This window comes from Andrographis paniculata, unplaced genomic scaffold (genome assembly GCF_009805555.1).
Source record: "Andrographis paniculata isolate CXL003 unplaced genomic scaffold, ASM980555v1 Contig5END, whole genome shotgun sequence".
NCBI classification, from domain to species: Eukaryota; Viridiplantae; Streptophyta; class Magnoliopsida; order Lamiales; family Acanthaceae; genus Andrographis; species Andrographis paniculata.
Window position 1 is genome coordinate 3,355,922 of NW_026137595.1, and position 72,089 is coordinate 3,428,010.

Genomic DNA, 72,089 nt, shown 5'->3' on the forward strand with positions numbered 1-72,089 from the left:
GCTTCGTGTGTCTTTGCGCGAAGTCGGTAACGTTTCTTTTCTTTCTCCCCGAGAATCTGTTGTCCAGCTTAGTTCATGCTTATCCATCCCCCTAGCAAATGACATCTCATTACACAGAGTGTTCTGAAATTCAATTGACTATCAGACAGACCATTTATGAGATTTAAATCAAGAACTGATACACTTAGCCTGTGCATTTCAGTTGTGTTCATGCCCCTCTTTTATTTATTTATTTTCTCTTGGGGTTGTACCATTTAATGAATTCAGCCTCTCAAATGCATGTAGTTTCTCTCATCTTTCTTGTCCCATTGTTCCTGAAAGAATCAGCAAGACAAAAGACAGATGGATTATGGGGTCTGGATTTAGAATTTGGTATTTTTGTTTCTTTTACCTTTTTTTTTTATATATATATTTTTGATGACGTGGGAACCCGCAGCGATTACCCGAAATGGTAAATTCTCGGTCGAATTTAATACTCTGCAAACTAGATTGGAGAGGCAAGTCATATTAGACGAATCATGTGCGGTAGGTGAGCGGGGGGTTTGAACCCATGTATATTCCTTTTTTATTAACAAATGATGATAGACTGACCAGAAATTATATATAGGACTGGACACTACAGCCAATAAAATGCAACACACGTTTAAATTGTAGTCCTTCACGAGAAACCTACTACTCCAATCCAAACTCGGATTTGTATTTATTCATCCTTCAAACTTCCGATTTTAAATCTATCAAGTTTGTGAATATACATATACATCAATATTTTTGTTTCATTATTTAATTTCATTTAATAAAATTTTCAAAATATTTGTTTACATTCAAATACTCTCCTTTTTATTTGATATATTTTGCTATTTAAAACTATAATAAATCTCAGACATTTTGGGTCACCTGACACGCATAATTTGTCATAAGATTTGCTTGTCCGGCCTAGTTTGTAGGTATTAAAGATAAATATAATACAATTATATATGTATTTTTTTTTCTTAATCAACTTATAACAATAAATCTATATTGTAAATTGAAGAAATATCTATTATATTAAATAAAAATAAATAGCACGAAATGAAAAATGACATGTTAAATGAGACTGAAAGAATATAATTTTTATTTTTTTCTTCATGTCAAAATATAATTTTATGAGATGAAAAGTATATTTATTCATTTATTTATTTATTTATTTATAAACAATAGAGAATTAGAAGCACGAGGAGCAGTACCACTCTGACGACTCTTCTTCTTCTTCCCTTTCCTTCCTTGGTGTCACCAACAAGTAGGCCAATTAATTAATTAATACTGATTTCTTGGCTGCTGCTGCTGCCTACTACTACTATCAATCACACTTGACCTTCAATTTTCTCGTTCATTACTGGATTTCTGCAATGGCTGCCTCCCATTCCCTCTGCAGTCATCTAAGCTGCAATTCCTACATTTCAAACAACACCTACTTCAACCATGGCCGATTTGTCTCGCCCTCTTCCTTCAAGCCGCACGGACCATCGAAGAACAAATCACACTCTCGTCGAATCAGTTCGATTCGGGCCACGGCTTCCAATTCCAAAACCAGTAACCAGCAAGTGGAGGTATTAATTTAATTTTGTGCTGAAATTACTCATTTTCTCCGCATCTCGAATTTGCCGCCTGATTGATTCGAAATTATTGTGGGGATTAGATAGTGTACGACCTCGAAGAGAAGTTCAATAAATTAGCAGATGAAGTCGATAGGAACGCCGGGATGTCGAGACTCACTCTCTTTTCTCCTTGCAAGGTCAAATGAATCAAAATCTAATGTTTAGGTATCCATTATTCAATTAGGGTTTCGTTGTGACTGTTTCAGATTTCGTCGTGCAGATTAATGTGTTCTTGAGAATAACAGGCAAAAGAGCAGATGGATATCATGATTTGGCATCTCTGTTTCATGTGAGCAATTTTGGATTAGTTTTCTGCTTTCTGAGTTTGATCTGATAATGGTGATATGATTCAGGATGGTTGTTGTTCAGGTTATCAGTCTTGGAGATGAAATAAAGTTCTCATTGTCCCCATCGAAGTCGAAGGATCGTCTGTCGACAAACGTCCCCGGAATTCCCCTGGATGAGAGGAATTTGGTGAGCCCCGGCCCTTCTTCTTATTTTGGTCGGGTTTCTATTCGATGCTGACCCCTTAGTTTTGCTCTTTGTGCAGATAATCAAGGCTCTCAATCTGTTCAGGAAGAAGACAGGGATCGAAAACTACTTTTGGGTAATTGGATCAAAAACTCTGCCTTACATTTTGTTGGTTTTTTGGCGAAAGTAATATGTAGAATCGTTTGTGTTGTGTTTTCAGATCCATCTCGATAAGAAGGTGCCTACGGGAGCTGGACTTGGTGGCGGCAGCAGCAATGCTGCCACTGCTCTGTGGGCAGCAAATCAGTTTAGCGGTTTTGTTGCCACGGAAAAGGAGCTTCAAGAATGGTCTAGTGAGATTGGCTCGGACATTCCGTTCTTTTTCTCTCGTGGAGCTGCATATTGCACGGGAAGAGGCGAGGTTTGTCCTTACAGTAGGTTAATTTATTGTATCTGTGTTTACTTACTTAGGCTGAATGAAGTCGAAGGAATTCTTTATTGTAATTGAAGTGTGTGAATGGATTCTCTGCTTATTCAATCTAGGTAGTCGAAGATGTTGCCTCTCCTGGACATTTCGAAGTTCCTATGGTTCTTGTTAAACCGCCTGAGGCGTGCTCGACTGCAGAAGTTTACAAGGTACTCTGTAGAATAGGTTAGATCCATTGTGTATTGATTTAGCACTCTAAAATTGTATTCTGTTTTGGCATCTCAGCGCCTTCGGCTGGATCAAACAAGCCACATCGATCCTTCGGTATTGCTGGATAAGGTTTTGAGGGATGGGATTTCTCAGGACGTGTGTGTCAATGATCTTGGTATGATTTCTAAAGCTGTTTATATTTGTTGTGTTATTGTCTTAATTGTTCGAATCCACTTATGTATAAAAGAACAGAATCCGGCTGAGGATATGCATATTAGTTAAGATAACTATGATGACCATGGTTAAATAAAGTTTAAATCTTGTTGAAGATTTGTTAGTAGAGTTTGCATCTCGACGAATTTATTGCCTTTTGATGATGTTGGTGATATTCCAGAAACTCCGGCTTTTGACGTTCTTCCATCGTTGAAAAGATTGAAACAGCGCATAGCTGCTGCTGGTCGAGGACAGTACGATGCTGTTTTTATGTCTGGAAGGTGTGTGACGAAGATCTCTATTCATTCAGTTTTCCGAAAAATGCATAACATTTCCTGTATCGTCCAATTTTCAGACAAACAATATTTAAACGATTCCTTGCAACTGCAACAATTTTTATCAGAGTTTTGAATGTATTCTTATATTTTATGATACAGCGGGAGTACTATTGTCGGGGTGGGTTCTCCCGATCCACCTCAGTTTTTATTCGACGATGAAGAGTACAATGGTGTCTTCTTATCAGGTAAATCACTTATCAGCATTTCCTGGTGGTCGAATCTTTACTGGCGATGATAAGTTTGTTGGGAAAATGTCTATCATAAGAACTTGTGCTTTGATCGAGGAATTTGGATATTTTCTTTTCTAGGTATGCGATCATCCTTATAAGGAGCTCTTGCTCAAAACAAATTTAAGATACGACGTTGTTGTATATCAACTACGAAGCGCTATAGTTTAAGATAGTTTTTTAAATCATCTTCAAATTACTACACTTGGAGATTATTTTTGTAGTAAGTAGGTTGGTTGCTAGTAAGAAAATTCAAACCCGAATTTCTTAGGCTTGGTTTAGATATAGTTTTGGAGAATTGGCTAACTGTAAAAGATTAGTCTTTGATGCGATGTTTTGTGAGAATATATATATAACGGCATTGGAGATATGATCAGCATGCAACAAAAGTGATCTTTTTAGTGTGTATGTAAACAGAGCCATTAGATATGTTACATGGTTTGTCGGAATTATGACATACGTCTGTTGGTAATGCAGAAGCCAACTTCATTACCCGTTCGGAGAATCAATGGTACACGAGACCTGTCTCCGCCTATTCTGATGCGCCGGCAGAGTCCGATGAATAGTAAGTATGTGTTGAATGGCCTGTTTTGATGTTCTGTTCTGTTCTGTTCTATTGGAATGGACATGCGATGTTCAATGCCAGGACTTTTTATTTATTTTTTATTTTTAAGATAAATGGTCTATCTTTTAAATTTTCGTAATTGAAATTTTTTATTCGTAAGTGGAGGTTGTATTAAAATAGTTTCGTAAGTTAATTTTTTTTTTTTTTTGTACATTTAATCCTTCGGCGCCAGTGATGCCTACGTGGCATGCCAGAAGATTAGTGTTTGCCAAGTTAACGACACAGTGAGGGATACGTAAATAATAAGTGCGATTGAATGAGAAAAAACAAATAAATTGAAAAATAAGTAAGGATTGAATGAGAACTAAATGAAGTGTGTTTGTTTGGGGATTGGATTGGATTTACATTGTTTATTTAATTTTTTTTTTTTTAAAATATCAAATTAAATACTTATTTTTTATTTTTTATATTATACTAAAAATTAATTTTATATTCAAAATATTAAATCTAACACCTGTTTATATCAAATCATACAACTATTTAAATTCAAAATTTTTACTATTTAAATCTAACTCAAAATCGAAACCCGAACAAACAGACCCTTTGAAGACACCTCTAATCATTACACCCTTTTAAAGTAATAACCAAATCCTTGCATAGATTCTCATGCATGCACTGTTGCCAGTGTCACTCTCCTAAACCTAAAGTGCAGCAGCACATGACCTCGCGTGAATTAATTCAATTTATGGATAACAATAGAGTATGTTATATAACAACCCTTATATGTTTTAATAAAAATATACACAAAGTATTTTGTATTTTATTTATGATATGAAATTATTTTGTATTAACATAGAGTTTGCACAAAATATCTACCTAAATTATATAAGTTTATACAAATAAAAATTATAAAATAATTTTTTAATAAAATAAATAAATAAATAAATAATCAATTATTTATTTTATAAATTTTTAGAGACAAATTGTTATATGATGTTACAAAAATTGTAAAAAAAATGTCAACTTTTACATAACTCCCCAATTCTATATTCATATTCTTATTTACTCCATGTATATTAATTTTATTTTTTTTACTCCCTAAAAATAAATGTTTATCAATTATTTATTTATTTTATTCAAAAAAAATTATTTAAAATATTTTATATTTGTATAAAATTTGAGTAATTTAGATCTTTATTTAAAATTAAATTTCAATTTTAAATAATAAGAATATTTCATACAAATTTTACATTAGTTTAATTTAAAGCAATAAATAAAATACAGAATATTTTATTTATTTTTATTAAAATATGTTATATAATTTACTCATGACAATAAATAAAATCGCGTTTTATGTGTCGCTGATTAGACGAAGCTCCAAATTCCAATATTGCCCCTATACTATACTACTAGTAGGGCTCCAATTACTGGCACTTGTCAGCCAGCCTCCCTCGAGACTCTAACAAAAAAAAGACAGTAGTCAAAATCCGTTGCGTGACCCGTGGCGGGCCCACCGGTGCAAGTTAGCACTCGACGCACACGCAGGCGGCGCGTCGCATGAGCTCCGGCAAATCCGGGACTCGGGTCCACTTGTCGGCGGCGCAGTCGTAGAGCAACACCAGTCCGTCCCTGAACCCCCTCGCCGACCGCCCGCTCCGCCGCAGCAAATCGTCGATGCAACTGCCCAGCTGGACCATCAGCACCGCCTTCCCCACCCCTACGCAGCTGAATCGCACCCTGCCGTCCAGACTCACCTGCCGCGGCAGCGGCGGATTCTTAATCCGCCGCCACTCCCCAAATCTAGGGTTCCGCCGCGAGCCGGTGAATCTCCAGAACGACAGCTCCACCGCGTGGCTCGAGAGAACGTACACGTCGCCATCGGCGGCGCACGCAGCCATCACGCAGCCGCCGCCGGGAACCGTCCGGCTCCTCAGCCACACCCCGGCCGCGACGTCGTATAGATCCATCGAACTCGCGTACACGTGGGCCGCCTCCGCCGCCGGCCGGACGTCGTTTCCCGACGGCTGTCCGATCTTCAGTCCGCCGACGACGTAAAAAACCCCGTCCGCCGAAGCTCCGATGCATCCGTACCTTCTCCTCGGAGATTCGGAGACGACGCGCCACGAATTGGTTACCGGATCGTACTCCTCCACCGCCGACGAGTGGTCGGAACCACCGGCGACGAGTATCTTCCCCGCCACCGCAGCGGCGGCGAATTTCTTCCTCGGAATCGCCATGGCAGCCTTGGAGGCCAGCGTCCCTGTCCAGGTGTCGCAGCGCAGTATCCCCTCCGCAGCGACGATGTACACTTTCCGGCCGACGGAAACCAGTCTGAAATGCGAGAACATCAACAATGCCGGTACCGGACGGCGGGAATTATCCTTCCAAGGCACGAACGACGATACATTCCAGTCACATTCGAGGTCCAGCCGGAGCACGGCGGCGTATATCGCCGAATCGGTAACCGAAATGGAGAACAGAGCTTGAATTAGGACCTCATTCCGGCGGCGGAGTGTTAGGAACGCCGACGAATTGAGAAGATAAGCCCAACGGCGGCAAACGGAGGGGAGACGAGCCAATGTGGAGAAAGGCACTCTCACAAGGATTTCAAGAACGAGGTCGTCGGGAAGGGAAGAAATGGCAGTGGCGGGGGCGGGGGCGGCGGCGGTGGCGACGGCGGCGGCGGAGGAAATAGGGCCCGGCTGGTGGGGCTGTTGACGCTTGGGGAAACAAGATTTTAGCATCCATGAGAAATGCCGCGGCGACATTTCCCAAAATCAATGATGAGATCTGCTCATCCCATCCACTTATTCATATTAAAAAGAAAAAAAAAATATAAGGACTTGGTTAACACTTCCGATTCCACGTTATTAAAAAATAAGAAAAATATTCCACTAATATACTTTTATTTATTTGATAGGTACATTGACAATAGGTACATTTCCTTGTCAGCTAAGGGAAGGGATGCTAGGTTATTAAGTCAGTGGTCTGGCCTTACCCGCCGCAGGGAAAGAAATGTTAGATTATTAAAATTAAGATATTAATATCAAAGCATTTCAATCTTGATTCAATATTTTGTAAAGAATATTACGGTCTTGACTTAGGCTTTCCAATTGTATTTTTAATAGACTTGGGTTGACATCTTTTGAATATTCTGATGATTTATCATCATGACATTCTTAAATGAACAAATTTAGACTTGACACAACTTGGACAAACTTATGGTACATAAACTAATTTGATTGAAACATATATACTAACAGAGATTAAGAAGTAAAGACTTTTGAACACTCTAAAATATTACTTGTTAATTCGTACCTAGTTACTCAAACTTTACTAGAACGCTGCTGAATCTAGTTACTCAGACTTTACTAGAATATAGAACACTCTTAGACCTTCAATGCTTCTGGAATTCAGAAAGGAATAAGGACTCTCGTGCTCCCTCCCTCCTCTCCTTTGGAGAAATGAAGGCCCTTATATAGGAGGAGGCAGGGGTCTTTCGGCAAATAAAGAAGGACTGAAGTGCAAATGTCATGAGAGTTTTGTCCATACACGGAAGGTGGTGGTAGTCGGGGTGGCCATCATTCCTTTTCTGGTAAGTTGGACCTGTGATCTTTGTCGACCATACTTCATTTTCTGTCTGGTGGAAACCTGTCAGGGTATATTATGTATAATATTTGTGTATATAGATAGTAGAGTATTTCTACGTATGTATTTTTAATAGTAGGGATATATGTATAATATTTTTGGTATATATATGTATTTTTAATAGTATGGATGTATAATATAGATAGTAGTTTATTTGTACGTGTATATATATATATATGTATTTTTAATAGTAGGGATATGTATAATATAGATAGTAGTTTATTTGTACATAGTAGGGATATAACTCATTCATCATCATTTTTTTTAAAAGTCTTTTTCCCTTGGTATAGTAAAATTTTGTCACAATTAATCTTCGGATGGTCTCTTTCATATGATGTGGAATGTTGTCAGCATTAATTTTTTTTTTTTACTTTCTACTATTACCGAACCATGTGTCGTTGGACTGGCTTGTTGAATCGTCTGAGCCTAGTTGCTCTTGTATGATTCGAATGGCTTCCTCTGGTGGTTTTGCGGCTGCGATGAGAGAAGTAATATGAGACCGCTGTTCTTGGAATTTTATTTTCGGATTAGATGGTTTTGCTGCAATCTGCTTTGCACTTGTATCTTGGGCAATCCAATATTCGATTTGGTCTGGCTGTATGCTTTTTACAATCAAACATTTTTCCCACCATTTTACGTTAAACCTTCGTCGCAGCACCTTGTGTGTATCATTATGAATCTCGAGGGTCCAAGAAAAAATCCAAAGGGCATAAAATTTTGTACAGAAGTTTGCTAAGGGGGTGAAATATTTCTTTTCATGCTCTGTTGGGCAATATTTGTTGGAGAATATATCAAAAGACTGTTAGATGATGGGTGGAAGAATTTCAGGGATAGATCCAAGGTGATTCCACCAAGTAGACCACCAAATGGGGAGGAATTTATGTTAAATGTTCGGTCAAAGTAAATGAGCCATGTGTGGGTTATCGATTTGTTGGTGAGCCAGAAGGAATTAAACCAGACTTGTTGGTATTCAAAGTAGTTGTAGTGTTTTGGAGCAAAAGGTAGGTCAGAGACTCTTTGTGAGAATGGAATAGGTTCAATAAGTGGTAGACCATACCAGTCAGACGGAGAAATTACTCGAAAAATTTTGCATTGGGAGTAAAGGATTTCGGAGGGGTTTGTCTTTGAAGTTTCATGTTTAATAACTATAGAGGCCATGTCTTCGAGGATTGATTGGTAGTAGAGAATAGTTTTCCCATGGTCGAAAATTTTGTAGAAGTTATTTTCTCCAAAAAGTTCTTCGGCTGTCTCAAAAGGGTCAAGTGAATCAAACCCCTTTTCGATGGTAATAATATTCTGGTAAGTGGATTTAAGGGACCATTCAGTTCGCGGGGATTGGGTAAGCTGGATTGTGGAAGTAGATGAAGAGGATTTTGCAACATAGGTGTTTTCAGGGGGTTTTGTTAAAGTGGTAGCAACCGTAGGTTTTCTGAGGAGATGAGGTTTTTTCGGGTATTTGTGGGCTGAGGACTCAGGAATTTGTTGTAGAGGTTCTGGCTGAGGAATTTGGCTCGGCTAGGAGAGGGTTTTTGTCCGAGTCAGAAGTGTCATCACTGAAAGTAACAAAGTATTGAAAGTTACCGTTATAGGAATTGATTGCTCTTACTGTCGGGTCGCCATCTTCAAATCTCTGTTTTAGGGATTTTGGTGTTGATTTTACGGATGGCGGCTTGGAAGTTGCTGTATCTTCAAGATCGTCCTTGGATGGTATTTGGTGATCATCGTCAGTCTTGTCGATGTGGAGCTTGACTGGTTTCGGCGGCATCTGATCTGTTTTGTAAAAATTCTCGGGTTAAGAAATCAGGAATATAATTAGTGTCACCTTTTATGTATTCAATGTTAAAGTAAAAAATGTTTAGTATCCCTTGCCAGGGGGCAAAGATTTGTTTTGAGGCAAGATTTTGAACGTCTTTCCGTAGGATTTCTTTTGCACTTTTGCAATCTACTCGTAGCAGGAATTTTTTGTTGATCAAATCACTTTGAAATTTGGATATACAAAGAACAATGCTTAAGATTTCTTTTTTTATAGTAGAATAATTTTTTTGTGTATCATTCCAATGAGCAGAGGTAAATTGGATAATGACTTCCTTATTATATTGTAGTTGTTTTAGTATTCCTCCATAGCCAATATCAGAAGCATCTGTTTCAACTATTTTTGGCAGGTTTGGGTCAGCTAGATGGAGGCATGGTATTTCAGTAATTCTTTTTTTAATATCTTGTATTAGTGTTGTATGTATATCTGTCCAGGGTAGTGAATTTTTCTTAAATCTATCGTGAAGCAGTTTGATTTTTCTATTTATGTCTGGGTAGAAATCCAAGACATAGTTTAGGCTTCTAAGAAATCTTTGTAATTGGTTTTTGTCAAGAATTTTATCGGGAAATTTATTGGCAAATTGAAGGGATCTTTCAATTGGTGTAATAGTGCCTTGTGTTATATAGTGTCCTAAGAATCTTATTTTTGTTTGAAAAAGACTTATTTTAGATTCAGAAATGACTAAATCATTTTTCTTTGTTATTAATAGAAAGGTACGAAGGTGTTTAAAATATTCTTCTATAGTTTTTGAATATATTAAGACATCGTCAATGTAGACAATACAGAATTTATGGAAATAATTGAATATATCGTTCATAATTTTTTGAAATTCGGAAGGTGCATTTTTTAATCCAAAAGGCATTACGTTCCATTCATACTGGCCGAATGGAACAATAAATGCGGTTTTATATCTATCTTCTGGAAAAATTTGTATTTGCCAAAAACCCAATTTCATATCAAATTTTGAGAATATATAAGCATCATATAACTTTTGTAATAAATCTCTTTTATTAGGAATAGGATATCGAATCCATTTTAAAGCTTTGTTTAATGGTGTATAATTTATTACTAACCTTGGAGTTCCTTTTTCAATTTCAGAGGCCTTGTTGACATAGAAGGCGGCACAGCTCCATGGTGATCTGGATTTTGATATTTTTTTATTTTCTAAATCTTGTATTTCTTTTCTACAAAACTCTTATAATTCTTGGTTCATTTGAATAGGTCGAACTTTAGTTGGAATATTATCTTCACTAAAACTGGGTTCATAAGGAAGTATAATAACATGTTTCTTTCGTTCCCATAAAGCATTAGGAAGATTAGAGCATGTTTGTTGTTTTATTAATTCAAGCAGATGAGAAATTCTTTATTTGGTTTCTGGATTTTGTAGTTGAGCTTCAATTCTTTTATAATGAATATCATTTTTTAACTCGTTTAGGGTAAACATTTTTTATTGTACAATATTATGTATTGAAGCTGAATAGATTGAGCTGGCTTCTAGTAAGTTTATTTCAGTTGTTTGTGGTTTTCCTATAAAAGTAAAATATAATTTTTTATTGTTTATTGTAAATGAGATCGATTTTGGACCAACTGTATAAGGTGTAATCAAATTTAAAAAAGGGGTTCCTAAAATAACCATATGATGTATATCTTTTACTACGACAAATGAGGTTCTTAAATGAATTCCTTCATTTACTACAAAAGCTTCGATTCGAGAGGAGACATTTAGTATTGAATTATTTGCTGCTTTTATCTTTGCATGGGTTTTTTGGAGGAATTTAGTAGGGGCAAATCCTTCTTTTATACAATTTAGGTCGGCTCCAGTATCGAAAAGTGCTATAGTATCTAGAAAAAATCCCTTAGAGAATTCAATTTGTATTTTTATTATATATTTTCTGGAGGTGATTTCTTTTAGGACAAAGAGGAAATCTTGTGGTATGTTTTGAATGGATTGGATTTGGTCTTGTATCGTTTCATTAGATGTTTTAGCGGTATCATTATTGTTTATAATTTCGATAATTTTTGTATTGTTTGTGAGTCCTGGGATTGTTGTTCTTTTATTTTTTTGATTTCATATTTTAACTCTTTTACTTCCTTTTGAAGGGTATAGACTGTGGGATTTTTCAACATATTTTTTGTATTACCTAATATTTTGGTTAAGTCATACGTTTGAGGGTTAGAGTTATGTTGGTGAGTTGTTTTTTCTAGTTGTTGAAGTAATTTTTCGAAATGTCTTTTGGACATCTGAGTTATCTATTTGTTTAATAATATCAATTAAGTTTTGTTGTTCTTGTGTTATTGTATTGATAGATAAGTCTGTGCTAGAAGAATCTATTGAAGTTTCATCATTTTCTATGTTGAATATATTTTCTTCTTCATTAGATGGGTCAGAAGATCTTTTTTCCGTTTCGGATTCATCTTCCTCAGAAGATGTTAAGAAAAGATTATAAATTTTATCAGTTATTTCATCTTCAAGTTGTAATTCTTGAATCTTTCTTCTAATTTTACAATATTTAGCTATATGTCTTATTTTGTTGCATCTATATTATTTGATTTGATCCTTGTTTTTTCTTTTGTAATTATTATTAAGAGGTATTTTTATACCTTTTGGCATTATTATAATATGCAGGGGTTTTAAAGGGTTTGTAATCTCATTTGTGATAATATTTTTTTATGATATTTTATATTAGACTTAGATGTTTTTTTACAATTGCAATTTTCAGTAGGGGGTTTAGGACTACACGCTTCAAATTTCTTACAAAATGTTCATAATTCTGTTTTTGTTTGTCTAAGTTCCCATTTTAGGTGTTTTTGTGTTTTTATATCCTGACATATACGAAGTGCTTCTTCTGTTATTATACTAATTAATTGACCATAAGTGTAACTATCATAATTTATGATTTGTGATCCTGATGAAGTTTTGATTTTATTTCGGACCTTTTTCTCTTAATAATGTTGGTAATCCTGCGAGAAATTTTTCTTTCCAGAATGGTTAGTTTGAGTAATCACGAGTTAGTAGGCTATCAAGAAAATCTCTTTTGTAATCAGGGAAATCGCTAAGTTTTTTACATCTGAGGTTGGATAAAAGTTCAGTATTTCTATTTTTAATATGGGTGGGATCTCCTAAAAAATGTATTTATATAATCTGGATTAAAGAGGATACAACATCTTGTATAGTATCACCCGATTCATTTAAGATAGGAGTTTCGTATTCATCTAATTTAATAGCATCTAATATATCTTGTTGTTGATTATAAGTGAGGTATGAATCCCACCATCCTTTTAACTGGTCTGAGAATCCAGCTATTAAAACTTCAGCAATAGCCCTATCTTGTATATGACCTTGTGTTCTATAGGCATTAGCAGCCATAGTCATTTGTTGTAACAGAAGTATGATTTGATGTTCTCTTAATCCATCAAGATTCCAATTATATAAGGAGGAAGAATTAAAACGAGTTTGAGGGACAGACTGAAAGACAGAGGTAAGATGGAGTGGTTGTGCATCCCAATTTATTCCAGTTTGATGTGAAGAAATGACATTTAAGCGAGAAGATGATGGTGTATCAGGAGCGTATTCGGCGTTGGTGGTGCTTATTCGTGAAAGTTGGGATTGAAGTTCTTTAATAAAATCGGATTTTCCTTGTATAAGAGTTTGCGTACTTTCTTTGGAGATTTGGAAAGGCTTAAAAAGAGGTTTTTTGGCAGGGGAAATGTGTAGATTTGGTTTATACAGTGTTGTGAATTGTGTATCTAAAATATGAGATTCAATTCTTTCGAGTTGTTTTCCGATTGTATTTAAATTAATGTTGGTGTAGTTGGTTTGACCAATTAAATTTTTTATATTGATCTTGTCATCCTCGTTAACTTGCTTTAAAGGGGCAGTGTTTATTTGTTGATCTTGATAGAAAACTTCAAAACTTGTAGAGGTGGATGATTGGTATTAAAGGTTTTTTCACCATTAATTGTTTCCCAAGTAGGTTTTCTCTGGGTAATAGGATAAAAAGTTTTTTGAACTGGGTAAGTGGTTTGATAGAATTCAAACCAGTTAAAAAAGGGAATTATTGTTTTTGTTTCTGAGATAAAGTTATAAAATAATGTTTGTATTTTATTTTTATCATCAAGAAAGTTTTTAAAGAACCAGTTTCGCTTTTTATAATTTTTTGGAGAATAGAACTCATTATGAAAAACTGTTTTATCTATCGAAAATTCTTTTTCTATAGTGTTCAATTCGTTAACATTTTCAGTTGTTGAGGAAAATGTAGGACTAGTTGGTTCGTGTAAAAGTTCATTGTCTCTACGAGTGTAAATAGATTTAGGTATTGATGAAGAGAAATTTACTTCTTTTAGGGATGAGGTTGGGATATCTGAGGTGGAAAATCTGGATGGTTTAGTTGGACTATTTAGTTGGGAAACTCTTCCTAAATCAATGGTATTTGTATCAAAATATGTAGAGTTATTGTCATAATTATAGTCTGATTTTGGGTTTCTGTGAAAAGAGAGTCTAACTTCTCCACTGCTACTTTGGGATATGGTTTTAAGATGAGGGTTTGGAGTAGGAAATAATGGTTTTTTTAGGTTCAACCGCGTCTTCTAAAACCCATTCATCTGGAAGAGAGACATCCTTCCACTGAATAGATTTTGAGACTACAGCGTTAGATTTGCTTAAGTCTGTTTGGAGAAGAAGTGTTTCTCCTCTCTTACTATGAAATTTAACTTTTGTAGCAAAGGATGATAAAATGGCTTTGTAGTAAATTCTGTATACTATAGCTACAGGGATGGATCCTTCTAACATTTTATAGTTATGAGTTTTAATTTGTAGTACTAGGGATTTTAATACGTTTTATCACGTAGAGAGATAGTCAAGTTAGGATAACTATCGAAGGAAATGGGTCCTGTGCAAAGACTAGATTCAACTGAACTAAGAAGAGATTCATCAAAGTTAGTAAAATGAGCGTCTTTAAGTATGGAAAGGATTGAAGCATCAAGACCTTCTTTTGTCAGTAGTTTTATACCAACTTGGACTAACCCAATATGTATGTATTTATAACCCTTAGAAGAGTGTTTATCTAAAGAATTTTGTGAAAGTAAGGTGATTGTCTCAAAGGGTTTTGATAATTGGATATCTCTTTCTTCAGTTTTAATAGCTAAGTCAGTAGACCAAGAGAGGAATCTAGAGGTTTCATATATTTCATTTTTTGAGATCTTTGGTATGGTCCAATCATCAATAGATTTGTTAAAGCTTTCAATGATAGTTTCTTCATAACAGACTAATTTCTTATAACTAGATGAGCTATTTGTGGACATGGTAGAGACAGATCGTTGAAAAAAAGAACCCATAAGATTTTAAATGTATATTTCAAGAAAAAACTTACAATCCTAAGGGTATAAAGGACATAAGGCGTACCTGGCTTGTCCTGGTTTTCCTTCGGCAAATATCTCGGAATTTTCCTGAAAAACACAAATGAACACTAATGAACACCTTTTACACGCCCCTTGGCTCTGATACCAAGAGTCCACAGAATCTAAGGATGTAAAAGGATATAAAAGGATATAGAATATATAAGATTAGATAAAAGCAAGATTAGTGTTAGTGGTCTGGCCTTGCCAGTCCAAGGGGGAAGGGATGTTAGGTTATTAAGTTAGTGGTCTGGCCTTGCCAGTCCGTAGGAGAAGGGATGTTAGATTATTATAATTAAGGTATTAATATCAAAGCATTTCAGTCTTGAATCAATGTTTTGTAGAGAACATTACGGTCTTAACTTAGGCTTTCCAGTCGTATTTTAATGGACTCAGATTGACATCTTTTGAATATACTGATGATTTATCATAACAACATTCTTAAATGAACAAACTTAGACTTGACACAACTTGGACAAACTTATGGTAATAAACTAATTTGATTGAAATATATAGACTCACAGAAATTAAGAAGTAAGGACTTTGGAACACTCTAAAAAATTATTTGCTAACTCGTACATAGTTACTCAGACTTCACTAGAACGTTGCTGAATCTAGTTACTCAGACTTCACTAGAACGTTGCTGAAGGATGTAAAAGGATGTATCCTTTTATATATTTTATAGGTACATTTCCTTGAGTATTTTAAAATAAATAAAATAAAAACACCAATTGAAATTATAAATATTTATAAATGTAATTATTTATATTTTTATCTTTTGTATTAATAGTTAAAAAATAATTTTATTTATCGATTAAAATCAAATTGTATAACTATTTAAAAATATTACTTCTTACGTCAATTATAATTATGTCAGATTTATTTCATTGGCTGTCCGTTAAACTTATATATAATAAACAATTTTATTCACTCACAATTTTATTACCCTCATTTTAGTAAATAACAACGAATTTGCCACTGTATTTTTTATGAACCTAATTGAATCAATCTGAATCCTAATATAATATAATTATTAATATGAATTTAAAAAATATAATAATATAAATATATTTTGTTTGTTTAATCGAAATAAAAACTGAAATTAACTGAATCGAACAAATATCAAATATGCAGTATTTGTATTCAAACTGAAGTTGCTCAATTAATCGAAAATTCGGTTCGGTTCAACAGTTTAATGGTTCCGATTGGATATTTACCCACCTTACATGACATAATTTCTTTTATCAATTTTTTTTAATAAATTTTCTATAATACTCTTATATTACTTTTTACCCACTTCACTTTTATATAAAAATATTATTATTTCTTAATTTTTGTGTTCAAGAAAAATGCATAATTAACAAACGGAGAGAATATTTAATAAATCTAGTGAGTAGAAAATGTATGATTTTAATATTTAAATTAATTAAAAAAATATAAAGTAACTTTTTAATATTTAATATTTTAAATTATATTAAAATTAGTAATAATTTTATAAATTGTGTAATATTTTTATTAAATTGATTTTTATATATTTTATTTTAAGAAATTACAAAAAAAATATTAGGACAATATTAATAAATGAGTACGAGAGCATGAAAATCGCAATAATCACACACACTTATTGGAAGTATAAAAAATATAAATATAAATTTATTTCTTCGAAATCATTTTATTAATTTCAAAAAATATATTTGTGATATATATTATTTAATTTAATATTAAAATTTTATAAATTTTAGCATCATAAAATTTAATTTAATTATCATACAATATTTTTAAATACATATATTTAGAATACATAATCATATTATTTGTAGTATGCCGACTACTATGCCTGCACACAAACCTTTCCACCGAAGTTAACAGAGGAAGTGTTTTAAGTGGATTTCTTAATTGCCTCATCTCATATGTCAGGAATTGACTGAAATCGATCACACTCAAGGATACCTGCTATCTAAGCAATCATCATGCATACATTGTATGTCGGTGTTTGTACCCTGCACACATTCTTACATACTTAAATCAAATATCGATATACCCGAGCGCAGATCGTACGTACCTATACTAATGATGTCATATGCTTCAGTAACGAATATATATGCCTAGGGAACTACTACTTGAGAAATCAACATTTTGGGTATCATATACCCAAATGTTAGTGGTAACTGAGGATAAATTTAACATGATAGTATCTCATCCATTCATAAAGAATATTAAAATGCAAATAGTACAAATTTACAATAATTTAATAGAGAAGTTTTTAGACATTAGAATGTATTAGACTAAATGTTATGATTGATTCTGTTTGTGGTTATCATTCATCTAATACACACTATTTTGAAGTGGAGAATTAATATTCATTTGTTTTAACAACTTTATGCATAACATAAAATACATAAGGGATGATGCAAATGAAATATAAGAAAAATACAAATAGCATTACATACTTTATGGTCTTACCATTGAAAAGTGTGGCATGAGTTGTTGAATGTAGATGTATCATGCACAAACCTTTTCAACGGGACTAATAGAGGAAATGCTCTCACCGAGCCTATTAATTGCCTTCTCAGTCAAGAGATTGACTGAAATCGATCACATTCAAGGATACTTGCTACTATATAGATAATACCTAAGCAACCATTATTTATACCTTGAATATCAATATTTGTACCCGGAGCACATATTTACATACTTGCATCAAATACCGAAATACCCTGGCGCATATCTCACGTACTTACAATAATAGTGGCATATGCTTCAATAAAGTGTCCATATGCCCTGGTAACTTGTGCTTGGAAAACCGATTAGTTTTTATTCGAAATATTCACTTGTTGTTGGTAACCTATGATGAATTCATCATGATAATGTTTCCGCAACTCTCTGAATTGTAACAGATAGGTAAACAACACATACTAATAGTTGTAGGGAAACACCATCATACATATACAATAAATATTCAATCTTTACTTGTGGATGGTGAACCAAGTCATAAACGAGTTAGTTAAAAAAAATTTCATTATTAGGCTACATGAGTGATGCTACGAATTAATTAACAGTTGATGCAACTTGAATTCTCTCTCACGAAGTAACACAAGGCAAAGGTAGTACTTTTTTGAAAAGGCAAGCTGTAATATACTACTAAGACTTCGAGTGTTTTCCATATAATAAGATAAATACTTCTCTTCTGAAATATTTTGACCCATAACATAGTAATCCAAATTATCGGACACTCATATACTCAAGTAACAAGTCAAGAACATTTTTAAAAATAGTAAATCAGTTGAGAAAACAAGTACTCTAGTACGGCTCTTATATACCCCATATTTATTTTAATGTACCAATTATAACCGAATTATGTATTTGAGCTCCACTTTTATGTAAATAAAGAATGCGACCTTATAATATAGGTGGGTAATTGTAAATCTATATATTTCAAATGAATGCTCATGTAGATGTAGTCAAGGGCCTAGAGTGAGCTCAATAGATTCCTAAAAGAATAAGAATTCAGAATCCTCTTTATATGAGTTTAACAAATGCAACATAATGTAATAGTCACTTTTTTCCATTTAGAAAACTAATTAACATATATTTACATATTTTTTGTGAATACTTGTATGGATATGCTCGATGACCAAAAATGAGCTTGATAGATTCCGATTAGAACATGAGTTTATAATCATCTTCGTATGGGTCTAACAAATGCAAAAATTTAACAGTTACTTTCTCCCATTTGGATAATTAATTAGCATAAATTTAGATTAATTTTAAGGTTGGTAGTAGGCTAACACGTCCATGTGCTTTGCGCCATCAATTATATACTCTCTCAAATAATAAAACTTGACTCACCGGCCATTCGTGTACCTCTGTTACGTTTTCAGAAAACTATGTTGTCATTATATCACATATAAAAGAGCATTTCACATACCCGTAGGTCGTGTTCATATACCACAATACATAGAAATTTCAAATGTGGTTCTATGCAACCATGCTTCTAGTTTGTATATTTACCTACAATAAGAAATTATATCTAACAAGCCAAAATTATTACATGTCAAAAGGAACATCCTATCAAAACAAAAAATGACCCATTTACAAAGTCTACAATGACGGCTACAACGATTGTATTTTTTGTGACTATTTTACCTGCTGGGACTCATAATATTGCTTCTTTACATGAAAGCTACATAGACACGAATGATTATTTCACATCCTATCAAAACCAAAAATTAAAAATTTAAAAGTTCTACGGTATCCGCTTATTGCACTTTCATCGGTTGTGTCTGAAACTGATTTCTTCCCTCTTCATCGAAATAATTTTAAACTGTTTTCTTCTTTCTCTATCAAGACCGATAAATCCTACACAAAATAACAATTTTTACTCACCATGAACAATGATATACAAAATCACTAAAATCTAGCTAGACTTCAATATAACAATTTGGTGATGTAAGAATTTAAAATAAAAACCTTGTTTGTAGTATTCATAACGGTCCTCATATCGATAATTAGTTTGAAAATTGTAAATTATATGTGAATGAACAACATCCGGTCATAAATATAAACAACATGTAGTCATTTTCCTAACCGATGAACAAACTATGTAGCTCAATTACAACTTTCTAAACAAATATACTTCATAAAACTAATGAACATCATCAATACCGAAATCCAGTGACCCAATTAGATTTAGATAGCCAATCATTTCAACAAAAATAAGCAATGACTTTACTCAAACTTCAACCAATTCATAATCCAAAATTAAAAACTTAATAAATAAAATGAAAAAAAAAACCTTTGATAATATTGATTTCAAAAACTTCTGTAAATTACGCAAAGACAATGGCGAATATACAACCAGAGGAGCCGGCGGACCTGGGCGCAGCGGAGGCCGTCGGCGTCGACGGCACTTGCAGAAGGGAAGTAGGACTGGATCATAGCACGGCGCTGCATCAAGGCAGCGATGTGGTGGACCGGCGTCGATTGGGACAACGAGCAAGTTTGCGTGGGTGACTGTCTGATTAGAATTCTCCTCCGATGGCTCACCGTGGCGTGAAACAATAATTTCGCAAACTGGGCTGAAGAATATAATAGAGTCGGAGATCGAAAACCAAAAGGAGAGAGAAAATGGGTCTTCGCTGGAGATGCCAAGTTCGAGTGCCCGCGATAAACGTCGGATTTCTGTATGAACAAAATTATTGTTGTAAAGAAGACAGAGGTTGAGGGTAAAAAAGAAAAAGGAAGAATAGGGCATGAAGTTGGATGAAATCAATTATGTAAAGTGGGGAGTGCAGACTAAACATATTAGAATATGGACTGAATCACAATTTATTATTGCACAAAAGGATTTTATTCCAATTGAACGAAAAAATATGTTCAATAAATTTATTAATTAATTTCTTTAAATTAAATTTATGGTAAAATAGTATAAAATCCCCCAGTGGTTTGGTGAATTTGCTTAAAACCCCATGTAGTCCGAAAATTCCATAAAACCTACTTCTGGTTTTTAAAATGTTGCAAAAAATACTCCACCGTTGATATTTAACGAAGATTGTATTGTATGCGTGATCACAACGTGTATTATTGAAAATTTACATAATAAATAAAGGAAAGTTACAAAATTACCCTTCATTCTCCAATAATTTACCTAATTATCCCTCTTCTCCTCCTGCGCCTTAATTTGGAGATTTCCAGTCTCACTGGATTTTCTCTTCTGATGATAAGTAAGACTTCGCTCCTCCCTATTTTAGCCGCTGCCTCAGCCTCTTCTCTCCACCGCCCACACCGAGTCCGACCACCACGAGCATATTCTTGTTTTTCGCCCAGACCAAACAATCAACCATCTCAGGCTACCCATCTATATCTAGTTCTGCGTTGTTATGGGTCGGATTACGGGTCGGGTCAGGTACGATTTTTTCGAAATTGGACTGGCAAGATTGCGCCTAAACAGAATTGGAAATATGAGACAAGATATTTTTTGGGTGATTTTCATTACGTCTATTTTGAAGAAATTTATTTGATTTAATATTAAAAAAATTATTGTTTAATTCTATTCTTTTTTTTTATCCTCACAGATTTCTAATTCTTCATTCCCAAATTCTATTTTTCTGTGTGTTTTGAATTGAGGATTTACAATATGTTTTTTTTATTTAAATTACACCAAGATTTGATGTTACAATGCAATTAGAATAATGAGTGTCGTTGCAAAATGTATTTTATACACAGAGATAGAAAAATATATATAGAGAGAGATGAGGGGGAAAGGAAGAAGAAAAATATGTAAATAGAGAGAGAAGAAGAAGATGCGGAAAGGAGGGAAGAAGAAATGAGGGAAAGAGGGAAGAGAGGGAAAAAATGGATGGAGAATAAGAAATGGTTAAGGGACGAACATGTCAGGAAGAAGAAAGCTAATTTAGACAGGGGTATAACGGTCAATGTGTATAAAAATTTAACACCGTTACTGCAATTTAAAAGGAGATGACAAATGCGCAACATTTTAGAAACCACAAATAGATTTTATAAAATTTTCAGACCACATACGATTTTCAGCAAATTCACCAAACCACATGGGAATTTTATGCTATTTTGCCTAAATTTATTAATCTATCCGCTAAACTTAGTTATATTTATTTTGTATTTTTACTGCTACTTTAGATAATATGTTTTCGTCTTATCTTAGCAACTTTGACTTTTAATAAAATTTATTATCGTTATTAAATAAAAATAAACCACGTATTATAGGGTGTGTTTTTTCGGTCTGTGTTTTTTCAGTCTAGGTTTGGGCTGAATTACTGTGCAAACAGTTGGACGGCTTGAGGGATAGCCTGTCTTTTTTTTTTTTCTTTTTATTTTTTTATTTTTTTATTTTTTTTTAAATTTAAATTATAAATATAAATTAAAATTTTTATAATATGTATAAATTAATAAAAATATATACAATATATATGTCATTTTTTAGAGAATAATTTTTTTTTTTAAATATAGATAAATAAAAATTTAGAAATTTATATGTAAATATAATATAAATTTATAATGAAATTATACAAATCAATACACATTTATATTATTATATTTATTACTCATCAAATCAATCATATCAAAACTCCTCGAACCCCAGCCAAACCTAAAGACAAAAGAAACATTAAAATTTAAACTCACCTCAAAATTCAAATAAAAACCAAACCCAAATACAAATTTCCCTAAACCCCCTAAAAAACACACTCATAATTTTTTAGGAATTGATTATCTCTAATAAAATAATAATAAAAAATAATCAATTTCAAAATTTAAAATTTATCGATAATTTATATGTACAAATATAATTCAAATTTATTTAAAATATCATGTTTATCTACAATATTTTTAATTATTTAAATTTTTCTAATTTTTTATATCAAACTTCAATATTTATTTTTTTAAAAAAAATTTTATATTTAAATTTTCAAATATAACTAATCCTATAAATTCAAATAATTTTAATATTTAAAAATTATTATAACATTATCATAATCTATATAATTAATATCTTAAAATTTAAATATATTATTAGATAATACAAATATATAAACATAAATAAAATAGTATAACAAATTTTATAAAATAGTAAAAATAATAACTTATAAAGATAATGATATTACAAGAGTATTAAAAAAATTAATTTAAATATTAATATGAATATAATGTGAATAAAATAAGATAATAAGATTAAAATAACTATTATAACAAATGCGATTAGACTTTGATATTCAACACAATAAAGTGCAAAGAACTTCTTATTTCAAATATAGCGTTTTACAATTAATTTTTTAAAGTTACAAAGTTTTAAAATTTTAAAAAAATTGATATGATATTATATATATATATATATAATAAATTTAAGATAGAGATTTTTTTTAAAAAAAAATTAAATACTGTAGTACTAAAATTTTTAAAATTATTTTATAAACAAAAATGTACTTTTGGATTTTTATTTTTTAAAGAATTTAATGAATATTTGAAGGAAAATGTTCATATGTTTTATTACTTGCTATTGATAGGACATGAGTTATATATTTAAATAGAATATGAATTAGTCTGGCGGGCCTGGTTTGCAGGGTATTAGGTTCGGTTGGGTATTTACCCGGTGCGCACTTTTGAGCAGCGGCTGCGGATTCCCACGTCATAAAAAAAAATAGAATATGAATTACTCCGATTATGACTCATCATTTATCAATATTTAATTATGTTAATTATAACTTTTTCAATTCTCAAAATCAATTGCTAATTCAATATAAAATTTTATGTTAAAAACATTAATTCTAACACATTAAAAACTTTAATTTTTTTCCCAAAAAAAAAAAACGAATTTGCATTCAGAAACTTTTTGATAAAAATTTTGTGATTTAATTTTCTCTAATGCAATGTTCTATTACAAATCTTCATCAATGCCCCTGCTAAAATGATGTTGAATGATAATATGATGTGTCGGACTGTGTGAACTAGAACCTTTTTTCATGTCAATTACAAACTTATTATCACAAACTATTAGAATTGATTATTTTTGTATGTCACAAATATTTTTAAATATCATTTGAAGCCAAACTTCATGTGTTTTTGCCAAATTTGCTGTGACATACTCAACTTCCATGAATGATTTTACCACAATTTATTGTTTTTTTGATGCTCAAAAAATGAAATTTGTTCTAAGAAAAGAATTGCTAGCCGTATTTGCTTTTCAAATCATTAATACATAGTGTGTCTTTTCCGTCGGACCTGATTTGCAGGATATTAGGTTCGACCGGAGGTATATCCAGTGCACACTTTCGGATAGCGGCTGCGGGTTCCCACGTCATAAAAAAAAAAAAAAAAAAACCAACCAAATGGAGAGTCGTATCTTCCAAAATTGATCCTATTTTTTACTGTTCATTTGATGTATCACAAACATAAGTCTAGACAATATGCTTAATGCAAATATAATATTCAATCTCGTATTTATAAGCTAAAGTAAATTTCTCATATATTTTTTTTATATAAAGTGTAATCATATTTTTTTATCTTATCTTTCTTAGTAAAAGTTTCACTCACAATAAAAACAATATAATCAGACATATAAAATTTTCTAAAGATATCTTTAGTATACTTTTTTTTTTTATTTTTTTATTTTTGCATAAAAAGATACCATCACCGTATTAATAAATACCCACGCTAAATAAATAAATTTCTTTGTCATTTTCTTTTTAAATCTATCTATCATCTTCTCATTGTCACTTGTATAAAAATCATCAACATATAAGGTGATAATAATAGTAGAAATACGTTGGCTCTTCACATATGATGTTTGCTTACTCGTGATTTTGTTAAAACCTTGCTTTCTTGAAATAACAATCAGTTTCACAGAACCACGCAACCGGTGTTTGTTTTAACTCATGTAGCACTTTGTTTAATCCGTAATTTAATATTCATTGCTTTCTTTAATAAGACTCTAAATATGTGCTATCTATATCTCTTTCTTCAAAGTATTGTTTTGAATCACTGAATTGACTTCTAGTTGATATAATTTCCAATCACTTTGAATAGCCATATAAATAGTTACCTAAAAGCAATATGTGCAAAAGTTTTTGTAAAGAAAATGCCGGACTACTATAAATAGCTCTTATCCAAAGGTCTTGTATTCTTCTTGTGAATTGATTCATATTAATTTAATTTGATTTTGTTCACCTCTTGATGCCAACAATATACTTTCTTGAGATTTTTTTTTACCAATTTTCATATTTGGTTCTTGTCAACTGCGGAAATTTCATCCTCTATTGCATTTCTCCACTCCGGATCTTTGAAATCTCTTCAAAACTTTTAAGTTCAAGAATACAAAAATTGCAAATATTATAAACATACATTAGTTGTCGAAACTTCTATAGGAACAAATCCAAATTGCTTGAATTTGAACCTGGTAATGATCACCCAAGTTTGATTTCAAACAACTTTTTTTGAACACTGGTTAAGCAAATAAACTGATGTATACATAACATCAGCCCCAAATTCATTTCCTTTGGTGAACCATTATCGTGAATGATCATCTATTTTTTTTTTTTTTCATGATCACCCATCAATATTTTATTCAATTGGATGCCCGGGTTCAAACTCAATTTTAGATGTTTTCATAGGACAACAACGACGCACACACATACAATTTTTTGGGACTATTCAAATTCGAACCTGGATCATAAGGATTCCACCACTTGGGTATAGCTAAGTTGGCTCCACGTACCTTCCTTAGAAAATGATAGATAGTGCTGCTTTCTAAGTATACAACCTTTATATATACTTTTTTTTTTCCTCTTAAGTTTGGATAAATCATACACCTTCTTCTTTGTTGTAACACCTTAAGAATATGTAAATTTTGGATGCTAAGACTCGACAATGCATTTTTATTGGCTATGTGATGATGAATTTTGCTATAGGTGTTACGATCCTATTGAGAAAAGGCTTGTCAGAAGCCGTGATGTTGTATTCATAGAGGATTAAACGATTGAGGACAATGAGACGGACCATAAGCCAAATGTTCAAAATAAATACTTGATTTATTTGGATCGAGTTCTTACACCAAAATTGGGTGGTGATGAACATCAGTCTTTCAGCGTTGATGCCATTGATGATGTTGATGTTAGTCTGGATTATTCTGAGAATTCGATGGATATGTCAGAATCTTCATTGAGAAGGTCTACCAGAGATAGACAACCCTCCACTAGGTATTCATCTACGGAGTATGTGCTATTGACCGAGAATTGAGAGCCTGAGGATTATGAAAAAACTATTCAGAGTCCTGAAAAAGGAAAGTGGATTGTTTCTATGAAAGATGAAATGCAATCCCTACATGCTAATGGCACATATGAGTTGGTTGAGCTTTCAAGTGATAGAAGGGCCTTGAAAAATAGGTGGATCTATAAGGTGAAGCATGAATAACACTTATCCTCTCATCGATATAAATCCAGGCTTGTTCTGAAAGGCTTTAGTAAAAAACATAGTGTTGATTTTGAGGAGATTTTTTCACCGGTTGTCAAGATAACTTCTATTCGTGTTATTTTGGGTTTGGCTGCTTGTCTTGACTTAGAAGTGGAGCAAATGGATGTCAACACGGAGTTTCTTCACGGTGACCTCGAAGAAGAAATTTATATGGAGCAGCCTAGAGGTTTTGTGGTGAAAGAGAAGGAGAACCATGTATGTCGATTGAAAAAAAAAAAAAAAAAACTTGTATGGGCTTAAACAGACTCCGAGACAGTGGTACAAGAAATTCAAATCTGTTATGATTCAACAAGGGTACAAGAAGATTGATGCCGCCCTTGTGTTTTCGTGCAGTGGTCTTAGGTACTGATGTTATCATCTTACTTCTTTATGTAAATGATATGCTCATAGTAGGCTCTTCAGCCTCGAAAATAAATAATTTGAAGAAAGAGTTGAGCAAATATTTTGCGATGAAGGATTTGGGGCCAGCTAGAAATATTCTTGGGATGTATATTTCTCGGAACAGGGAAGAGACAAAGTTATGGTTATCCCAAGAAAAATATATCGAAAAAATGTTGCAGCGGTTCAACATGGACAAGACCAAAGCTACTTCTACCCCGCTTGATGTTTCGTTTAAATTAAGTGTGAAGAAGCAGTGTCCTTCTACTAAGAAAAGAGAGGAAGATATGCAGCGGATTCCTTATGCCTCAGTAGTTGGAAGTTTGATGAACGCCATGGTGTGTACTCGGCCGGGCATAGTTCATGCAGTTGATGTTATCAGCCGATTCATGTCGAATCCTGGCAAAGAGCATTGGAGTGCAGTGAAGTGGATTATGAAATATCTTTGGGGAACTTCGAGTGTGAGGTTGTGCTTTGGTACTGATAAGCCGGAGCTTGATGGTTATACAGATTCTGTTATGGCCAGAGATATTGATAATAGGAAGTCTACTTCTGGACACTTGATAACTAATGCAGGGGGAGCTATTTCATGGCAGTCCCGATTGCAGAAATGTGTTGCACTCTCTTCCACCGAGGCGGAGTTTATTGCTTCTACCGAAGCTTGGAATGAATTATTATGGTTGAAGACTTTTGTGAGTGAAATCGGTTTCGCTCAACAAAAGTATATTTTGTATTGCGAAAATCAATGTGCGATCCATCTTAGCAAGAATCCGACATTTCATGGAAGATCGAAACATATTGATACAAGGTATCATTGGATTCGAGAGGTTTTGGATTCTAAGTTGATTGAAGTTGATAAAATCCACACGAATGAAAATGGTGCGGATATGTGCACTAAAAGTCTTCCAAAAGACAAGTTCGAGTTTTGCAGGATGGCTGCAGGGTTGGTCGCCTCCTCCACATAGTCGGAAGGGAGAGAATTGTTGGGTTTGGGTTCCTTCTATGTGTAGCCTCCCAATAATTCAAGTTAGCCCAAAAAGAGTTAAAGTCTTTTTGCAAATTGTTGCTCTAGCCCTCATTGTTGGGAGTGAGGTCATTTGGGTGTAGGGTTTTGAGAGAGACAATCGCTATCAACGTACGCGAGAGAATCGACAAGCAAGAGAGAATTTCTTCAACTCGGTTCCGATCAACGGTCTTGTCATCTTCGGATGTTGCTTTTGATATCGTTGATTTCTCACTATTTGTTTGAATTTGATTTTGAGTCTTATTGGTTGAGAATTGGAATAGGTTGTTAATAGTTGGGAGATCTCTTGTGATTGGGGTTCGATTCTTGTAATTGGGTATGGAGTTTTATAGCCCTTTTGGTTATGGTTATCTTTGATTGTACAAACCTTTTGATACAGTGAATTTTGCCTTGGGTCGGGTGATAGACCTCATGAATTTTATCCTTCACTTTGAAGTTGTTTTCTACGTTAAAAGTTTTGATGTCTCCTATTATTATTTTCGTTGTTTATTGGTGGTTATCATTTATCGTGCTTTGGTACAAAGGAGAATTGATTGAAGGGAAATGTTTTGGTGGAACAGTTTGAACACCCTTCATAGGCGTGACCACGCTTAAGGAGTACATCGAATCTGATTTTGGTTTGCATTTTTGTCTTCTTCCGGTATTCTCCCATCAACTTCGACATTTTCGGCAGCGGCAGCTCCGGCAAAGGAATGGCGGCAAACTTCGATTCCGGCAGCATTGGCAGGTCCAACGGAGGATTGGCGGCGGGCTTAGATGGTTATTCCAGCAGTAGCTCACCTGCAATAGCTCCGGCGGCGGTGTACAAGTGAAAGCTCGATCGGTTCCCGTAGCAGCTTCTTGAGCTGAAGAAGAACCGGAATGAGGAGAAGAAAAAGTAAGAAAATGAGGAGAACAAGAAAATAAGTAAAGAAGAAACATACCTGGTGGGAGGGCGATTTGAATTATTTTGTAGTCTTAAAATTTCTAAAGCTTTATCAATATAAATAATATATATAAAGCTTCCAAAATTCCAAAGCCATTTTCTTAATTAAAAAATATATATATAATAAGGCTTTGTAGTTTTTGAAACTATTTTATTAATTAAATATAAATAATATATAATAAAGCTTCGGAAATTTTGAAATAATTTTTTTAATTAAAAAAATAATATATAAGTAAAGTTTTAGAAATCCCAAGACCAATTAATAGACTCGGAAATTTTAGAGCTTTTTTAATTAAAAAAAATAATATATATAATAATATTTCGGAAATTTCGAAATCACTTAAAATGGATTCGGAAAATCCGAACCTTATAGTAATAGTTACGAAATAGCTTCGGACATTACGGTGTCTTTTAAATTAAATAATCTTATATAAAAAATAGTCTCGAAATTTTCGAAATAATTAGAATAAAATACTATTTATATTTTTTTTAGTAGCATCGAAATTAATCGGGAAGCTTTTTTCGAGTCCCATTTCCAAAATTCTGGTAGTGTGTCTTCAATTGCTAAATGATAAGATCTTCAATTTTTTATACTCTGTGTATCCTTTGTCGGCATAATAAATCCCAGAGGTTATGCAGCCTAAAAATAGTTATCATCTTTATGTATCAATAGTCATAGAGGTTCTAGCAAAATATTGAAATCGAAGAACTATCACTAGCCATAATAGAATTGTAGAGAAGTGGCTCTAGCCAATACCACCACTTATTCGATTTCTGGAAAAGAATTGAATGAATGTTTAAGGAGGAAATACGTATATATTTTGTTATTATGTCATCATCTTGTTCGTAACACATGGGTTACATATATAGTCACTCATCATCTGCTAACAATGTCATAAAATATAATCTTTTCAACTCCTTGACATCAAAATTCCCAATTCAATATGAAACTTTGATTATATGTTAACATCAATTCGCCACATATATACAAATATATATATATCGACATTTTCTTTGGGATAGGAAATTCATACATTTAGAGTGGCATCTCTGTCGAACTTTGGTTATCCAAACCCTAACAAAGCCCCACCTAAATATAAAGAAATGGCAAAGATAATGTTTTCACAATTGTTATTTAGTCTCTCATCATCATCGTCATCATTACCAAAACAAATTAATTAACAAAGACAGGGTTTTTAATCTTCTTCTTCTTCTTCTACTACATATGTCATGTCAATCTGCAAACAATCAACTGATGACGACAACGACGACGAATTCTCCAAGCATCAATGGGTCCGAGAGCTTCACTTTCCCCTCCTCGACTTCCCTCTTACCATCGACAGAATCGGCCCCGTCGTCTCCGACAATGCCCGCCGCCGCCGCCACACTCTCTACCTCTCCAATCTCGACGACATGGTCGGCGTCCGCGTCTTCACACCCACCGTCTATTTCTACCACTCCAAATCGAGAGACGAACACGTCGCCGGAGTTATAGAAGAAGCTCTGAGAAAGGTTCTGATACCTTACTATCCCTTCACCGGCAGGCTGAGAGAGACCGGAAATGGCAAGCTGGAGGTCTTCTTCGGCCCTGACCAGGGCGCTCTAATGGTGGAGGCCCACTCCGACGTCGCCCTGGCGGATCTCGGCGACCTATCGATGCCGAACCCCGCCTGGATCAAGCTGATTTACAGATTCCCCGACGAGGAGGAGTACAAAGTCATCGACATGCCGCTGGTGATCGCTCAGGTCACCAAATTCGCCTGCGGCGGATTCAGCCTCGGCCTGAGGATGTGCCACTGCCTCTGCGACGGCTTCGGGGCGATGCAGCTGCTCAGCGCCTGGGCGGCGACGGCGAGGGCCGGGATTCTGGTGGCGAATCCGCCGCCGTGCTGGGAAAGGGATATCTTCCTGCCACGTGTCCCGCCGAGGATTGAATTCAGGCACTCGGAGTTCCGGCGGGTGGAGGAGGGGTCGACGCTGACGAGGAATCTATGGCAGGGGAGCCCCGTGATGAAGTGCTACCGGCTGAGCCGCGACTACCAGGCCCGTCTGAAGAGGCGGGCTCAGGCGGCGGCGGCGGAAGGCGGCGCGTCGTTCACGACGTTCGACGCCGTGGCGGCGCACGTCTGGAGATCGTGGGTGAAGGCGCTGTGCGTGGAGCCGCCGGAGTACGAGCTCCGGCTCACGTTCTCAGTGAACGCCCGGCCGAAGCTGAAGGAGCCACCGATTCCGGCGGGGTTCTACGGCAACGTGCTGTGCGTGGCGTGCGCCACCAGCAGCGTCGAGAGGCTGGTGAACGGGGGGCTGTCGGAGACGGCGAGATTGGTGCAGGACGCGCGGCTGGGGGTGTCGGAGGAGTATCTGAGGTCGACGGTGGACTACATGGAGGTGGATCGGCCGAAGAGGCTCGAGTTTGGCGGGAAGCTGACGATAACTCAGTGGACGAGGTTTTCGATTTATGAGTCGGCGGATTTCGGGTGGGGGAAGCCGGCGTACGCGGGGCCCATCGACCTGACGCCGACGCCTCAGGTGTGCGTGTTCCTGCCGGAGGGCGGCGGCGGGGACGGCGAGGGCAGCGGGGCTACGGTGGTTTGCATATGCTTGCCGGAGTGGGCGTGCTTCAAGTTTAGAGAGTTGCTCATGGATCATTGGTAGCTTGCTTGCTTATATGCCTATATCATTATTATTATATATATATATTTATTTATTTATATGAATGGATTTAATTTGTGTATATTCAGCGTTTAAATTATCAAATTTGTTGGAGGAATGGAACTTTGTAAATCTTGCAAATTGTTAATGCAGAAAAATAACAGCACAAGCATCTATTGTGTTCTTACGTAAATTTTATCACATATTTTTACTATATATTTAGAAGTAAAATAATTTTTCTTTTATATTATTCTACGAATTTATTCAAAACATCAATCAATGTATATTTATATTATATCAAACAACTATTAAAATTCGACTTTTTATTATTTAAAAATTCAAAGCAATAAAATCTAAACCAACATCATGGGTTCGAACTCCGATGTTTTCGGATCTTGTATATCACACATGGTTCATCTTGCATAATTTGTCTTGTTTAAACTAGTTTACATGCTATTAAATTTGACTCGGAATTTACCAAAAGAAACGTAATTTGCTAATTGCAAGAGGAAAGGTTGAGTACCGAAGAGAATGAATAGTTGATATTAAACATGATTTATTGTTATGGTTTGAAAAAAAATCATAAAAGATTTTGATAATGGATTAGGACATGGGAATGTGAGGAATGTTATAAAAGATTTTGTTTGTGTTTATTTTGTGATTTTGTTTTATGTTTTACTATTCTAATTTTTTTTTTCTAAAAAATATTATATCAAATACCTATTTTTTATTTATTATATTACATTAAAATTAAATTTTACATTTAAAACATCACATCAATACATATTTATATTACATCAAACAACTATTTCAATTCAAAATTTTACTATTCAAAACTCAAATTTCACAAGTAAACACACCCGAATTGCCTTCCCTTTGCTCGTTGTCACCAACATTGTCTCGTCCTTGCAATGGTACTCCGGCGCCGGCAATGAGGTATCGATTTTGAACAAACTCCCAAATCTGAATTGATATGGGTGTTCCCAAAACGTGATTCGTTCTTTGTGGGTTTGGGTTTGTGTGTGAAGAATGATTCGTGAATCGCTTCACTACGGTTTCGGTGATTTGGTATTTTTGTGTTGAAAAACTAACTCTACATTTTATTTTTTATTACTAGCTAGGAAATCGTGTTTCAAACAAGATACTTGTTAATTTATTTCATCAGTTTTTTGATCTCCTCAGTCTCGTGGATTCACATCAACACCCCCAAGCCAATGGAGTTTCCTCCCTACGATTTTTTTTTTTTTTTTTTTTTTTTGTTTCATATCATTTATTTTAATTTTTTATTTGTCTTTTTCGTATGATTATTTTTTAGAAATATAATTATACGTTTTAAATATATTTTAAATTCTATAATTTATAGTTTTTAAATTTTAATTAAAAAATAATTATTTTTATTGATATATTTTTTAGTTACTTACCAATTATTTTTTACCTAAATTTTTATATCTACAATAATACATTCAAATTATATGGCACAATAGGCAGTATATTTATAATAATAAAGTATATCTAAATGTTATATCCTTGTTTACCCAGCATTTTTGGATGAATTGATTGTTCATAAAGAATTATGTTGAAAATATAAAATATATTATTTTAAATTGAATATTCAATTTTTTTATGAGTATTTAAAATTTTTTTTTTGACTTTGTAATTTTTTATAAAGTATTTTATACTTCCTCTCCGCCTTTAAAAGTCGCGTCATTGTACTTAATATTAAAAATATTCTTATATTTGTATAATTTTTTATACAAATATCTTTTTATTAATATTATAAGACACGAATCAAAGTATTTTTGTAATTTTTTCTTAATTTATAATTAATATTTGAATATTAACACGCAAAAAGTAAATAAAAACGTCCGTTTTTAATACTATTATTTTTTTAAATTGTAATCCACACAAATTGGGTTGGATGAACAAAGTCTATTATACTTAATAACTATTTTGCCATTTTTTAAAATCAATTTCTTATATAGACTTTTGTAATAAAGTGTGTGTTTGTTTTGCCTTAAAAACAAAAAATAAACAAACATATTTTTCTAAAGAAATTAATATATCAAACACATTAATTAATTTATATTATCTATATAATTTTTTATACCTTATATTAAAAATATTTTTTAAAAATATTTCACAAAACAAACGCACATTCTATTTTATATTAAAATTATTCATGTTCAAACACAATGATATAATTATCCAATATTTTTCTAATTAATTTTTATAATATATATTACTCTCTCAATTCCACTTGATTTGTCCATTTTTTCTATTTTTGTCAGTACCCTGTAATTTGTCACTTGATTTTCTTGAAATACAATTATATATTTTAATCATATTGCAAAATTTATAATTTATAATTTTTTTATTTTAATTAAACCATTTAGTAATTTATAATTTATAATTTATAATTATTTTTATTAAATCATAATTATTTTTACTAATATATTTTTTAGTTACTTACTATTATACAATACTTAAAACTCTGTATCTAAGTTAAAAGAGACAAATTAGTTGAAACGAATGAAGTAATATTTTTACATCAAACATTAATTAAAATTTTATTAAATATTATATTGATCTCAATTTTTACTAGTTTCATCGTACTTGTAGATTTCATGTTGTAACTCGTATAGTATAAAATTATTCTCTGCAAATTCAACGAGAATAATAATTTCACTGATGTTTATTTTGATGGATTTTGAAAAAAAATTAGCTTTGTTTATACAACACACTTGATACTATTCATTTCTCAAAAAATATTACATCAGATATATATATATATATATTTTTACAAAATATCAAATCAAATATTAACTTTTAATATTTTTCAAACTTTCAATATTTCAAAAATCTTAAAAAAAAACCATGTCTAAACAAAGCCAAATAAATTTGATATTTAAATAATGTATCATTGAATATTTTGTGTGAGAAAAAAAAAATATATATATATATATATATATACACACGTGTTTTCAAATAAATCCCATAGTTCAAAATAGTAAAATAGTAATAATATAAGAGTGGTGTTAAAAGAAACAAACCAAGAAGATTAGGGTAATATTTAAATCTACCAGTTATCTAATCGAGCAGAGCAATAAATCCTATATATATATATATATATATATTGTAAGGCAGGGTTTGTATTTTAATTTGTATTGGAGGCAAGAAATTAAAGAATCAAGAAGATTAGCGGTTGTGGATGCGTTGCGTTTCTTTCCAGTTTGCAACTCCAAAATTAAACCATGCTCATAATAAGAATGTGGGCATCTCTGCCGGCGGTGGTCGCCGCCGCCGTCATTGCTACCGGTCACATCGGCGCCGCCGTGGCGATCACATCAATGTATGTCCTGGGAGACTCCTCCGTCGACTGCGGAGACAACACTCCCTTCTATGGCCTCCTCCATGGCTCCCTCTCCCTCTTCCCCTGCAATGGCTCCGACTCCACTCTCCTCCCCCACCTCCTCGGTAATTATTACTCTCTCTCTCTATACATATACACACACATATATATATATCGATTATTGGGAGCTCTTCAATTTCTTGAATTATTGGTGCAGCAAAGAAGATGGGGCTCCCGAAAACGACGCCGTTCTACACGCAGAACGGGACGTTCTCGGCCATTCTCAACGGCGTAAACTTCGGGTCGGCGTCGGCGACGATCCTCCACGGCAGCAGCCAGACGTACCAAACGCTGAATCAACAGCTCCGGCAGGCGTTCGAGACGATTCAGCTCGTGCGCCTCCATCTCGGCGAGGCTGCGTCGCGCCAATTCGTCGAATCCGCTGTCTTCTACCTCTCCTTCGGTAAAGACGACTTCATCGACTACTTGCTCGGCAATTGGTCCGTCTCTGGCTACCGATACTCCGGCCGAGAATTCACCCACATTTTAGTCCGCCAGATGACCAACGCCGTTCGAAACCTTTACGATTCCAACGTCCGCAAGTTCATCTGCGCCGGCGTCGTGCCTCTCGGATGCTCCCCGCAATTGCTGCTTCAGTTCGACAGGCTCAGCGCCAACTGCGTCGATGACGTTAACATTCTCGTCGAGGACTACAACGCCAGGCTCGAGGAAAGCCTCGCCGCGCTTGGCGAGGAGCTCCGTGACACCGTCATCATCTTCTGCGACGTCTACGCCGCCATGATGGAGCTCATCACCAATCCTCTCGCCTACGGTATGATCGTCGATCGATCGATCAATCAATCAATTCCGCTGTTTTCGATAGAAATTGATTCGTAATTATACGTCGTCGGATGCAGGAATCGAGGACGTGGCGAATGCGTGCTGTGGAGAAGGCGGATCGGGCGAAGCTGCCGGGTGTGTGTCGCCGGGAATGGCTTGTCTCGACGCGTCGACGCATGTCTGGTGGGACTTGTACAATCCGACGCCTGCTGTTAACGCCATGGTGGCTAACTCGGCCTGGTCGGGACGACCCTTGTCGTCCGTCAGCCGGCCTATTACCGTGCGAGAATTGATCTCCCCTTAGATATCAGCATATATATATATAAGGTGTATTCGTTTGCAGGATTTTGCAAAAATTTTACTATTCATCAAATTTTTTTTTCTTAAAAAATCAAATCAAACACTTTATTTCATTTTTTTATATTATACTATAAATTAATTTTTTTTTATATCATACGATACAATTATTACAATAAACCTTGAAACAAAAACACCCTATTAGTGTAATAATGATAGAACAAGAAAGATGAATAGATAGATGATAAACAAGAGTGTTTTTCAGATTCTAAATTAATTATTGAATGGGGATAGATAATTAGAAAAAATGAATGAGATTTAGAAGAAATGATAATAAGGCTAAGGAGAAGATGATGAGGTAAGAGGGCAGAGTGGGTGGGGCTCTGTTCTTGGCTGCTGCTGATCCTGTTAAAGACATCATTAATTCATTTCTTGAGAATTTATTTTTTATATAATGTAAGAATCGAAATCAAACCCATATTTTTTTTTTATTTTTTTAAAAAAGTTTATATATAGGATGAATATTGAAATGGAAAGAAGAAGATACCATCTGCAGGGAATTCAGTTGGTGCAGGGGGAGATCCCATAGGCAAACCAATTCCTGCATCCCATTTTATTTATAAGTGACGTTACAACAATTAATAATAATAATAATAATAATTTTCGGCAGCGACAGCGGATGCAAATTTTCACGTCATTAAAAAATAATAATAATAATAATAATAATAATATACCTTGGGAAGGGGCTTCACTTGGTGCAGAATCTGCTACAGGAACACCAACATCTACATTTGCCATTAAAATTAAAAGTGTGTGTGGATATTTTTATTGTAATTATCTAAGTTCAACGACTAAGGGTATGCCAAGACAATTACAACTTTCGAATTTTGAAAATTTTGGTAACATTAAAAGTTAATATTTGATGTGGTTTCAATAATATATATATATATATTTATTTATTTAATTGATATTTTAAAAAAAAAAATGTTACCAGTATCTTTTCAAAAAACATCAAAACTATAAAATACAAAAATAAATAATAAATATTTTGGTTGTGTTTGTTTATTATTAAATTCGATCTAGTATTGTTTATCAAATTTTTTTCATTCAAAACTATATGATCAAACATTTATTTATTTTTATAATATATTACAAATATATATATTTAAATAAACTATCACGCCGAATATTTATTTGTATGACATCTTCAATCCAAACTTTTATTATTTACAAACCCAAAATCCAAATCAAATAAATATTCTACAATATATATATATATATATTTTCTGTCTCAAACTTCAGTATTTTTAAAATAAAAAATAATTATTTATAATTAATTTCTAATAAATATACATTATATTTTATTTTATCATATCACCTCAAAAAAAATATACTCTCCTTACCAAAAAATTAGTCTATTTTCTTTTAGGCACAAAGTTTAAGAAATATAGAATTTGATGGTTAATTAATTTGATTAATTTATTTAATCCTTATAATGTTTTGTTATTTTAATATTTTTTATTTAGTGAAATATTTTTTTTATTTTTTTATACTGAATATTCTATATTTTGAAATTAATTTCTTTTAAACAAAAGTTTATTGTATTAATAGTAAAACAATAATTAGGTAACAACAAATTAAATTAATTTTAATAATCTATATGTAATTAAACAATAAAAATTGATGTGATTATAAAAATTTTAATTGAAATAACATTTTACATAAAAAAAAAATTTCAAAGGTAAATACAAAAAATGAATCATAAATAAATATTATGTAAAAATTTTTGAGGTTAAATTTACCGGATTAAGAGACTAATATATTATTTTCTCTTATTAAATATTTACAAAACAATAAAATTAAATATTTTTACAATTCTCAATAATTAACAATAAAAATACAATAAATAAAGAAATAAATAAATACTATTTCTTTTCTTCTTTAGATAAAATAAATATAAATTCAAATCTCATTATTTATTAATTTTTTGAATCAAAATATTAAATTAAACACCCCAACACAAATTCTTTACTACGTTTTACAATTAATATTATTTAAAAATATAATATATACACGTTAATACAATATATAATCTACAAATTTACAAAAATTCAAGAATTTAACCAAAAACTAATTTGTATATTGCCGAATATGTTTCTTATAACTAATATGAAAAAATATCTCAAATTAAATATACAAACAAATACATTTTTATTTTTTGATATTATATTAAAAATTAATTTAATAATTAAAAATATCACATCATTATATAATTATATTATATTAAATAATTATTCTAATTTAAAATTTATTATTTAAAACTTCAAATTCAACTCTTAAATGTATAACAACACAAACTCTAAAGGAAAAAAATATTAATAATTCATTATAATATAGTTATGTTTGTGATTTAGGATCTGTTTCTTCAGTTCAGTTTGGGCGGGATCACTATGCAAACACTGTGCTTGAGTCTATCCTTTTTTCCTTTTTTTTTTCTTTTCTTTTTAAAATTATAAATATAAAAATAAGTATAATAATTATAATTTAATAAAATATATACAATATATATGTTATTTTGTAGAAAATAAAATTTTTTATAATATAAAATAATAAAAATTTAAAAATATATATAAATATAATATAAATTTATAATTAAATTATACAAATTATTGTACATTTATATTATTATATTCATACCTATCAAATCAATACACATCAAAACTCTTCAAATTCCAACCAAACTCAAATCCAAAAGAAATATCAAAATTCAAACTATTTCAAAATTCAAATAAAAACCAAATTTAAACCCAAATTTCCCCAAAACCTCCTAAAAAAACACACCCTTAAATTATTATTTATTATTTATTAATTTATTAGAAAATAAGATTAATTTGGTTGCACGGTAAAAAAAAAAAAACTAATTTGTGAAACAAAAAAAGTATATATTTTTATCTCTCGTAATATTACTAATTTATGAATTATCTTATTTAATATTCTACGTATTTAAATTTCGCCGAAAATCAAATATTATATCATATTTGAGAAGAAGAAAGTACTATAAAAACAACACACGGGTTTGCACTTAATAATTATATCAAAATTTTCAATTCAACTATATAAAATATGGCTGTAGAAAAGAATTTTGAAGTTTTTTTTGAAATTGTTTTTAAATAATAAAAAGTTCAAAGGTTGTTGATATATTTTTGTTAATAGTAATTGTATAAAAATATTATACTCCATTTGTCCATTGAAGGATTAGTGTTTACTTTTTGCACGTAAATTTTTTAATATTAGTATTATATTATATTGTAGTAAAACAAATAAAAATATCTCTATTAGTATTATGTAATATAAAAGTAATATTATTTGTATAATATATTGTAAGTTTGAATGATATTTATTATGTTAGGTAGGTAGTATAATTATTAAATTAGGAAATTATAATCTTGTTTTGAGATGAAAATAAAAAACTAGAACTTTTCAACTGAGACGGAGGGAGTATTAAATATATAATTTTTTATTATTTTTATAAATTTAAAATTCTAAAAATATGAAGTTTGTTTCTTTTGTGTTTTAGTTTGGAGAGAAATGTTTTTTTTTTTTTTTTTTATGTGATTTATAAAGAACTGCGCAACTAGTATAAACCTAATGAATGTATGTAAAATAGTATTAATTTTTCTAAAAAATTGGGTTGAAAATTTTAACAAAGCAAATATATTTTTTATATAAAGAAATATATAACCAAATTGAAATGCAATATATGCATGTTAAAGTAAAATTAGGAAATGGTTATAAGCCCATGTGATATTTTCTTCTGTAAAGCTAGAAAATATATTTATTTCTATTTTGAATGTGTAATTACAAAGTAATTATATCATTAAATACCCTATTTTTTTTCCACAAATATATTTACTTTTATATCGCATAATTATTTTTATATAAAAAAGTAAGAGCAATAATATTATTACATTATTTTTATATATTTATTATTATTAAAATACTATTATTTCTTAAGCGTGACAAAAACAAATATATACTTATACTTTTTGTTGATATTAGACTTAGTGCGTAGAAATAATTACAAAATTTAAAAATAAATCATTGCTGTCTCCGCAATGACCGTTACGCTGATAAATATAGGTGAGGGCACACAAAAACACAAATGATGCATGTGCTCATTAAGATATGATAGAAAAAATAGCATTAAATAATGCATCAAAATAGTATTTTGTCGACTTCTTTTCTTTGAGAAAATATATATATATATATATTGAAAATACGAATAAAAGAAAAAAATAAATACAAAATCAACACAACACTTACTAATAAGAGTCACTGTACGTACCCGCACAGAAGCTAACCGGAGGGGCGGAGACATTGCAGGCGGAAGGCATCTTAAGTGCCCTACTGATGTCCAGAGGGATCCCGGTCTGAGCCGGCCGGCTCAGCAGCTGGCAGAGGCAGACCGGCTGAGTGTTCACCAGCTGCCCTAGCTCCGGGCAGCAACCTTTCTCCGGCTGCGTCAGGTTACTGCCCTTCTCTACGAAGCTCAGGCAATCCGACATGTTGATTAGATACGGGAAACAGTCGATCCCCGGCGACGGCGCCGAAGCCACAGCTGGTTCCGCCGCCGATTGCCGCGGAATCGCCGCCAGGAATACCGCCGCGGCGGTCAGAAGGTACGCAATGGCCGTCAATTTGGGAATCGCCATGGCTGTCGATTGCAATTTAGGAATTTAGTTTCAGCACTCAGAACAGACAGAAATATATATATATGTGTGTATATAATGTGCTGCCCAATTATTATACTAGTATTTAATTATTATAGAGAAAATTAATAAATTGGAGGAGGAAAAAGTGGTGACAATTGCCAACTGCTATCAAATTGTGTTAAATTTTTGTTACATCTAAATTTGTGGCTATTTTGATCTTTCACATATCTTCACTCATCACTTATCCTACACATTATTGCAATGAATTTATGACCTACGCCTTGTTTTTTTCACTATTCTTTGAAATTTCATGTGGGCTTTTTTGTTTTCTTGATCATCTTGCTTTTAAGTTCGCCATTATTCTTCTTTTGGTTAGATGATCATTACTATCTTCATAAATCATAACCATGAAATCGAATCAGGACAATCCCAAGAAAATGAATGTTTATAAACCAAACTTTGAAAAAACCAACTTAAAACAACAACAACAAATCGAAGAACATCCGTCTTTCTTACCAACAACGAAACGACAAGACTCGATTCGACTTTGAGGAATTACGAATCAGAACTCGGCCACATGCATGCGATCAAAATAGCAGCCGGTAGGGCCTCCATCGGGGAGCAGGGCAAGCATCACCGAGCCTGCAGCTCCTTCTTCGACTGTCAGAACTCCGGTGTTCCAATTAATATCTGTTTTAACATATCCCGGGTGGACGCAATTTACAAGCATATTCAGGTACTTCTTGGCAAGAACTCTAGTGTAGGCGTTGAGGGTGGCCTTTGATATGCTGTAGGCCGGGAGCATCTTCTGCCATCCGTTGGCTTCGATTGCTTTGCACTTCACATCGTGCAGAAATTTTTGCACTATCCTGTCGATTTTCTCTTCGGTCAGAGTCTCTACGCTGCTGAGCTCTTCCCTTACCTGCTCGTTAGGGATGCGCTGCACAAGAACAAACAGGCTCTCAATTATAAACATCAAATCGCAATGCTGGAGAGCGCAGATTGGCGAATTGGAGAAAGATCACCGCACGTTTAGTTCACTTCTTAGGGAAGAGACATTCACAATCCGGGCTCCGGTGAGGGAGCGCTGCAGCAAAGGAAGAAGGGCCTCTGTTACATTCTTGACGCCGTAGTAGTTGGTGTCAAGGCACTCTTTTGCCGTCTTATAGGTAGTGATCATAACATCCTGAACCAAGTTTACGGCTTTGCCTGCTAGCTGCATCATGGCAATGTATTGAGAAATCGAGAATGAATTCGAATTCGATCCATTTTCAGGAGTTCAATAAAGATCTAGAGATTTTTACCCATTCTGCAGGATCAATGTTTAGAGCCCTCAGTGCATCTCCATCGACTTCAACCCCGGAGGCGCCAGCATTGTTTACCTGCAGGATTTCAGTAGTGATTCACAAACAATGCAGCCATGAACATAAAAGCTTAAGCTATGGCATGGTTAGATTCTATGATGAAATTTACCAAATCTACAGAATCTTGCTCCTGAGAAATGATTATATCAGCCAGAATGCCAGATCGATTGTGACCTAGTTTCTTAGCTTAATTATATGAACTCTAAAATATTTGATCAGTGCTTCAATGGATTCAATCCAATCCTGAAGAAGGGAATCACGCAAGGCAGCCATGAAAGAAAGCTTGCACGTATAGCATGGTTAGATTCTACCCTGAATTTACCAATTCAACGGTGATGTTATCAGTGGGATCCGTTGTGCCCTAATTTCTGTTCTAATTGAATGAAATCCTCGACAAGTGCATCGATGAATCCAATCGAATCCTGAAATCTATCAGTGTTTGATGTTCTCCTCGATTCCTAGATTCAGTTCATCCGATCATTACTACTTACCAAAATGTCGAGACGCTCGAACTCCTCCGATACGAACTTGGCCAGAGCTTCTATGCTCCCCGCATCGCGAACGTCTAGCTGATGGAAAAGCACATTCGATAGCCCCGATTGGTGCAGCGATTTTATGGCTTCCATCCCCCTCTGCTCATCTCTGGCAGTCAATACAACCGCCACGCCTGTTTTTGCAAGCTGCCGGACCGTCTCCAGCCCGATACCCTTGTTTGCTCCGGTAACCACCGCACACCTGGAAAAATCCAAACATTATCATCAGTATTACCTGCACCGCGCCTAGATTCAACTTATTCGATAGCTCACCTTGTTGGCGGCTGTTGTGAATTGATCGCCATAGTTATGATTCTGCGGAGATTGTTTCCCCTGGGACTGAAATCGACAACAGGAGATTCTCCCGGCTGCTTGGAAGAACGCCTGGCGATGGAGATGGATACGTGTAGAAGAAACCCCACAGAAGACATCCAATGGCTGAAAGGTAGTCCGGAAAGATCACAGGTCAATCTTGGCCGTTTATTTATTGTGCTGAATCACGGTTCGTATGTAATTGGATACTTACAGCTGGATTAACCCTAATAATTTTAAATTAAGACGCAATCAACATCAGATCGGACCAGATTATATTATCAAATAAAAAAATCAACAAACATGTGCATTACATTAAATAATCAGAATACTACAATAAAACAATAAAAAGCACTACCAATAAAATCACAAATTTTAGCACATAATGTAATTAATAATTATGAAAAAACATCGTGCAAGACCCTAAAGTATTCAAGTTTGAAGTCATGGTCGAGTCCTCCACACACTACTAAGTCATCCTTTATTGGATATAATATTATTTTATTATTTTTTAAATTTTAAGTATTACACATTTTGGATATAATATTGGAATTTCCCTACTTTATAAGCTACTCCACTTTTTTTCTCTTGAGATGATAATATCGAAAATTCATACAAAATTTAAACCCAATACGGGTATTATGGCTCTGATACCATGTGTAATTTGCCGGAAGCTGACACGCCCGTCGCCCACGCTCAAAGGCCCAAGCCAGCCATCCCTTGTGCGCAACAAGCCTGAGTATACCAAATAATGTGACATAAATAAGGCGGGACACGTACATGCACCGAAACATATGTCAGTTATTAGCCGTATAGAATAGGGGTTCGCACACATGGGATGGACTATGACCGAGAACCTGGGGCAGAAATGTCAATCCTTGACATTCTCCTCTACTCCAAATCGCAAGCGCCCTCGTGCGACGCCACTTGTGTGCACCAACGTTGTTTCTTGCACGCTCGGCATGCCTCCAGACGTCACTCCATTGACCTTTTTGCGCGTACCACTTTTTGTGCTCACCAAGCGCCAACGAGGTTTTCGCATAGCTGACCCACAACTTGCCCACTCCGCCGCTTGTCTCCAACACTATCTGGGACACCCATGTTGCGGCTATTGCATTTTTGCCCGAGAATTGTCCTTAACATGGTTCTACGCTCACGAACAAAGCTTACCCACCTTTGGCGTACCAGCGTGGTCAAGCATACTCCTTCTCAAGGAACACTCCTCCTCTGGAATGTCCAGTCTCGCTTAGATATGCTCTCCATGACGTGCCATCAGCATGCTCCTGCTCGAACAGCTGTTCACCCGTCCGCTTCGTTCTTTACCACTGTCAAGGTCGGCTCTGAATGTCGGAAACTGAATTACCGTCTCACTTAAAAGCTCGAACTGTTAAAGAAACACAGCCAACGGGAGTCCCAACACGCCCCCTCAGGTACAAGTGGGGTTCACGGTTTGATTAGGTTGACTAGGAACACAATAATTTAGACAATATAGATTAATAAGTAATTTATAGTAAATTGTATTTATATTTGTTAAGTATATTTAAAATTGATAAATTTACTAAAACTTAAAATATAAAGAAATTAACTTTTGTTTGACAGACAAAAGATGAAAAATGATCATGTGTTAAGACCGAGGGAGCATATAATATTTATATTATTTTATAGAGAATAAAGTATATTTTATATAATACAAATAAATAAATAAAATACTTATTTATATATTTGTAATAAAAATAAACTAGTTTTTATAAAGAAATAAGAATTTTAAATGTGAATAAAAATATTTATTTATTAAAAAATAAAATTAAAGAGATTTTGAATAATCTTCCGAATAAAATGTTATACATTTAATGAAATTTATTTATATTTATTAAGTATATTAAAATTAATAAATTTATTCAAAAAATATAAATAAGTTTGAAACAGAATAAAAAGAAAAACAAATTTTCTATCGTGACGAATAACGTATTCTCTCCGTCCAGTCTAAGAGTTTCTCATTTACCTTCTGCGTCATTGTACTTGTTGAAAAGTCAAAAATAGTTGGTGGCTCCAAAATCCCACATCGTTTATTGTTTGAGGAGGGGGGCTGAAATTTCCTATAAATTCACCTCCTCTCCATTCATTTCAAATCATCCCGCAACACAATTCTCGTATTCTAATTGTGTTGTATTTTTTATCTTCTCTCATAATATAAGTTTGGTTGGGGTACGAGGACGTAGGCATAATTTTGCCGAACATCGTTAAATTTGGTGTTCTTTATTTTTTTCTGGTGTGTTAGTTATTTTGCGGTTATTTATTGTGCTTTAATTTTGCCAGGGAAATTCTGTCAAAAAGACTATAAAAGGTCTAAGAAAATTGGGTTTTAAGTGAGTCTCGTGTCTCCTCCAATTACCTAGGAATTTTCTTCGGTATTAATTGGGTACGATATTTCGCCGATCGTGTGGGGCTAACCCGTTTACCGCAACAATTGGTATCAGAGCCTTGGTTGCTTAGTATGCTCTGTGGTCGCAGTTGATCTGATCTTCCACATCAGAAAAGCGTCTCGGTTAAACTGCCATTATTGTGTAATTTTTTTTTTTTTGTTAATCAAACTCTGGAGCAGGAATGGCGGAGAAATCGGTGAAAAATCAACTTCAGATTCAACGTCATCATCAAGAAGGATGGTCACGAATGCCAAATTCGACGTCGAAAAATTCGATGGTACCAATAATTTTGGTGTGTGACAATGCGAGGTGTTGGACATGTTGTTCCAACAAGAGCTGGACGGAGCATTCGCAGAGAACAAACCAGAGGATGTTGATGATAAAGACTGGACGAGAATCAACCGTCTGGCGTGTGGTACAATCCGGCTATGTCTCTCAAAGGAGCAGAAGTATCCATTTATGAGAGAGACGATGGCGCACAAATTATGGAACGAATTGGAGGACAAATTCATGAAAAAGAGCACATAAAATAAGCTCTACATAAAGATGAAGTTATATCGCTTCCAGTATTTGTCAGGTACTACCATGAACGAACACATAACTAGATTTGATTTTCTAGTTACTGATTTGCTGAATCTGGATAAGAAGATAAATGATATTGATAAGGCGCTGATACTGCTAGCATCACTTCCTGATGAATATAAAAATATAATTGTTAGTATGCTGACTGGGAAAGAAACAATTTCCTTTAAAGAAGTTACTACTGCTTTGTATTCTAACGAGATCAGGAAAAATGATAAGTTAGAACATAGGAGTTCGACTGGTGAAGCCCACTATACTCGGGGTCATAACAAAAAATACAAGCTGACGAAAAGAGGCAGATCCCAGTCAAGAGACAGTGTAGCAAAAGATGAATGTGTCTTTTGCCATGAGAAAAGACACTGGAAGAAAGACTGTCCAAAGCTACAAAAGAAAAAAGGGAAAGCAGTAGCTGAAGCATGTGTTGCTGATAATGATGAATCAGATTATTCATTAGCCTGTGCCTCATCGGTGACCTGCAGTGATGACTGGTTGCTGGACTCAGGATGTTCATTCCACATGTGTTTCAGGAAGGAGTGGTTTGTCAATTTTGAAAATATTGACGGCGGAGTTGTCTATCTAGCTGACAACCAACCTTGCCAGATAACTGAAGTTGGTTCAGTCTATCTGAAGAACCACGATAGAACAATTAAAGTGCTGACAGAGGTTCAGTACATACCGAAATTCGCCAAAAACCTCATATCAGTGGGAGTCTTGGAATCTAAAGGCCATTCTATCAGCATTCAGAATGAGATTCTTAAAGTGATCTCAGGAGCACTTGTCGTCATGAAAGGTACAAGAAAAAATAACATGTATCACTTTCAGAGCAACATAGTGTTTGGCGTAGCAGCACCAGTATCAGTATTAAATAAAGAGGATGAGATGACCAAGCTCTGGCATATGAGACTTGGGCATGCAGGTGAAAAATCCTTGCAGACTCTGGCAAAGAAAGGATTATTAAAGGGTACAAAGACTTGCAAACTTGATGTTTGCGAGCACTGTGTTCTGGGAAAGAAAACGCGGGTGAAGTTTAGAACAACAATCCATAACACTAAAGTCATTATGGATTACATTCACTCAGACGTGTGGGGACCAACCAAAACAGCTTCTTTGGGAGGAAATCATTATTTTATAACGTTTGTTGATAATTTTTTCAGGAGAATATGGGTATATCCAATGCGAACTAAAGACGAAGCTTTCATAAAATTCCTTGATTAGAAGAGAATGATGGAGAACCAGACCGGGAGGAAGATTAAAGTGCTTCGATCTGACAATAGTACGAAATATCGAAATGACCATTTTTTCGAGATTTGCAAGAAGGAAGGCATCTCCTGACATTTCATAGTACGAGACACGCCACAATAAAATGGGGTGGCCGAACGCATGAACCGAACTTTGCTGGAGAAAGTTCGGTGTATGATGTCCAATGCTAATTTGAGCAAATAATTCTGGGCTGAAGCGGTCACAAATGCAAGTCATTTGATCAATCGACTACCATCAGCTGCAATTAAAGGCAAAACACCTTTGGAGGTACGGTTTGGCAAACCTGAAAATGATTATAATTCTTTACGTGTGTTTGGATCTATTGCATATTATCACGTAAAAGAATCAAAGCTAGATCCAAGGGCGAGAAAAGCTATCTTCATAGGGATATCATCTGGAGTAAAAGGATATCGCTTATGGTGCCCGGAGATGAAAAAGATGATCTTTAGCAGGGATGTTACTTTCAACAAATCAGAGATGTTGAAGAAAGTAACCAAGCAGCAGACAGAGAATACCCCCCAGCAGGTGGAGTATTCTTCCAAGGAGGTGGAGTTCCAGACATCTATGACTAAACTTGTAGATGATCAACCAACTGACGATGATGGTTCTTGTACCGAAGAAGAGCTCGGAGAAAGAGAAGTTTTAACCCAAGAACCTCAACAGCAACAAGATTTACCAATTGCAGTTAAGAGGCCAAAAAGAGAAATTCAGAAACCTGCTCGATTCCAAAGTATGGTGGCCTATGCACTTCCTGTTATTGAAGAAGGTATACCACAAACTTTTCTTGATGCAGTGCATTATTCTGAAAAAGAAAAGTGGAAGAAAGCCATGGACGAGGAAATGCATTCCCTTGAAGCAAATCACACATGGAAGCTAGCTGAGCTACCGAAGGGAAAGAAGACAATTGGTTGCAAGTGGGTCTATACTCAGAAAGAAGGATTTCCCAATTGTAATGACGTCTACTACAAGGCAAGATTGGTAGCCAAAGGCTATGCTTAAAAGGAAGGAATTGATTACAATGAGGTATTTTCTCCTATTGTAAAACATTCCTCTATTCGTATTTTGTTAGCCTTGGTAGCGCAGTACGATTTGGAACTAGTTCAAATGGATGTAAAGACGACATTCTTACACAGTGATTTTGAAGAGGAAATCTACATGACTCAACCGGAAGGATTTAAAGTTGCTGGGAAAGAAGATTGGGTATGCAAGTTGAACAAATCGCTGTATGGATTGAAACAATCTCCAAGACAGTGGTACAGACGATTTGATCAATTCATGACTGGCCAGAAGTACACCAGAAGCAGCTTCGATCATTGCGTGTATTTTCGTAAGCTACATGATGGATCTTTCATTTATCTTCTTTTCTATGTTGATGATATGTTAATTGTTTCGAAAGATAGAAAAGAGATAAGCAGGCTGAAGTCCCAACTCAGCAAAGAGTTCGAAATGAAAGATCTTGGTGAAGCAAAGAAGATTCTTGGCATGGAAATAATGAGAGACAGAAATAGAGGCACATTGTGCTTGAACCAGAAGCAATATTTGAAGAAAGTACTACAGCGATTTGGCATGACTGACAAAACCAAACCTGTGAGTACACCACTTGCTTCTCATTTCAAACTTAGAGCTTCACAGTGTCCAAAAACGAAAGAGGAACGTGATTACATGTCAAAGGTTCCTTATTCAAATGCGGTTGGTAGCTTGATGTATGCGATGGTGTGTACAAGGCCTGACATTTCACATGCTGTTGGAATTGTGAGCAGATATATGCATGATCCAGGCAGAGAATATTGGCAAGCCGTGAAATGGATTCTAAGGTATATCTTGAAAACCTTAGATTTTAGATTGATGTTTCAAAGAAATAATGATACTGGTCAACATATAGTTGGGTACTGCAATTCAGACTATGCAGGAGATTTGGATAAACGACGATCAACTACTGGTTATGTATTTACTCTTGCAAACGCACCAGTTAGTTGGAAGTCGACCTTACAGTCTACCTGCTCTATCAACAATAGAGGCTGAATACATGGTCATCACTGAGGCTGTTAAGGAGGCAATCTGGTTACAAGGATTACTGGATGACTTGGGAGTTTGTCAAAAACATGTTACAGTGTTTTGTGACAGCCAAAGTGTTATTCACTTAGCAAAGAACCAAGTATATCATTCCAGAACAAAACATATTGATGTACGGTACCATTTTGTGCTGGAAATAATTGAAGAATATAGAGTCAGGGTGCAAAAGATTAAGACCACTGAGAATCCTGCAGATATGTTGACAAAAAGTGTAACGTGTATCAAGTTTGAACATTGTTTGAACTTGATAAATGTTCTAAGAGTGTGAAGTTGGCGCTGAAAAGCGCATTTGAAGGCCCTGCCATATTTTTCAGCGCCATTTGAAGGCCCTGCCATATTTTATAACGGGAGAATTTGAAGAAGATACTTTGGATGGAATTTAAAGGTCGCCAAGGCGGAGATTTGTTGAAAAGTCAAAAATAGTTGGTGGCTCCAAAATCCCACATCGTTTATTGTTTGAGGAGGGGGGCTGAAATTTCCTATAAATTCACCTCCTCTCCATTCATTTCAAATCATCTCGCAGCATAATTCCTGTATTCTAATTGTGTTGTATTTCTTATCTTCTCTCATAATATAAGTTTGGTTGGGGTCCGAGGACGTAAGCATAATTTTTCTAAACCTCGTTAAATTTGGTGTTCTTTATTTTGCTCTGGTGTGTTAGTTATTTTGCGGTTATTTATTATGTTTTAATTTTGCCAGGGAGGAAGTTCTATCAAAAAGACTATAAAAGGTCTAAGGAAATTGAATTTTAAGTGAGTCTCGTGTCTCCTCCAATTACCTGGGAATTTTCTTCGGTATTAATTGGGTATGATATTTCGCCGATCGTGTGGGGCTAACCCGTTTACCGCAATAATACTTAATATTAAAAATATCTTTATGTTTGTATAAAATTTTTGTACAAATATCACAATAATAGTATTACAAGACACTGCTATAAGTATTTTTGTCATTTTTCCTTAATTTGTATTACGTTTTTATATAATAATTAATATTCAAATATCAATACGCAAAAAGTAAACGAGATTGTTAGAATCGGACGGATATAATATTCAATATTTAATAATGTAATATTTTTCCGGTCATGGAAACTTCTAATTAAATAAAATAAAAATAGTATTTTTATTAAAAAATAAAATTATTTTTTTATGACAAAACAATAATATAAATTTATATGAAAAAATAAAAAATTATAGTTTATTTTTATTAACTGACTATCTGTTAAATGCAGCATTACATATTTAGACATACTTAGGCGGGGATAATTTTTTAAACCGATAAAAATAAAATAAACATTACAGACAATTTTATATTTCTTAAACTAAAAAAAATCAAACCTCATAGTAAAAGACGATTTTTAAAAATTTGCAAAAAAAACTAAAAATACATAGCCTTAACTTACGAAACTTTTATTACACATATGGTATGATTGAATTTTCAGCTGCACAAGAAGAATTACTTCACAACATCCTCCTCCTTCATTCATGACAGCAAACTTCACACAGCTCCATGAAGATCATCGTCATGTCCGGCCGTTCCGCCGCCGGGAGGATACACTTGAGACCAATCCCAAGTATCGCCTCAATTCCGCCGCCGCCGTCCAAAAGCTGCGGATCGAAGCACTCCGCGGCGCGATTCTCCGCAGCCATTCGGCTAACCCATTCCGACAAATCGACCACCTCCGGGTTCCCGGGAACAATGTCCGCCGAGCTCCTCCCCGTCAGCAGCTCCAGCAGAATAACCCCGAACGCATACACGTCGCTCTTCAACGACGGGCAAGGTTTGCTCGTGCTCGTGAACTCCGGCGGCAGGTACCCGAGGGCACCCGCATTCAGGACCTGCTCCGCCGTTCCCGATGCCGTCAGCAGCCGGTGAAGGCTGTAGTCCGTCAGCAGCACGTTTACGTCGGGGATTTCGATCAGGACATTCGTCGATTTCAGATTGCCATGAGGTATGGCGCTTTCGGTGTGTAGGTAGGTCAGGCAGCCCGCGACGTCCCGCGCGATCTTCACCCGATTCGCCAGCGACAGCGGTGGAAGCGTCCCCGGATCGATTCCTGCGAAAAAAAACACGTATCGATCGATTCGAACATCGAGTAAACTTCGCGACGATTCGGTTCAGGAGATCTTACCGTGAAGATACAGCGCCAAACACGGCGCGTCGATGTACTTCGATATGATCAGCTTCTCGTGCTCCTTCGGCCCCCAGTAGAAGCCCTGAATCGACACCAAGTTTGGGTGTCGAATGTTCCCGAGTTTCTTTGCCTCTCTTGCGAATTCCTTCCGACCTTTCGCGATTCCTTCCTTCAGAAGTTTCACCGCCAATATGTGCCCCGACGATAGCACCGCCTTGTAAAGTGTCCCGTGGCAGCTCATTCCGATGGCTTCCGCAGGGGCGGCAGATAGTTCCTCCGGCGAGAACTTCACGGAGCTGTCGAAGAGATGAAGATCACCGGCCATTTTGTCCGGCGAGCAGACCTTCAGCGCCGTCGCATTTTCAGATTGCTGCCGGAGCTTGCCGGGCGAATTGCTGACAGACGATGCTATCGACATTGGGGATGATACAATATCACTTTTTCTTGCCAATTCTGGATTTCGACAATCTTTGGGGCTCTGTTCAACAAACGATCCATCCCTCGGCGGATTTCCGGACTCAATTCCGGCGAAAGAAACGGCTGCAGGTAAGTAACAACGACAATGATGCATCATTCATTCGATTGACTTAACTCAGAATTAGAACATCTCTTGTTAAAAATCCGATTGCATTTACCTTTCCTTCCTCCGGCTTCTGTCGAAGACTCCTTACAAGGGTCGCGATGAGATCTCCAATAGATCACCAAAGTCAGTACAGCCATAGCCGACACAGCGCTAACCACTCCGGCAATAACGGCAGCTCGGATACCATTTTTCATGCGCGAACCACCGCTGTGACTCCTCCCTAAATTCAGGTTGTCCCCTTCCTTCGGAGAAGATCCATCGCTCGGCAATACGAGCAACAGATTTCCCGGATGGAACGAAGAAGCCGGGAAGCGCTGCAAGCTTTGCGGGACAACGCCAGAGAGATTATTATTCGACACATCGAATGCTGCCAATGTTCCCGGTAGGCCATCGGGGATGCTGCCATCGAGGAGATTGTTCGACACGTCGAGATACAACAAGCTTCGAAACCTTCCAAGCTCGGGTGGCAGTCGACCGGTAAACGCATTCCCCGACAGGTTTAAAGCCACCAGGCTGTAGTTCTGCAAGCCTATCGAATCAGCCGGAATCATCCCGGAAAAGTTATTCATGGACAGGTTAATCTCAATCAGTTTCGTCGAATTGAACAAGCTACGAAGGAGCGAGCCCTGCAACTTGTTAAGGCTAAAATCGATCACTTTTAGCTCCGGATACGCCCCAAGAACATCCGGGAGAACACCCTCAATCGAATTGTTCGAAAGCCTCAACGACGTGAGTCTCAAGAACTGTGAAGTTTGATTCGGAAATGACCCTGAAAGATAGTTGGAACTTAAGTCGATCACTTCAACATAGTTTCCCCAGCTCTGAGCTCTCGAGAAGTTCCCGGAGAACATATTGTGGCTGAGGTCTACAACAGCACAATGCCCTATCCTGATCGGCAATGGACCGGATAGCCTATTCGACGACAGATTCAGATACCTCAAGTTAACAGAATTTATGCTCGATACCGGACCTATAAAGAATCAAATGCCGGAAACTTAGCTCAATTCGGATAAAATGATAATTGAAACTCAACATTACTGCAGATCTTGCGCCGATCCAGCCAAGTCAGTATGGTGCTGATTTGACCGGATCAGCATATGTTATACACATAACCAATATATATTTACACATATTACAACATATGTTGAGTTATAATATAACATATGTTGTAATTCAACATACTGTGTGCTAATGGACAACACACGATATAACCATAGACAGCACATAACATACTCATATATTCTCATGATATATTCTCACACAACACATGCAACAGTTGATTTTACCACATAACATACTCTCATACAACACACTATAATTATGAACAGACAGCACATGTCTTTATTACAAAGAGGCTGTGCTATATGTAATAAAGGGATGTGTTGTCTCGGTATTTTACGTGTGTTAGATTTAGAAAATATAACATATTTTGTATTATAAATATGCTGAAATATGTATAAATATACGTTGATTACTTGTATAGCATATGTTGATCCATGCCCACGCAACATTTATATACATGCAGCATAGACACACTAATTCACACTCAATACCTTCCAGCTGATTCCGGCTAAGGTCTAATTCAGACAAGATCATCGAACTCTCTTGCAAGAGTCCCTGCGGCAACGATCCCGACAGCCAATTGTTGCCGAGCTTGATGATTCTAAGCGAAACTACGAAGCTAAAGGACGGCACATTGCCAGTAAAATGATTGTCACTTGCATCAAACACTTCTAGGCTATCAAAGTAAGGCATTCCATCGTGTTCAAAGAGTGTCCCGGTCAAGTTATTTCGACTAATGTTCAAGTACTTAATCGATGAAATGAAGTCAGGATTGCCAATGCCTAAATCCAACGATCCTGAAAAGCCATTGCAGCTAAGATCGACATAAACTAAAGCTCCTAATTGTGCTAAAAGTCCCATAACATTCCCTACAAAGCCATTAGAATGCAAGTCTAGATGCTGCAACTTTTTCAAATTACCGAAGCCAGAAGGAATCAGGCCATCAAATGCATTGCAGGAAAGATCTAAACTTGCCAAAAATTCAATCGAAAGGATTTCTTTGGCGATCGTGCCGCGTAAATGGTTGTTAGATACAGACAAGTTATTGAGCATTTGGAGCCTGGAAATGGCGAGAAAATTGAATTCACCAGAAAGGCCTAAACTATCGAGTGAGATGGAAGTGACACGGCCCTTATTGCAGGCAATGCCGAACCAGTTCTTAGGACAACCATCAGAAGCTAAGGAATTGGAATCCCATGAATCTAACAAGATTCTGTTGCTGCTGCTGCTGCTGCTATTAGTGTCTATGTGAAATCCACTTTTGAGCTCTAAGAGGGCATCAATGTCTGATTCTGCTAAAGCCAATTCTACAATTAGGAGAAGAACTACAGTGGAGATGAGCTGCATTCTATAATGGATATGGATAATTAATGTTTTAAAAATGGAGAATTGAAAAGACAACTAACTAAATCATGAAAGAATGGGGGACTTGGGATTTCAATAAATTAAAAAGGGCACAAGAATGATGAATCTGACGCACTAAGTAACTCCTCCAAGAACAAGTAAAAGGGCAGTAATTAAAAACCCCACCTTGCAATTCAACTGAAATTTTTTAAGAATTAAAAAATAAGAGCAGAAGGAGAAAGAGAAGGGCTTCTACATTTGTGCAAAAACCCAACACCGGGAAGGTCTGAGGGAGTGAGAAAATGGAGGATTTGGGTTGGGTTAGAGAAGAATCGAGAAAAGCATATTTAGGTGTAGAGTGAGAGTAGAAGAGAAGGGCAGTGGTGATGGCATTGGCATTAAATGTAGTGGTAGAAATGAAAGGGACAAGACTAGAGAGAGAGAGAGAGAGAGAGAGAGAGCAATTGGGAATGGGAACAGGGAGGTTCTCAAGGGAAGGAAGTGGTCAACAGCACTATTGGATGAGAAAAATGGAAACTTTGGTAGGTGGGTTCAGTTATTGACTGATCTAGAGAGAGAAACAGAGAAATTGAGATAGAGAGAGGGGCTTTCTTTGATTTATTACAGTACAGTGAAATGAAATGAAACGCAGTGAGTAGTGCGAAGTTGATCTATCTCTATCTATCTATCCATTACCTGTGATTGAGGGTGCCACTCAGCCTCCCTCTTTATTTCTCTTTCGCTCTAAAACAAACAAGAATGGCGACAAGGGAAGATGGGCTGGCAGTGAACTGTGGGGGAGGATTGAAAGGGCTTTGGATTTGTCGCATATGTAATACTGTAATGTCATACTTATGATATTATTACGATGATAGTGATGCGCTGGAAAGAGGGTTCAATTTTATTATTATATTATACAGTAATTTGTTTTATTTTTTAAGGTTAGGACAATACTAACTAATTCGATTAAGGACAAATATTGAGAGTGAGAGAGAGAGAGATTATTGTTTTTGTTATGATTAATATGTCTGCAGTCTGTATATATAACTCGAGAATGCGATTATAAAATAAGATCTGACGAGAGAGCTAAAGGCAGTGGCAGTACCTAATACCTACCTATTATTCAGGGCTTAGTCCCAATGAATTCTTAGCGTTTTTAAATATTTCTTTCCAAGATAATTGATCTGGAACACAATGTTTAAGGTATTTAAGATAATAGCTAAGGTGTCTCATTTACTGTACACTCAGGAATTGTAAATTTTATAATTAGTAAATAAATAAGAATGTATTAATAAAAATAATTTTAAATTTAAATTAAAATAACTGACTATTTTAATTAAAATTGAAATTTTTTTTTATAAATTTTAAAATTTAAAATAAGATTAAAGTGTATAATATCTTTTTAAAAAAATAAAAAAATAAGTGAAACAAACGAAAATAAAAAAATGGACAAGTAAGTGAGACGGAGGGATTAATACTTAATTGCTTAATAATAATAGTGAATTATTATTTTATTATTGTTTTATATAATTAATAATATTGACCATGTTAAAATGAATTAAATATATATGATTATAAATTTGAATATGTATTTAATATTTTTAAAAATTATATCACAGTAAAAAAAAATATATGCAACATGAGTATCATTTTTAACATAATAAAATTTTATATAATACAAGTAAATAAAAATATATCGTTTATTTATTTATAATTAATATAAACTAATTTTATACGTAAATAAAAATATTTATTTTTTAGGAAAGTTAAATATAAAGAGTTTTTAGTGGGTTCTAACTGATATACAATTTATATGTTATATAATTAATTAAATTAATTTATATTTGTTAAGTATGTTTCGATTTAATAAGTTTTACCCAAAATAAAAAAAAAATGTCAATTGTTATGAGATACTTCCTCCGTCCCATATCTGTCTATCTATTCATTTGTTTTTTGTACGGAATTTTAGAAATATTAGTTTTATATTGAGATGTAGTAGAAATAAAGGTAAAATGACTAAACTAACCTTATTAATATTGTATGATACAAAGGTAATGATATTTGTGTAATATATTATAAATTGGAATGATATTTCTAATGTTGGATAGATAATACAATTACTAAAAAAAAAATTGATACTTTGTTATGGGACGGACCAAAATAAAAAAATAGATAGACTGACAAGGGACGGAGGTAGTATCTAAAAATAAAAATAGTGTCGATTGTTGCGGGACGGAAGAAATACAAATTATATATTTTTTTATTTATTTAAAATTGCATTTATTTAAATATTATTATTGAGCCTAATTTCGGATTCAAGAATTTGACCCAAATTTTGAAATGCTCAGAAAGGGTCCATTAAAGGTTAGGCCAGTGTAAGGACGGCTCGCGATTGATCAGCCCAATTTTCAACCCTAAACATATAGGTTAAATGGCCGAATTGAAAGAATGTTGGACTACGTCAACCGAAACCAAACATATTCAGGTCTCAAAGGGCAAACATGACCCGTCTCAAAAAGGTTGACCAAAAGGTATCCAAATATCAAACAATTTTGACTTATGCCCGTTATAATTATCTATTCAAATACGGTGGGCCACGAAGTCAGAAACCACCAGTAGTTGGTACACGATCAGCTTAACCGAACAATGAGAGTTAAATGGTTGTTTAAAGAAACTGTATATGTGGATCGTCAGTGACAAAGCAAGGAATTTTCAATTATCATCACAATTTTCGGAATAAAATAATTAGTGATCACCACTTTTATTTTCATGCATATTATTAATTATTTATTTTAGTTAATTAAGTTCGATGCTTAGAGGTCCATCATTTTGAATCTAAAAAATAAATTTCGAAATTTACTTTCATTTTGTGTTAAAAATTCCAACTCAACAATTATTTTAATATAATACTCCCTCAGTCTCACCTTAAATGATCTCTTTTTATTTTTAGTAACGTTTATCAAAACAAAATATAATTAACAATAACCAATAAAATTAATTACTTTTTTCTATTATTAATATAAAATATTTTATTTTTAATATATAAATAAACAAACTCACACAAACTCACAATATGATTAAAACAAATAATTAAATCATAAAAATTCTAACAGCTTTGCAATTTTTTTTCTTCTCCAACAAAAGCCCTAGTCGACTTCGCAATTCTTCTTCCTTCCTAACGAAAGCCGTAGTCGACTTCGCCCATGGATTCTAACCCCCCCAATCCGATTTTTGATGGGTCTTGGTCAGTCGTCTCCACCTCACTGCCGAGGATGTCGAATGGAGGAGTAATCAACTTCGATTCCGAGACCACCGGATTGTCTTTTCCATCGGTGGTTTCGACAGTTGAATATAGTAAGATTGTTCCTGAAACTCATTTATCTGATGAATCAGTGGTGACATTGCTTGGTGATGACCTCTCTGGCTATGTGACTGATACCCCACTGGTTTACAAGGTTATCAAAGTCTGGGTAGATTCCGATCTTCATTTTGCCCATAATCGTCATTGGTGTTCAAATGACCTTTAACAATCGTGGGGGAGTTTCAATTGCTCTATTTCCCATCAATTTTCACTATGTGAGGCTAATAATAATTTTTACTGATTTATGCTAACTTTTTTCTATTTGGAGAAATTATGTCTAAATTTATTTTTAATTTTTGCAATTTGATGCTCTTTTAGTTGATTTTGGGATATACAAACTCCATTTCTCACATGAAAATTATATTTATAATACCCCATCCGTCTAGTTAGAAAGTATACATATTTTTATTTTGGGACGTCCAATTATAAAGTAAACATTTTATTAAATACCTTATTTTTTTTCCACAAATACCCTTACTTTACATCACATCACTACTTTCACACAAAAAAGTAAGGACAAAAATATCATTACACTACTTTTAACCACCCACTATAATTAAAATACTATTATTTCTTAAACACCGCGCCAAAAGTAAATATATACATTATAAGTGGACGGAAGGAATATATTGCTTGTATGAGATTTTCTGCTCTTATGAAAATTTATGTCTAATTTTTGTTGATCATGAATTCCTTGTTATATGTTGGTATCTTTTGTTGTATTAGATGAATATGAGGATATGCTACTATGTAATATATATATATATAAAGTTTAAAATTACTATATTCTAATTGAGATGGTAGTAGTTTACACCATTTGAAGTCTGCCTTTATGTCAGAATATAATGTCATTGGTTCCTTTGTGTGACTATAATGAGCTTTAATAAGATCTGAATATTTTTATCAAATATTGCATTACAAAAACAAATTGTGAGTCACATGCATATCCATGTATCATATGTACGGTATGAAATTTACAAAATATTGATACTTTTAAGTTCACAAAAAAGTCATTGTTTACTTACTCAAGAAAGAGTTACCATTGAGAAATGAAAGATGATTGCATTTTGAACATCAAATCTAAGTCCGAACAGCAATAGCATAGCATGGTCTTCTTTTCCTTTGTCCATGAGGTATGCGAGAAAATTAATCACCAAATCCTTGGTCACATTCAGGTGTCTAGGTAAAGTATCCTGCCTAATAAGTGCACCCTTCTTCATGTGTGGAATTTTGTATTTGTTTTTTCTCTACTTTTCATTATTTCAATCATGCACCCTTGTAAGCTCAAAAAAACTTTGTTTAGTTTTTCTACTGTCAATTCTTCAAAAGATAACACCACTGCATTCACTAGCTCATCCACATTAGTCCAATCATTTTCAATTTAAATACTTTGTATAGCCTTAAACCATCCAAGGTCGTTGATATTCAAATCTGGAGAGTTGGGAGGTTGTTGCACTAAAATAATGTCAAATCCATCACTTGTGGCAACTTTTCTGAAATCGGCATTATTATTTTTATGTGTGGTCTAGCGTTATCTTGTTGAATATAGATTCTTTTCACCATGTTGGCCGGCCATTTCTTCTTTATGGTTGGGATAATCTGTCAAAATATTGAAAAATAAATAATAGACACATTCAATATTTCAAAATTAGTGAATGCATATAGTAAAATAGAATAAGTTGGATTGTGTTAGTTTGAATGAACACTAAGTGCAATCTAACGTTTTATAAATTCAAATAGTAGTTTACTTACTTTGTCAATTTAGCAAAATTTAGTAACATCCTTTGTAATTGATTGAATAGGCTTGGTGATTAGGGTGTTTGCTGACAACCATCCGCCCCATATAATGGTCTTGAGCCTGCGCACATAAACATAATCTTGGTAATAAATGTTTTTTTTTTGACATATTATGTGTGGATCTTCCTCTTCCGGAGTCATATAGAATTATGTGAACCTTTAGTGATATAAAACCACTTCTCATCTATGTGTATGACATTATCCATGTATTTAAATTGAATAGCTTCTTCAATTGAAGAATAAACAAGTTGTTCAAGTACAAACTGCAGCCTGAATAACTTGTTTGGTGTTGTCAGATATGATTTAAGAGCACTTGTGTGCTCTCTTAAGGCTCTACTTGAAATCCACATCCAAATAGTATTTATAAAACAATTGATTGATGCAACCATACTTCGAATAGAACTTCTTTTTTTTAGGGGAATACTAGCAATCAACTCATAATTTGGAAGCACTTTCTTTGGCTTAAAAATATTTTTCTTTTTACTGTTTAAGTAAATTACTTCGCCATTATCCAATTGTTTTTGGCATTCCTCCAATATCAACTGACAGTACACTTAGAACATGAAAAATATTTTTGTGCCTCCACTTTTTTTTCCAAAAGCAGGTTTGTCATTTTTAAGACTCCTAAGTACAAATTGAACTATTTTATTACGCTCACTATCACTACGATTTTTCTTCCCTGTCATTGTAGGTCGGATATCAAGGAAAAATTTATACTGAGATGATCACGGGCAAGTTACAGTTTAAGATAAGGTAAAAATAAATAAAAATATATATTTTACATAGATAAATAATTGTGAAATAAAATGATGAAGCAAATATACCTTTATAAAGACACTCCAGAAAATTTTATCCATTCTCTACTCTACTGCATATTGACTAATCTCTGTATTTTTTTTTTAATGGCAGTGCAAAGGTTAAACTTTTGTGGAGGGAAACTATTAGGAGGGAAAACAAAATTTGGGGAGTATTTGACAGAATTTTATATCGAAATTACTTTTTGCTTGATATGTTACTGCAATTGACTGGTTGATGTTGTATCTGTGATTTGTTACACTCTACCATACATTATCTTTTTGCTACAATTGATGTTGTATAGTTTTGTTATTATCAAATTTGTTTTGGAGGGAAACTATTATGAGTGAAAGCAAAATTTGGGGAGTACTTGGCAGAATTTCATATCCAGATTGGTTTTTGTTTGATATGTTACCGCAATTGACTGGTTGATGTTGTATTTGTGATTTGTTACACTCTACCATGCAATATCTTTTTGCTACAATTGATGTTGTATAGTTTTGTTATTATCAAATTTGAAATGGCTTATTATGTTAAAATTATGGCTAGAATGATTTTTTCTAGTTCTATTATTGTTGATATTACGTTTTTATTATCAAATATGGAATGGTTTATTATGTTGTGTTAAAATTGTCGTAGAAATGATTTCATAGTTATGACTGATATTGTATTTTTATTATCAAATTTGAAATAACTAGTTATATTAAGATTATCGGTTAAATGATTATAACTTATTGCACAGAAAATATAAAACAAACACAATACAAAACTTTTACTATAAAATTAATTTTCATAATTAAAATATAAATTAAATTTTAATTCAATATAAAATTTTAATTGTTAATCTGTTTTTACTAAATATTTAAATTTATTAGATTATAAAATAAAATAAAAGTATTAAATATTATTAAAATTTAAATAATATATAAAATTAATAATATTATCTATATAAAAAAATAAATAAAATAATAATATAAATCATCATCATTAATTCACTAAACTATTTACTTTTAACTCACTGAATTACATTACCTTAAATATTGTGTCATAACCCAAAATATCATTTACAGGTAGGACTGAGAGAGTAATATTTTATAAAATTATATAAAAAAAATAATATTTTTATATTTAAATCATATTGAGCTAACAATGAAGCCAAATAAAACAAACGCATCATTTGATCTATTTTTTTAAAAAATATATATTTTTTAAAAAATTAATATATTACCCATATTATTATATTTATGTTACATACTATTATATTTATATTATTTACATAATTTTTTTATATAAAAAAAAAATTATTCAAATAATTTCACTAAACAATACACCCATATTCTTTTTGTAATATTTAAATTTGTGTTTAAATTTGATATTTTTTAAAATACTAAAAAGTTAAACTAAAATAATATTTTATATAATATACAACAAAGCTATATTTTCATATATTTTGAAAGTATTTTGGATGAAATAATATAATAAAAAGTAAATATATTATATTTTATTTTATATTGAATATATAATATATTATATAAATTCAAATGATACTTTAATATAAAATAAATATTTAATGGGAATATAATATTGATAAGTAATGCCAAAAATTATTTTTAAATATGTGCTTATTCACTTTGAATATTTTTTATTTTTATTTAGTAATTTTTTCCATCCACAAAAATTATGTTTAATTTCTTTGTAATCTACAAAAGCAATGAACACCTCTTTAATGGATGGAAGGTGCACTATTTAATTCTTATGATGTAGAATAAGATATGCTAGTCAATTTCTAAAGTTTAGATTTTTTTTTTCCAATTCAAATATATATTCTTTATGCTTCTCAAAATTATATTATTGTTTGTTTTTTATTATCCATTAAATTTATTCACAATTCATAGTAAAATTTTATTCGCTCACAATTTTATTATTTTTATTTAAAAAATAATAATAAATTTATTATTACTTTTTCTATTTACAAAACTATTTTTTTACCAATCATTTAATAGATTTTATATAATATCTAATTTTACTTTTTATCCACTCAATTTTAACATTAAAAAATAACATCTACTTTTATCTATTCAGGTTTAACATTAAAATATAATTATTTTTTATTCTATATGTTCAATCAAACTTACATAATTTTATCGAACAGAAAAAAAATATTTTATTTTCTAATAATTATCAATTATATCATAAATTATAATACCCCTGCCTTTAATAACGACTTTATATATGTAGACAAAATCAAATAACATTTTATTTAAAACAGTTATATAGAATTACTTTACTTTACATTATCCAAACTAAATAGGTCTAAAAAAATTCACTATTTTATATTAGAGATTGAATATGTTATAGATTATTTTTAAAAAATATAAAAAATAATAAATTTTAAAAATATCATGCTACATAATATGAAAATAACTAGAAATGACAACAAAATGTGTCACATGTTAGTTTAATATGGGTTATTTAAATCATTATTTTTATTACATCAAGAATTGAATTCATACATATTATTACATCTACTTTATTCATTTCACTTTTCTGTATGTTATGCCAATTGTTATATAATAAAATTATTATTCAATATCACCAAAGAAGTAACAAAATCAACGCAAAAACACACAGACACGACTAACATCAATCAAATCGGCCCTAATCTTTTTCTAAATCCCAAAACAAACCCCACAGAAAGTAAAGATAGCTTACGTGACATAATCTATGGACAAAGAAACACCACATAAACAATCAAAGCCAGGGAGACTAAAAGAAACCCTTTGTAATTGTCAAAAACAGGGGAAAAGTTACCACGCCACAACCTCTACAGATCAAGAGCAACGATCAAAGAAAGAAACCGAGATTAGTGTAGCATCGCAAAGGTGAATTCTAGAGAGAGGTCAGAGAGAGTAAGGTAGAGTGACGTGGCCGTCCAAGCTTAAAAAAAAAAAAAAAAATTATTAAAGATGGACTTTCTAGACATTACAATTTTTTTGTATCCAACTCAAAGGTCACCCGTCGAGTCATCCCGAGGCCAGGATTACAAGAATCGGGACTTCAAAACTAAGACAACAAATAATTATGAAAAAATCTCAAAGTTACCTTATTATATATTATATTTTATTATAAATTTTTATATAGTATAATTTTATATTTAGATTTTTTCTTATTATTTGTTTTCTTATAGTTAGACTTACACTTTGGTTTGTTTCATTTATTATTGTTTGTCTTTTTTTTTTTCCTCAAGGACCTCTATATAAGATACTTGTCTATCATTGTAATAAAGTATAGTGAATCTTGAATAAAATTTCTTTATTGTTCCCTTTCAATATTTGTCTAGTGCTAGGATATAATTTCCTTCTACTTAGATATTTCTAATCGAGTTTTTGGAGTGATTCCATTGGTCGAGGCTTCCAATTCTTTGCAGTAAGATTTAACATATTGTTTGTGTTTTAACCTATGGTTTGATTTCAGATCTGAGACTTATTCTCGTGGTTTGTTATCATCCATGATTAATTCACATTCTCTGCACTTTTTTTTCTTCATTCTTTTTTTTTCCATCCATATTCTAAACTCATTGGTTCTATTGAGCTTTTTGGCTAAGGAAATTAGTTTGGGCATAATTATACACGGTCGGGCCTGTTATAAATACATAGAGGTGATATGAGTGAATGAATGCATGTTTGTTATATAATAAAATTGTTACATAAATAATTTCATGTAATGAAATTTAAGGATTGAAATCGAGATTTTATTAACGAAAATAGTAAAAATACTTTGCTAAAACCCAAAACAAACCCCATAGAAAGAAAAAATGGTTTACAGGACACAATCTATGGAGAAAGAAACACCACAAAAACAATCAAAGCCAGCGAGAAGAGAAGAAATCCATTGCAGTTCGTAATTTTCGAAAATATGGAAAAAGGAACCACGCCACAACCTCCACAGATCAAGAGCAGCGGCCAAAGGAAAAAACCGAGATCAGAACAACATCACGAAGGTGGATTCTAGAAAAATGCCAGAAAGAGTAAGGTAGAGAGAGAAGGTGATATGAGTGAATGTATGTTTGTATGTCTCCAAAGCTCCTTCCCCTTCAACTTTATATATTGTAGGTCAAAACAAATCAATGGCCCAAAAGCAATCCCTAGACCGAACGGTAATGGAGGCTTTTCAGATAAAAAGTGCGGGTCAAAACCAGGTCGCAGTTTGGCCACATATTGTATGTTTGTGTGTGTTTGGTGTGTGGATAACTATATTGGTCTTGATATAAATTTTATAGACCAAAATTAACATTTCAATTTGATCGCGAACGATCTTATTTGAATTTTCTACAAGATTGAATTTATTATATATATATATATATGTAAATATATTATGTCATATTTTTTTATTTTAACATAATAACATACTCTCTTCGTCCCACATAATTTGTCCATATTTTTTATTTTCGTCCGTCCCACATAATTTGTCCATATTTTTTATTTTCGTCCGTCCCATATAATTTGTCATTTTCTTTTTTGGAAATATAATTATACACTTTAATCATATTTTAAATTTTAAAATTTAGATTTTTTTTTAATTTTAATTAAACTATTTTGTTATCTTAATTTATAATTATTTTTATTATATAATAATTATTTTTATTAATTACTTACTAATTATATTTTACCTAAATTCTCGCGTCTACAATAATATATCCTTATTATATGAGACGGAGGGAGTATCTTTTAAATATAATGATAAAAAATTAGTAGATCATAAATGCGCGAGTGTGTGCTTATATATTTATACTACCAACTCCAATTAAAAAGTACAACTAAAAGTTTATCATACAATAATTTTTTAAACTATAATTGACTGATACAAAAATATTTATATTTTCTATAATATACTTCATCCGTTCCATAACTATAGTTTGAGTTGTGTTTGACATGTGATTTAAGGAACATTGATATTATATTGGTAGTGGATAAAAAGTACGGGTATAAGACTTTTTTGTCCTTGTGAGTGTAGTAGTGTAAAAAGTAGTGGCAATTGTGTAATAATAATGAAAAAGTAAGGGTAGTTTTACAGTGATATGGTTATTTACGAAAATGAGACTATTGTTTTGGGACGGATAAAAATAATAAATAAGACTATTGCATTGGGACGGAGGAAGTATTTTTTATTATAGTAAATTATTTAACTTATATGATTTGAAATTTTACTTCATGTGTACAACGCATAAATCTTACACTAGTATATATATACACATATATATATCTAAATAATTATATTTTATATAATATTATAATACTAAATAAATTTAAAAGGTGAGGACACTTTTTAATTTTCAGTGGTTGTTTGCAAATGCTACAATGTCGAAATCCATTTTGGATTGTTGTTTAAACAAAGCATAAATCTTACAATTCGAACTCACTCTATCAACAATAAAATTGAAATGGGTCCGAGGCAAATTCACCAATTGCCATCTTCCATTGCTATCTCCAAATAAACTTGTGTGGTGGCAATACATTATATTATGGTAGATAGTATATAATCTAATGAAAGACAACGTACAATTTATATTAATATAATGCAAATATTAGTATATTAACTAACAATATATGATAATAATATTTAACATATATTACCATTAATTTTCAACATATGATATATGTTCATACAACACACCATTGAATGTGTTATTTTCTAATTTGTTTTATGTGCTAATTGAAAAATTTTGCATAATGCTGATTTTTTTTGACATATGGGTCTTTAAGAGCTATATCAAATGTTTGTAGGTTGCAATCATGAAATTTGCTCAAGATGTCTTATTGATAATTTCAATGTTTTGTGCATGATACTAATATATTCATTATACATATACTTTTAAACTTGTATAGTATTATAATTATAATTTTACCGTATATGGTCAGTAAAAAATACTTAACAAAAGAGATAATATTGTAGATAAGAAAAAATCATTCAATGTATAATAAAAAATTATTAGACTTTACTATTGAAATTGCATAAGCACCAACTCTATCATAATTTTAAAAGCATTTTGAATGTTGTTAAATCAATGTGTAATGCTGGAAAATTTTTAATTAAATCAAAGTCAAGTCATTGGGTGCTAACTTGTCGCAAAGCTGCAAAAATAATATTAGTTCTTACGTCACAAAATATGCAAAATGAATAGCGATGTTGAGTAGGATTGCCTTGGTATGAAAGCAATAATGATTTAATCATTTGATTATTTATAATTATACTATTATACGGGGGATTTTGATTTACCACCCTAAACAAGAGATAAATAAAATTCACTCAAATAAATAAAATAAAGTAAAATGATGGATGATTAATTTCTTAAAGATAATTAAACTCCATCATAGGTATGAATATTATGTTCGGGATATACAATTTGTTCATCGACTAAAATTAAATTCATTGACTAATTGGATAAGTTAGTTATAGTTGATCTGCCTCGCATTCACAATCAAAATTTTCTTATTTTTTGATAGCTAAGGTACAACCGTTAGCTATTTTTCTAATAAAATAAGAATCCTATGTATGAACGTGGTATTTATTGACTCGACAACATTGAGGACTATAAATGTCCAATTCAAATTAACAAAATTCCTACAATGATTTGTTCAAAATTGATTTTAATTCTTCCCTAAAGTATTATTCCTCTAGGTTGTTATTCTAATTGAAATATTAAACAATTACGGGTATCATCTCCAATATAACTATGAAATTTCAAACTAATATATATGCGCAGATATCAATTCAAGATTTCTAAACTCATATATAAGAAAAATTAAAAATAGTCAACATAAAAAACATTGAATTCAACGAAACCAAGTTTAAAATATTCGTTTTCAGAAACATCAAGTCATACCTACACTAGAAATGAAATCTACTCACAATCCATAAAAAGTAAAAGATAATAATTAAAATAAACACATGACAAAATAGAAAAGTCACCATGACTTCAATTTTTGGAAATCGACAAAAAAATCCAATCATAGAATGAAACATGATTGTCTGGAAGTTCTTCTGCACTGCTCTAATTGTTTGTCTTGTTCTCCCTTCAAGGAGTGATGTCGTATGTAGAACGTAATTATGCATTTTTCTCTTCCCCTTCAATTGCATATAGTGTTTTTTAATCTCTCAACCTTAAATTCCACTTGCAATTTAATACTCAACAATTCTTAAATTGTCAATTTACCCCAAATGATCTTTTTATAATTTTCATTTTTCTCACACCGTGCTTTCTTTAGGTGTGATCACGCTTATCTACATTTTTTTTATTTTCTTCATAACATGCCCAAAATTTGTCAACTTCACAAAGCTTAATAAACCGACAATAATACACCATCAGGAGCATATATACGTAAATTTGCACCAAAAAGTTGCTCAAACCACAAGAAAATATTATTATATATAGCATATATCATTGGATGAATGTGACCGGGTGCACGGTCAATCAAATAATCTTCTTTATCGACAATCACAAAGTTAATGTAATACAATTAAATGAATTATCTCTACATGGATTTGGGTGATAAAAATCGTTTATGACGATGAATAAGGAAGGGAAAAAATCGATGAAGAACTTCCAGACATTCATGTTTCATTCTATAGAATTAACATTGATCTGGTAAAGTTTTCTTATACATTTGCAACCGAAAATATGAGTTGCAATACTCATATATGCTTTTGTTCAGGTTCTCAATACTTGCACAAGTATGTTTGTAAGATATTTTTTTTAATATAATGAGTTTGTTTGTCCAAATCACTTGAAATGATTTTGCAACATTTACCACCTCAAAAATTAAAATAGATACTTATTGCACATTTGTATACAAAAAATTATGTGGCTTCACGGTATACAAATGTGCAATAAGTATCTATTTTAATTTTTGAGGTGGTAAATGTTGCATAATCATTTCAAGTGATTTGGACAAACAAGCTCATTATATTAAAAGAATATCTTGCAAACATACTTGTGCAAGTATTGAAAACCTGAACAAAAGCATATATAAGTATTGCAACCCATATTTTCGATTGCAAATGTATAAGAAAATTTTACCAGACCTATGTTAATTCTATATTCAACTTTGAAATACATTATATTCAACTTTGAAATCACGAGAAAATGCATATGATCAATATTGTGTCTAGAATCTACATCATTACATTTGTACAACCACAACTTGGTTAAAGAGGAAAACAATCATTTTTCTTCCCAATTCCACAAAAATGTATAAAGTGTGTCCCGTTTGGTAGACGGGGATATAATCGAAAGAATTGCAAAGAATGAATCATTTCATCACAACTACTCTTGATTTTAGCATATGGGCTGTAAAACTAGCTTAACAAACATTTATTGTACGAAAATATGCATATGTTAATTTTATTTTTTTTTAAGCATGTTTATATTTGTGTAAAAAAAGTAAAATATATAAACTATATGATTATCATATACTTTTTAGAAAATATTATTTGAAAATTTTAACTTTTCTATAAGTATATATATACACATTATTGACATAAATAGTCTAATAAATCCAATTATTGTATTCATCTTTACTCAACTTAGGAGGTATCATACATATAATTCCATATAGAACATATTTTCACGTGATATTTTATAATATAAAATAATATATTTATGATCATTAAATAATATTAATTTGTGTTTGAAATATATATATTCATATATTTTATTAAAATAATAATAATAATCATAATTATTCTTTAATTAAAAAATAAATAAAAGAAAGAAAAAGTTTAGTTTGAATATTGGGTTGTGTTGAAAATTACCAAAACAAAAGTTCGTATTGGGCTTCTTTTAATCATCTTAAATTATGTCAAATGTTCATTTGGCCCTTTTGTCTCCATAAAATAAACCAGTGGATTATAAAGAAAAAAAGTGATATCATTGACAGTGTTTTAGTTTGATGTATTTACTTATATGAGATATAAGGAGCATACCCATAATATAAAAAATAATATTTTATATTAAATATATTTTTTGAGATAATAAAATATATATTATATTTACTGAGAATTGTGTCAAAAAGAAAAAACTATTTGACAAACAAACTCGTAATTTTTTATTTTATCTTTGATATAAAGGTATATTTTTACTTTACCTTTGTATTTTCTTGACATTTTTTTTTTCAATTAATTTATTGTATAATTTTTATTATTATATATATATATAAAATGATTTAATCTTATAAAACATCAAATTCAACTACTGATTAAATCCAAACTAAACATTCTCTATATTTTTTTCTAAAGATATTTGTATTGCTTCAAAATTACATGTATTTTTTAATACAAAATATCAAATTCAATAATTATTTCATTACTAAAATATAAAAACTTAACCCATACATCCTTGATATCTACTTTTATTTACAAATCATGTAACATTCAAAATATATCCTCCATCCAAAAAATTTTAAACCTAAAATACCTCAACTTTCATATCATTCCAAGAAATATATATATATAGAAAAAAAAAAAAAAAAAAAAAAAAAAAAAACTTAAAATTATGGCCAACATTTCAGTGCAAAAATGATACTCCCTCGTTCCCGTAAACATAGTTCTAATTGGATTGGACATAAAATTTAAGAAATATTAATATTATATTAATAATGGATAAAAAGTATGGATAAAAGATTTTTTTGCCTTATGAGTGTATTAATGTAAAAAAATAGTGGCAATTGTGTAATAAAAATGAAAAAGTATGGATAATTTTATAGTGATATGATTATTTATGAAAATAAAACTATTATTTTGAAACGGACAAAAATGATAAACAAGACTATTGTATTGGGATGGAGGGAATATAAACAAAACATAATTACACCCCACAAGTTTTCATAGCTCAACAGTTGACTTACAATCATCAACAAATCAAAATAATTGCGTTAAATTTAAATTAGTTTTATAAAAATTAAAGTCAAATAGAAAAAAAAAATAATAAAAACAACTGATCTGCTGGAGTTGAGACAATTAATTATATTTAATACATGCATGTCTGTTGGACTTGGGGCAAATAATTAAGGCTCAAAGGTCTTCCAAATTTTTTAAAATAATAAAAAGTTAATATTTTATTAAAAAATAAAAAATAAACAACCCCGTACTTCCGCCCCACCTGGACAATGTCAAATAAAATTTGTAATATATTAAAATATAATAATTTTATATTTGATTTGCAAAGTATGAGGTTCAGTAGGGGATTTATACCGTATTTTTGGGTAACGGCTGCGGATTCCAAATAAAAATAAAAAAATAAAAAATAACAACACCTCGAGTAAATCGATAATTAGGTGGAGACAGTATATAAAAGAAATTATTTTGATGGGACTATCTTAAATAAAAAAATAAAAAAACCCTTTCAATATGGTAGAAAATATATATTAAAAATAATATTTCACATAATATCTTTTAAATATATATTAAAAATAAATAATATTAAGAGCTCAAAATATACATGTAAATTGTTAAATACTTCCTCTGTCCCAAATACCATGTCCATGTTGTCGTTTGTGTCCGTTCCACATACAATGTCACTTTTCTTTTTTGGAAAATAATTACATACTTTAATCTCATTTTAAATTATTTTATTTTATTTTATTTTATTTTTAATTAAACTAATTAGTTATCTTAATCGTAATTTATAATTATTTATATTATAGAATAATTATTTTCACTAATATATTCTTAATTATCTACTAATTATACCCCTCCTAAACTACCGTGTCTACAGTGTAGCATACACGGTATCTGAGACGGAGGAAGTAATTATAAATAGAATTGACAACTCAGCTACATAACTACAATTAGTGAATAAGTGTCCCTCTTCTGTTATTAATAATAATAATAATAATAATAATATCTTCTCGTCTACTAGTAAAGTATATATATTTTTATTTTATATTATTTAATTATAAAATAATTATTTTAAAAATATTTTATTTTTCTATAAATATCTGTATTTTATAAATTATATTATTATTTTTATATAAAAAATAAAAATAAAATTATTTTTATATTATTTTTAAATATTCAATATAATTAAAATATTATTATTTTTTAAATTTTACGTAAAAAAAAATAAATATATACAATTTAAGTTGACCAAAAGAATAATAGTTACTAAATAAATAATTTAGACAAAAATTTAAAATTTTGCAGCATATCTACCTGATCTTATGTCTATTTTAATGTTCTTTTTCTAAAAAACTTATTTTTTTTTTCTCTCTATCGAATAATAATAATAATAATAATAATAATAATAAATGACTTGCCAACTTAACTGATTTATTTTTATCGACTAAGACATGGGAGGGTTTGTGATTACCGTTCAATCTCTTCGGTAGTTAAAATTAAATATATCTAAAGTCAATATATAAGGTCGTCGTAAAAAAAAAAAAAAAAAAAAAGTCAATATATAAGGTTTGGCTTACACAGGTTTTTAAATCACTTTATTCACTCACTATTTTTAATAATATATATTATTTAAAATTATTAAAATATGCAAGTGAACAAAACCATTAAAATAATATAATGAGATAAGTTTCAATAAAAATATATTATTTTATCTTATAAAATAAATAATTTTAATATTATTTTTATAGTTTCAATAACAAAAAAAATAAAATAAAATTGTAAACTTTTAAAAAGACAATTAGTAGTTAAGAATTTGTAGAGTTTTTTTTTTTTTTTTTTTTTTTTTTAATTACCAGAAATTATGAATATTTTGTTAAAAAATATTTGTTTTTATTACTTGTTATTTCATTTAAATTTATATTCATTTCTTTGCATGATCAAAAAAATACTTTTGTTAATAAATCATATTATTATCTTTTGTATTTTTATTATAAATATACAATAACTAACAAAAGGTATATATATATATATATATATATTAAAATTTATACATAAAATTTTAAGTACAAATTTAAATAAAAGAAGGAATGTGTATATACGTATTTTTTTCTGAAAAAAAAAAGTATCATAATATATATTTATTTTGTTTAATATATATATATATTTACTTAAAATATCGTATAAATACGTATTTATATTATATTAATAATTATTAAGATTCATAACATAATAAAAAAATTAGGAGGGAGTCGGTATGATATATAGAATATTATAGCGCATATTGTATAATGTACCGAAATTTTTAGTATGATATTTTTCAATATTGAAATTACACTAAAAATTTAGTCTGATAGATACATACCATATCGTACTGATAATTCGATATATCGAAATTTTTGATATACTCGAATATCAAAATATCAAGATGATATATAGTATTTTCAATATATACGGAGCCCT

General features: G+C 32.5%; 8 protein-coding genes across 11 annotated transcripts in view; 4 read left to right on the plus strand and 4 right to left on the minus strand.

Annotated features, from left to right (window-relative positions):
* LOC127258919 (THO complex subunit 7A-like) overlaps positions 1-294 on the plus strand; it is a 2,572-nt gene extending 2,278 nt beyond the window's left edge. For all 3 annotated transcript variants that reach the window (XM_051285988.1, XM_051285989.1, XM_051285987.1), the window contains exon 4: positions 1-294. This exon is cut by the window's left edge. The gene's annotated coding sequence lies outside the window, so the exon portion shown is untranslated.
* Positions 295-1,202: 908 nt separating this feature from the next.
* LOC127258918 (4-diphosphocytidyl-2-C-methyl-D-erythritol kinase, chloroplastic/chromoplastic) lies at positions 1,203-4,244 on the plus strand. Its single transcript, XM_051285985.1, has 11 exons — positions 1,203-1,586; positions 1,676-1,771; positions 1,855-1,923; positions 2,004-2,108; positions 2,185-2,241; positions 2,326-2,526; positions 2,649-2,741; positions 2,818-2,917; positions 3,137-3,236; positions 3,393-3,478; positions 3,998-4,244. The coding sequence occupies exons 1-11, from the start codon at positions 1,386-1,388 to the stop codon at positions 4,084-4,086; spliced, it is 1,197 nt and encodes a 398-aa protein (XP_051141942.1). The 5' UTR covers positions 1,203-1,385; the 3' UTR covers positions 4,087-4,244.
* A 1,162-nt stretch (positions 4,245-5,406) lies between these two features.
* On the minus strand, positions 5,407-6,892 carry LOC127258966 (F-box/kelch-repeat protein At5g26960-like). Its single transcript, XM_051286070.1, has one exon. It carries the CDS (start codon positions 6,851-6,853, stop codon positions 5,609-5,611), a length of 1,245 nt encoding a protein of 414 aa, XP_051142027.1. The 5' UTR covers positions 6,854-6,892; the 3' UTR covers positions 5,407-5,608.
* A 22,603-nt stretch (positions 6,893-29,495) lies between these two features.
* Positions 29,496-30,920, plus strand: LOC127259127 (omega-hydroxypalmitate O-feruloyl transferase). Its single transcript, XM_051286273.1, has one exon. The coding sequence runs from the start codon at positions 29,496-29,498 to the stop codon at positions 30,918-30,920; it is 1,425 nt and encodes a 474-aa protein (XP_051142230.1).
* Positions 30,921-34,145: 3,225 nt separating this feature from the next.
* LOC127259045 (GDSL esterase/lipase At1g71250-like) lies at positions 34,146-35,428 on the plus strand. The gene is made up of 3 exons (XM_051286187.1): positions 34,146-34,391; positions 34,484-35,098; positions 35,184-35,428. The coding sequence occupies exons 1-3, from the start codon at positions 34,169-34,171 to the stop codon at positions 35,408-35,410; spliced, it is 1,065 nt and encodes a 354-aa protein (XP_051142144.1). The 5' UTR covers positions 34,146-34,168; the 3' UTR covers positions 35,411-35,428.
* Positions 35,429-35,578: 150 nt separating this feature from the next.
* LOC127259199 (non-specific lipid transfer protein GPI-anchored 11-like) lies at positions 35,579-40,115 on the minus strand. The gene is made up of 4 exons (XM_051286382.1): positions 39,749-40,115; positions 36,138-36,188; positions 35,951-36,004; positions 35,579-35,808 (listed from the first exon to the last, which is right to left on the minus strand). Exons 1-4 carry the CDS (start codon positions 40,113-40,115, stop codon positions 35,702-35,704), a joined length of 579 nt encoding a protein of 192 aa, XP_051142339.1. The 3' UTR covers positions 35,579-35,701.
* LOC127259198 ((+)-neomenthol dehydrogenase-like) lies at positions 39,982-42,480 on the minus strand. 2 transcript variants are annotated; one of them, XM_051286381.1, is made up of 6 exons: positions 42,286-42,480; positions 41,971-42,214; positions 41,420-41,497; positions 41,146-41,331; positions 40,632-41,055; positions 39,982-40,117 (listed from the first exon to the last, which is right to left on the minus strand). In XM_051286381.1, the coding sequence occupies exons 1-5, from the start codon at positions 42,441-42,443 to the stop codon at positions 40,678-40,680; spliced, it is 1,044 nt and encodes a 347-aa protein (XP_051142338.1). In that variant the 5' UTR covers positions 42,444-42,480; the 3' UTR covers positions 39,982-40,117; positions 40,632-40,677. The 2 variants fall into 2 exon arrangements, with proteins under 2 accessions (XP_051142338.1, XP_051142337.1); XM_051286380.1 differs by lacking the exon at positions 39,982-40,117 and having other exon boundaries at positions 40,542-41,055.
* Positions 42,481-50,000: 7,520 nt separating this feature from the next.
* LOC127259047 (LRR receptor-like serine/threonine-protein kinase GHR1) lies at positions 50,001-54,278 on the minus strand. Its single transcript, XM_051286189.1, has 4 exons — positions 52,930-54,278; positions 51,429-52,346; positions 50,791-51,333; positions 50,001-50,715 (listed from the first exon to the last, which is right to left on the minus strand). Exons 1-4 carry the CDS (start codon positions 53,783-53,785, stop codon positions 50,138-50,140), a joined length of 2,895 nt encoding a protein of 964 aa, XP_051142146.1. The 5' UTR covers positions 53,786-54,278; the 3' UTR covers positions 50,001-50,137.
* Positions 54,279-72,089: the final 17,811 nt, after the last annotated feature.

Bases quoted from the DNA above. Each gene is read 5' to 3' on its own strand.
- LOC127258918 (XM_051285985.1), top strand. From the start codon at position 1,386: ATGGCTGCCTCCCATTCCCTCTGCAGTCATCTAAGCTGCAATTCCTAC. The intron at 1,924-2,003 runs GTGAGCAATTTT...GTTGTTGTTCAG, and splicing joins ATTTGGCATCTCTGTTTCAT to GTTATCAGTCTTGGAGATGA. The intron at 3,479-3,997 runs GTAAATCACTTA...TTGGTAATGCAG, and splicing joins CAATGGTGTCTTCTTATCAG to AAGCCAACTTCATTACCCGT.
- LOC127258966 (XM_051286070.1), bottom strand. From the start codon at position 6,853: ATGTCGCCGCGGCATTTCTCATGGATGCTAAAATCTTGTTTCCCCAAG.
- LOC127259127 (XM_051286273.1), top strand. From the start codon at position 29,496: ATGTCAATCTGCAAACAATCAACTGATGACGACAACGACGACGAATTC.
- LOC127259045 (XM_051286187.1), top strand. From the start codon at position 34,169: ATGCTCATAATAAGAATGTGGGCATCTCTGCCGGCGGTGGTCGCCGCC. The intron at 34,392-34,483 runs GTAATTATTACT...TTATTGGTGCAG, and splicing joins TCTCCTCCCCCACCTCCTCG to CAAAGAAGATGGGGCTCCCG. The intron at 35,099-35,183 runs GTATGATCGTCG...CGTCGGATGCAG, and splicing joins CACCAATCCTCTCGCCTACG to GAATCGAGGACGTGGCGAAT.
- LOC127259199 (XM_051286382.1), bottom strand. From the start codon at position 40,115: ATGGCGATTCCCAAATTGACGGCCATTGCGTACCTTCTGACCGCCGCG. The intron at 36,189-39,748 runs GTACGTACAGTG...TGGCAAATGTAG, and splicing joins TCCGGTTAGCTTCTGTGCGG to ATGTTGGTGTTCCTGTAGCA. The intron at 35,809-35,950 runs GTATCTTCTTCT...TGTCTTTAACAG, and splicing joins AACTGAATTCCCTGCAGATG to GATCAGCAGCAGCCAAGAAC.
- LOC127259198 (XM_051286381.1), bottom strand. From the start codon at position 42,443: ATGTCTTCTGTGGGGTTTCTTCTACACGTATCCATCTCCATCGCCAGG. The intron at 41,498-41,970 runs GTAAGTAGTAAT...GAAATCCTGCAG, and splicing joins TCGAGCGTCTCGACATTTTG to GTAAACAATGCTGGCGCCTC. The intron at 41,056-41,145 runs GTGCGGTGATCT...GTTCTTGTGCAG, and splicing joins CCCTAAGAAGTGAACTAAAC to CGCATCCCTAACGAGCAGGT.
- LOC127259047 (XM_051286189.1), bottom strand. From the start codon at position 53,785: ATGCAGCTCATCTCCACTGTAGTTCTTCTCCTAATTGTAGAATTGGCT. The intron at 52,347-52,929 runs GTATTGAGTGTG...GATTCTTTATAG, and splicing joins TAGCCGGAATCAGCTGGAAG to GTCCGGTATCGAGCATAAAT. The intron at 51,334-51,428 runs GTAAATGCAATC...ACTTACCTGCAG, and splicing joins AGAAGCCGGAGGAAGGAAAG to CCGTTTCTTTCGCCGGAATT.